Source organism: Melanaphis sacchari, unplaced genomic scaffold, assembly GCF_002803265.2.
Source record: "Melanaphis sacchari strain LSU unplaced genomic scaffold, SCAv2.0 Contig7_pilon_pilon, whole genome shotgun sequence".
Taxonomy (NCBI): domain Eukaryota; kingdom Metazoa; phylum Arthropoda; class Insecta; order Hemiptera; family Aphididae; genus Melanaphis; species Melanaphis sacchari.
The window spans coordinates 7,406,016-7,463,709 of record NW_020271560.1 but is presented as its reverse complement, the minus strand read 5'-3'; the positions used below and the strand labels follow the sequence as shown (position 1 = coordinate 7,463,709).

General features: G+C 24.5%; 8 protein-coding genes across 9 annotated transcripts in view; 6 read left to right on the top strand and 2 right to left on the bottom strand.

Moving 5' to 3' along the window:
- The first annotated feature begins 3,292 nt into the window (after window positions 1-3,292).
- On the top strand, window positions 3,293-15,083 carry LOC112601674 (glycine dehydrogenase (decarboxylating), mitochondrial). Its single transcript, XM_025349407.1, has 17 exons — window positions 3,293-3,480; window positions 5,717-5,801; window positions 7,445-7,580; window positions 8,013-8,400; window positions 9,528-9,724; window positions 11,354-11,699; window positions 11,781-11,867; window positions 11,969-12,145; window positions 12,204-12,388; window positions 12,463-12,664; window positions 12,889-13,005; window positions 13,072-13,217; window positions 13,292-13,424; window positions 13,481-13,691; window positions 13,745-13,852; window positions 13,925-14,070; window positions 14,141-15,083. Exons 1-17 carry the CDS (start codon window positions 3,328-3,330, stop codon window positions 14,231-14,233), a joined length of 2,910 nt encoding a protein of 969 aa, XP_025205192.1. The 5' UTR covers window positions 3,293-3,327; the 3' UTR covers window positions 14,234-15,083.
- Window positions 15,084-16,529: 1,446 nt separating this feature from the next.
- Window positions 16,530-17,989, bottom strand: LOC112601673 (ras-related C3 botulinum toxin substrate 1). The gene is made up of 4 exons (XM_025349406.1): window positions 17,606-17,989; window positions 17,416-17,530; window positions 17,076-17,354; window positions 16,530-16,999 (listed from the first exon to the last, which is right to left on the bottom strand). The coding sequence occupies exons 1-4, from the start codon at window positions 17,719-17,721 to the stop codon at window positions 16,922-16,924; spliced, it is 588 nt and encodes a 195-aa protein (XP_025205191.1). The 5' UTR covers window positions 17,722-17,989; the 3' UTR covers window positions 16,530-16,921.
- Window positions 17,990-20,342: 2,353 nt separating this feature from the next.
- Window positions 20,343-22,296, bottom strand: LOC112601672 (ADP-ribosylation factor-like protein 2). The gene is made up of 5 exons (XM_025349405.1): window positions 22,037-22,296; window positions 21,646-21,756; window positions 21,322-21,484; window positions 20,609-20,689; window positions 20,343-20,522 (listed from the first exon to the last, which is right to left on the bottom strand). The coding sequence occupies exons 1-5, from the start codon at window positions 22,099-22,101 to the stop codon at window positions 20,388-20,390; spliced, it is 555 nt and encodes a 184-aa protein (XP_025205190.1). The 5' UTR covers window positions 22,102-22,296; the 3' UTR covers window positions 20,343-20,387.
- A 111-nt stretch (window positions 22,297-22,407) lies between these two features.
- On the top strand, window positions 22,408-23,860 carry LOC112601671 (vacuolar protein-sorting-associated protein 36). Its single transcript, XM_025349404.1, has one exon. It carries the CDS (start codon window positions 22,695-22,697, stop codon window positions 23,817-23,819), a length of 1,125 nt encoding a protein of 374 aa, XP_025205189.1. The 5' UTR covers window positions 22,408-22,694; the 3' UTR covers window positions 23,820-23,860.
- Window positions 23,861-24,588: 728 nt separating this feature from the next.
- Window positions 24,589-28,868, top strand: LOC112601670 (kynurenine formamidase). 2 transcript variants are annotated; one of them, XM_025349402.1, is made up of 7 exons: window positions 24,589-24,713; window positions 24,788-24,884; window positions 24,957-25,196; window positions 26,251-26,320; window positions 26,529-26,696; window positions 26,978-27,125; window positions 28,552-28,866. In XM_025349402.1, exons 1-7 carry the CDS (start codon window positions 24,702-24,704, stop codon window positions 28,681-28,683), a joined length of 867 nt encoding a protein of 288 aa, XP_025205187.1. In that variant the 5' UTR covers window positions 24,589-24,701; the 3' UTR covers window positions 28,684-28,866. The 2 variants fall into 2 exon arrangements, with proteins under 2 accessions (XP_025205187.1, XP_025205188.1); XM_025349403.1 differs by lacking the exon at window positions 26,529-26,696 and having other exon boundaries at window positions 28,552-28,868.
- A 9,601-nt stretch (window positions 28,869-38,469) lies between these two features.
- Window positions 38,470-40,787, top strand: LOC112601669 (AP-3 complex subunit sigma-1). The gene is made up of 5 exons (XM_025349401.1): window positions 38,470-38,865; window positions 38,935-39,026; window positions 39,113-39,296; window positions 40,266-40,373; window positions 40,449-40,787. The coding sequence occupies exons 1-5, from the start codon at window positions 38,797-38,799 to the stop codon at window positions 40,569-40,571; spliced, it is 576 nt and encodes a 191-aa protein (XP_025205186.1). The 5' UTR covers window positions 38,470-38,796; the 3' UTR covers window positions 40,572-40,787.
- A 2,636-nt stretch (window positions 40,788-43,423) lies between these two features.
- LOC112601771 (neuroligin-2) lies at window positions 43,424-50,312 on the top strand. Its single transcript, XM_025349549.1, has 13 exons — window positions 43,424-43,926; window positions 44,056-44,331; window positions 44,409-44,555; window positions 44,637-44,790; window positions 44,845-45,056; window positions 45,507-45,674; window positions 45,735-45,936; window positions 46,012-46,187; window positions 46,271-46,457; window positions 46,517-46,622; window positions 48,736-48,931; window positions 49,258-49,373; window positions 49,449-50,312. The coding sequence occupies exons 1-13, from the start codon at window positions 43,636-43,638 to the stop codon at window positions 49,699-49,701; spliced, it is 2,484 nt and encodes an 827-aa protein (XP_025205334.1). The 5' UTR covers window positions 43,424-43,635; the 3' UTR covers window positions 49,702-50,312.
- Window positions 50,313-56,379: 6,067 nt separating this feature from the next.
- LOC112601814 (prefoldin subunit 3) overlaps window positions 56,380-57,694 on the top strand; it is a 1,958-nt gene continuing 643 nt past the window's right edge. Inside the window, exons 1-2 of the mRNA XM_025349604.1 lie at window positions 56,380-56,600; window positions 56,694-56,818. Coding sequence (XP_025205389.1) covers window positions 56,541-56,600; window positions 56,694-56,818 — 185 coding nt within the window. The 5' untranslated portion in view covers window positions 56,380-56,540. The remainder of the gene's footprint in view (window positions 56,601-56,693; window positions 56,819-57,694) is intronic.

The window sequence follows — 57,694 nt, the reverse complement described above, 5'->3', positions numbered from 1 at the left end:
ACAGTTTAAACAATATATATGTATTTTTTCTCTTCTATGTTTCTAATGGAAAATTAGATTTAATTGGTACATTGAAAGGTCAAAATTAAAAATTTCCGAATTTCCAGTACTTGTCAAAATAATAGAACAATAAAACAGGGAAAAGTAGGTACTATTCTGCTGTACAGTAGGTTTTGATTAAACTTCTTCATTGAGGAATAAATCATTACAATATATTAATGCTTCTACAAAATTATTATGAGCGTAAGGTTATTATTTGTCAGCCATTATCAATATATTACAAAGTATAGGTATTTTATAATATCTTTGTATTGTTATTAGTATTATTACCTAATACCATAGTAATTTATTTTACTATTAGTGATGCAGTAATTGATTTAATTCTTGTCTAAAACATAGCATTTATTAAATTTTTAATACCTATTTATTTAATAAAATAGTATTTATATACGTATATTATTGTTATTAAGTTATGAGGTAATACTTACCTACTATAGATCGATATATATAAGTTTTTGGTAATAATAGATAATGGTATAAAATTTATCTTAATATTTTAAAAATTCCTTTTGAGTCATAATGTATAACTAAAGTACCTATAATTATAAACAGAAAAATCCTAAAAATTACTTTTACAGAATTAAAAGAATATTAAAAATCTATAATGATAATTATTTTTGTAATTGCTTGAAGTTAAATCATGAAAACGTAATTAAATTATTTTGCAGCTCAAAATCATAAGATTTTTAATAAATAGCAATAGCTTTATTGCTTTAAGCACTTTAGTCTGAAAATTTAACTGATATCTATTAATTGGTCTTAAAGCATTAAATAATATTAAAAATATGCATGATATATTTTTATTTAAATACATTTAAAGTTTTAGTTTTGAAAAAATATATATTATAACAATAGTATAAAATATATTACTATTTTATCTTTCGGGAATAAAAAATTCAATATTCTTAATTTTGTCTACAAAATTAAAGCCTACTAATATATTGATTCATGAAATGTTCAATGGCTATATATTCATGTAATAATAATTGTTATTACTATATGTATTGACCATCTATAAGCGCTTTTCTGCCTTTTATAATTCATCCAATTTCTTTTATTCTTTCTTATTATACACACGGCTTAGGTTATCAATGTTATCATATACTTCATACGTTCATACCAAGTGAAACTCAGAAGCGCAAATCGTTGATTTTTTGCGATAGGTCAAAAGCGTAAATTCATGTTCATTAAAATTACTGTAATATATGCACATGCATTTCGATTAATTGTTAACAAATCTTCTACACTAGGTGTGCAATTATTACAACAGTATATTACAACAGATTTCGAAAAATCTATAATAAATGCCATGTATGAAATTTAATCTCATACACAAATCATTGGTTGTAGGTTTCACCTCACCCAAGCGTGGTATCGTTAAATTCAAAAATTAGGGCTATCCACTGCCTATCGGGACCAATCTCAGAAGTGGGTAAATGGTTACGCCATACTTTTAGCTTGATTTTCTTAAACCCATGTGAAGTTTTTGAATGTTTTATTGACAACTTTATGGCTAATCGTCCTACAGATGATCAAGACGGTAAATATTCAGACTGCTTAGTAGACAATTTAATTTTTTTATTTGATGAAAAAGTAAATTGGCGGAAAAGGCACTTTTGGCAGAAACGGGTAACTTCCCGCATACCCAAGTAAACCCTCAAACACACCACTGAATTTATAGGATTTACTTACTAATTTGTTTGATAATATATTAAGTTTTAGTTAAATATGAATTATGTATCCCCAAACCTTGTAACGTTTTAAAAACGCTAGTTTTTATTGTTAATTCTTCCGTTACTATTTCTATTATCTAAATAAAATTGTAATTTATGTTTTATTATTAATGAATAGATATATATTATAAACACTAAGCTCAAGTCAAGTGGCTACATTTTAATAGATTTAGGTATGTATTATATTTTGTTGGTTTAATGTACCTATGTTTAAAAATGGTTATTCATATTGGTTTCGCCTTTTTCTTTTATACAAATAGGTATTTAGCTGTTTTGTATAGATTCTTAATCATATAATAATAACATAATATTAGACGTAAATTGTAATAGTAGTTTGAACCGTTGGGGATAGCCGCTTAAGATTTTACTGAGAATAACTCTATTTAGACTATACATTTTCTTGTAACTACCTACATATACCGATATATTTAATCGTGTTTTAAATTAAGTTCTCTGTCATAAGAACTATATTGTTTATATTAATTAAACGGTAAGTGATTACTAGAGGTCGAATAATATTCTCTTAAAATAGCTAAAATAAGATACTAATATTCCTCTAAAAAATTAATAATATTCTTTAAAAATTGTAGTTAAATATGCAAAAAATATGCTTTTACAGTAATATATTCTCCTAAATTCAAAATATGCTTTTATATTTAAAAAAAATACAATCTAATTGATATATAAAAGTCATTATCTAATTATGATACAATACTATATGTTTACTGAAATATATATATATTTTTTATTTAAATATCTAAGCAATTATAGGTAAGTAGGTAACAATTTAGCTTTAAAAAAATGTTAACTTAACATTTTATTAACTCATTCCATATTGTTATTCCATTTATAGTTATCTTAATAACGGACTAAAAATGTATTTGATATTATTAATAATTTTCGTCCCTACAATACAAAATATCCGAATTCTATAAAATTAATCGATATATTTAATATTCTCTAATATTATTTTTTATACAAAATATATTTCTATCTTAAAATATTCTTGAATGTGCAAACAACATTTTTTCCATTGAATTATATGATTCATAGTTTTTATAGATTTCAAACTAAAATTTGATTGCATAGACTCAAATAAAATATGCAAAAGAATATTATTCCGACCTCTAGAGATAACTATAATAATGATTTGCCTTTAAATTGCCGTGTATAATTCAATAATTATTAAAATGCAATTTTAAATTAAATCATTAAAAAATTAGTGAAATTTATTTATAACAAATAATAGACATACCTACCTCGATGTTTCAAATAATTATATTATAGGTCGTAACCGTATTATATAATATTTTATGTATATAAATGTAGTCATTTTCGTTATTATTTATAATTTTATCATTGGATAGTAAATTTAAACAAGCAATTATGATTAGTCGTTACAAATAAATAATAATACTATATGCATTGTATAAGTGTACAAATAGTAACAAGTTGATTCGCTGTTGATTAAATATGATGATGAATAGATGAGTGATGATGATAATATTATTGCGTTAGGAAACAGTGGTCAGTCATGTTTCGCCGTTTAAATTGTTTGCGCAGGACGCAACGTTTTTACTCGTTAAATGCATCGAATTCCGTGTTTGGTCGTGAATCTTTTATTCAACGACACATCGGACCCAATGACTCCGATCAAAAACAGATGCTAAAAGAACTGGGATATCAGGTGCGTTTCTAATTCCCATAAAAAGTCTAAAATAAAATTGAAAATCTTTTAGTTTTAAATTTAAAAAATAATTTTTTTTTTTGTGTTGTGTGCTTGAATGTTATTATAGCTTAGTAATTACTTGATTACGTTAAATTATGAACTATTTATTGACTATTTTTACATTTTTTTACCATTTAAAAAAAATAATAATTTACGTAATATTTTGTATCTTATAATATCGTACCGTAATTCATAAGTATATAATAAGTATAATGATATAAATGTATAATTTTATAAACCTGTACCTGTTATACTTATTCAGTGAAGTTGAATATTTTATATTATTGTACAGTTTTTGACTGTTTTATGACTATTTTTATTTATTTATTTTTAAAGCATATTACTAATGCCATAATTTCTTAAATAACTAACAAAAAAAAAAAAAAAGAAAGAATTACTTTATAAATATAATAAGTAATTATATAGTTTACATATTACATTTTTTTGTTTTTTTTTTTATGTAAAAGTAATAAATAACGATAAAATTACTATAGGTATAATAATTATGGTTTTTAAAAGACCGAACTGCTGAGTAGTGTTATTCTATCTTCAATAAGTCTGAAAAACAGCCGGCTGTTTAGACAAATAATTAGTTTGCCGAACGGGCTACCCTATTGCAAAAAATCTATTCTTTTTGTAAAAATATTTATTTTCCATATGGCCTACGATATTTATATAATAATCGAATAAATAGTTTATCTTTCGAAATGAATTTCTTTAAATATTAAAATAAGGTAATTGGTATTATAATAGATAGGTGTATATTTGCATTAGAAAACTTTCCTTTTTTAAAAGGTATCATGCTTAATATTTCTACCGTGCGTACTTTTTTTCCCTAATTTTTAAGCTTAAACACATACACAATTATACTAAAAAAATACTTATCACTTTTACTTTTAATGTTATATTTTAAATATTATCTACAATTTATAAGTGCAAAAAAAAAAACTTTAGACAATATTTTAAACATTTTACGTAATTATGAGATTGATCGATGGTCAACCACATAACAGATTACCTATTGTATTATATAATGTATGAGTACAATTTTAAAATGTTTTTAAAACATGTTGAGTAAATAATAGGTTTATTATGATATTTAAAAATGATGAATCAGAATTTAATTTTTATTATTTTTTTTTTTTTTTTGATATTTATATAATATACTTACCAATATATATTTAATCATGCGTGAGATATAAACTAGAAGTAATTTTAAATTGTTAATTTAAATTTTTAAGTAGATTATTCAATTTTGTTTTATTATGATTATTGATTATAATTGATTTCACTAATATGTTTTGAATAAAAATAGAAATGTATAGTAAAAATATTCAACTATTAGATATAATGATGGATACTGGACTTAAGTTATTGTGATGAGTTAATTCTGTACTTTCATTTTTTTATTAATTCATTGTATAGTAAATCATAGCACTTAAGATTATTTTTAGAAAACACCTAGGGTGAGCTACCTGTTAAGAATTAGGTATATTTTACTATTAAAAATAAAAATAATAATAAGTACTTATTTGAAGCATATGTAAACAATAGTTTCAATCGTCTTATTTTATATTTGGAGTAATTTTTGTTATTATCTTATAAATAGTACTTTAATTCATGTGTATAAAATATGTTAAACGGATCAATTCACTACTTATGTTTACATAATGATCTCTTTAAAGACAAATTTATTTATGGACAATTTAACTACTTAAAATGATACAATATGTAATAATTAATTAAACAATAATCACGTGTTTAATTATGCAGAATCAACATTTTTAATACCATAATTATTTAACTAAGTTTTTAAGTTAATAATTATTTAATTGTAAGATGAAATAAAAACGAATAATTCTAAAATTATCAAAGAATGTAAATAACGTCATATAAGAACTACTCTAAACACTGCTGTTAAGCTGTTCCATGTATATACTAAATGCGTATATTCGTCAACTACTACGTACATATAAATAAAGTATAGCTGTTAGTTATATATAGATTATAGTTATTATGTAGTTATGATAATTCGATTACATTAATCTAAGATTTAGATTTGATTAAAATAATCATTTTTACCTATTCTATTTTATTATTTTACCTTGAATAGGTATGAGTAGAATTTTTATCATATACCAATCTTGAAAATAAAATTGTTAAACTCACATGGACCATAAATTGGTATTTTCAGAGTTTAGAAGACTTGAGCGAGGCCGTGATCCCAGATAGTGTTTATCTTCCGAAGACGCCTAATTTAAAATCGTCAGTTATAATAGGTATGTTATGTGTTATATTAAATAATTGATAACCTCTTGTTTATGCAGGAATTACAAATTTTGTTAATGAAATAATGAGCTTATATTAATGCATTCATATTTACATAATATATTAAATGGAATGTATAAAATATAAACTAAAATAGTTTGTGTTTGTAATATAATTTACTCAGCAATATACCAATATATTATTACATATAAAAAAATAATGACCTGAATACAAAGTAAACTAATACATAATATTATTATATATATATATATATATATATAGGTCATTATATTGTACGCATTTGTACATTATTTAATTTTAATATAGGTAATATATTTATTATTATTATCTTTGATTTTGAGCAGAATGATGAATCTATTAATTTTAAAATGATCTATATTTTTTTTATGTCTATCTTTACTTTTTGAGGAAGTAAAAATGCTTAAAAGATCAACTTTAAGGGTGATTCCTGGCGGAAAATCAAATCTAGTACTATTTTTTACGGTTAAAAGTAGAAATTCTTATTTCTCTTAACTTAATAACTAAGACAAAATTAATTTCTTTATTTTATTTTAATTTAAAAAACAATTAAATGTAGAAACGGTGGAGTACATGCGTGCATAATGACTATCCACGGTGGACTTTATAAATATTAATTCTACTTTCCGGTAAATTTTTTTCTAAAGGGTTGAATATTTATAAATAAACTCCTATTTAAACATAAAAATAAAAGATGTATGTATTTATAACTGCAAAATTATTAGAAAGTGTTTGTGACTTTACGCATGATGAAATTCTAAGTTTAAACGCTGATAAAAAATTATTGAGTCTATAAATTAAAAATATTTTAAAATTGGTTAATAAAAAACTTATGAAGAATCTTGTATTGATTTTTTAAGAATTTTAACAAACAAATAATTTTTTATTGCCATTAAAAAAAAAAAAAATAGAAATTTTCAAATGTTTATTAATATTTAACTCAAAATGACTCAAAACTATTCCTATTTTTTAAATCATATTATGTATGTATTATAAAAAGATTTAGAAAAAATAAGTTTAACCTACTAAATAACTTATAGCAATATAAATCCATTATACAATATTCTTCAAAGAATAGGCTAACAAATAGTAGCATCAATTCAGTTGTAAGAGGGGGCAAAGTTTTGACCAGTTCATTTATTTGAAAAAAAATCACTCGATTCATTGGCAAGCTGTTTTCAACTTAGTTTTAATACATAATACGATTCTTATCTTACATGTATTGATAAATTTTAGACTAAAACAAACGTGAACTTATTAATTATACCTATCTAGTACCTACTTCAGTGACGTCATTGAAGATTTTGTTGATTGGTTGAATAAATTATAATAACAAACACGACTGTTAAATCATAATGTGTAATCGAAAAGTGGAAAATATCGAATACCTACTATCAGAGCTATAGCTTTTGAATGAAAACAGTAATTTTAGAAAGAATTAATACTTTTGCATTTTGGCCTGTTCAGTTGTAACAAATGTCCCGTTCGATACTTCAACTGCATATACCTATCGTTTAAATATTGTATATTTTATTATATTTAACTATTATAATATTACCTTTATAAAAAAACATTGGAATAAATCTATATGCTACTAAATAAATATATTTTACAGACGAGCAATCTCTAGCCACTTTGATAAAATCGATTGCAAGTAAAAATCAAAAATGGAGAAGTTTCATTGGGATGGGTTACTACAACTGCCATACGCCTCATGTTATCGTAAGAAACATGCTAGAAAATCCTGGATGGTATGCTAAATTATTTAAATATTCTGTTTTCACTACTCTGATTTTATATATATTATATATTTGTGCTTACTAGTTACTATCTTTATTTGTACCCTGAAATATTTACATTATAGGTACCTTATGTAATATGACACTTCTATAGAAGTTATAAGGTTTTTTTTAAATATGTATTAAACTTTACCTACATGCTGCAAACTCTATCAGAAAAATTAAATCTATAATTAAAAACAAAAAATATACAATAAAAATATAAATCTATTTTGTAATTTGACAATCATAGTTAGGTTAGGTGTACTTTAATACATTTGCTTCATCCGCCCTTTCCTTTTAGTTAGATACTTTAATAATTATACTACAAACGTTACTATTAACAATATGTAGAAATTAAAATTACTTTAATACTTTATAAAATAAATTTATTGTACAATGCAGGTTGACACCTTATACTCCTTACCAAGAGGAAATCGGTCAAGGTCGACTAGAGAGTCTATTAAATTTTCAGACATTGGTTGTCGACCTTACGTGTATGGACGTAGCCAATGCGTCTCTGTTAGACGAAGCTACGTCGGCGTCCGAAGCACTGACGATGACGTTCCGGCATAACAAACGCAAACGCTGGTTCATTGCAGACAATGTACACCCCCAGACATTATCGGTTGTACAAACTAGAGCCTCTGCCCTTGGCATTGAAGTTTGTTCTGGTGATCCGAAACAAGTAAACGATTTCAAATCGTACAGCGGTGTGTTATTACAGTATCCAGACACATATGGTAATTTATTTGATTACAGTGATGTCGTGCATAAGGCTCACAACAACGAGGTTCGTTTTCAATACCAATATAATAATACATAGGGTACTACTATAAATTAAATTTTAATTTTAAAACTTCTGAATAATTAAGAAAAATAAATCTGTTAAAAAAGTTCAAGAGAGAAATTTTTCATTGACCATGTTAAAATATGATTTTATTCAATTAACTATTTGATATCGAAAACTAGAAACTAGATTATGTTAAATACATAATATAATACAATGTTTAATATATTGTACTACACTTTACTCTATTGGCCACTAAATCACATGTTTTCCCTAAGGTTAGATTCAATTGCGTCGAGTCATATAAATTTATGTAAAGCAAAATCAAAATATTTACACACCTACCCACCCACCACTGAGGGATGTTGTCTACTTCTAATAACTAATAAATTTAGTTATTTATTTAATTATTTAGTATAGGTATTATGTAATGTAAAAACAAAAACACATATAAATAAAACCACCCACCCTCTTTATTATATGAAGCGATTGCTTCAGTTCATGTATAGGCTCGGCGCTACTAATTAGATTAACATATTATTAAATTAATATTAATATCACATAATTTTAATATTATCAGGTGTTTTTCCACAACTTTGCGCACAAGTCTTAATTTTAATTATGTGTAGGAGATTTTTTTTTAATTGCATAAATACCTAATGATGGAGGGTAATATCTAAACCTGGCGAACAACGTGACAGTAGTATTTGATATCGTTTATTCGTTTCGTTAAATTGAAAATACCAATCATTTTAAAAACAACCTCTATTAGCATTATGCATAGATTTATTTAGTATTAAGTTTTAATATGTCAATATTAAGTATTTACTGATAATTGCCGATTTTTGGTATTTATTGAGTATAGACAGTACTTATTGCTGTATAAATCTGGGTTTCTAGTACACATATTTACTAAAAAAAAACACAAAAAATATGAAGTTGAACTTTACACGTTAATAAACGGAGTATAGTGGAAACTCGACTTAAGTTAATACTATTGTGACGATAGTTATACCGTCTAATACCGACTTACCGGTACACCTTAACTAACTGATATATAACCACTAACGCGGAATACTAGTAGATAAATTGCATATATACCGTCAGCTCTATAATCACTTATATCACAGACTTTAGTCGTATGTGCCACGGACTTGTTATCGCTTACTCTGATCAAAGCTCCCGGTGAATACGGCGTGGACATTGTGGTCGGAAGTAGTCAAAGACTCGGCACTCCACTCGGATACGGAGGTCCACACGCCGCATTTATTGCATGTAAGAAACCTCTGATGCGACTAATACCGGGGAGGATGGTGGGTGTTACGAGGTAGGTAACACCAGTTATATGTCCATTTACTCTACCTCTATATTATGTAGGTTGTAAATATACATATAAATTAATAGCATTTTAATTTTTAATCATATGTTATAATATTGAACTTATAGTTTATAACTTTCTATGTTCTATCTACCTTCAACTTATGATCAGCTTACAGACGTTAATACGTAATTATTAACCGTTGCGAACATATTTTTTTATAGTTATTACTCAATATATATATATATATATATATATAAGTTTATATTAATTAAATGATGCATTCAGATCTTTTTTGGAGGAGAACTGGTTAAATCCTCGTAAAATTAATTATTACAATTGTTACTATACTAATATAGTATGGCCAGTACCTCATACTATATTTTATTGTAGTAGTTACATATTTATTTACAATTGTTTTGTATCATAGTCTATTTAAGGTGCTTACAGAATAACTTGATAAATTTACTTGACTTTAACGTAATTAAAAATGATGAATTATCAATAATCATAATATAAAATATAATTAAGAAGAAATGCTCTTCCTTTTGTCCATTCTCTCACGCATAGATTCATCACTATATATCCATACCATTTATCCATTCTACAATTATAATAAATCGACAAATTGGTAATTTATTATAATAGTTTATAAATGGTAATAATACATAAGTACTTAATTGTGGGAAAATTCGAGTTGGATCCAAATGTATTTGATCGTCTAAACGAGGGGTCGGCAATCTGTGGTCCGTTTAGCAATTTTACGCGGCCCACATTACAAATTATAATTGGTATAAAAATATGGAATATCACACTATGTTAGTTAATAACCCAACTTTGTTAATAAATACAACATTAAATTAATATAAGTATCAAACAGTGATGAACTTAAATAAATTAAGTTAAATTTTGTTTAAAATTTAAACTGTATCTAAAATGTAAATAAAATAAGGGATAGATATGGTCCATGAAAATTTGTTTTATTAATTATTGGCCCTTGACACCAAAAACGTTGCCGATCCCTGGTTTAAACTAAACACTATGCTCCACATAGTAATTTGATAATAATTTAATTGAATGAATTCGTGGTTACAACAGGTGGTCATCGTAATATTCCGTGCTCACCCTTATATTCTTATTTTATTAAAAATTATATTTACAAATTGACATATTTTGAGTAAAATTTATTTTTCACTTCGTATTTTAACCACACATGTGGCACATCATACAAAAAAAACAAAAGGAAAATAAGCATTTTTAAGAGAGATGCTTTGTTAAAACAAGTGTACAATCGATACAATTTAATTTTGTGAAAGTTGTGTCATTTAAATTTCTTTCCAAATTAATTCAGTTACTTATTTAAGCTACTTAATGTAAATATTAATTACAATCAACGAAATTTAAGTTTTTCATTTAGCCTCTCGTTGTTGTCTCCCAAGTAGTAGACTGTACTGTCCCAAACTAATTTTTTCAAAAAAAATTGACAGTTCTGGGTCGCACCTAACTTATGCCAATTTTAAAATGTTTTCCAAGTTATTTCTAGTTCTCTAGATTGAAACCACTTTAAGCCTATTTTATACTATTACCTATAATATATTATATAGATATTTTAATTACTATTTTACATTATTTGTACAGAGATGCAGATGGAGACAAGGCGTACAGATTGACATTACAAACCCGTGAACAACATATACGTCGTGAACGGGCGACTAGCAATATTTGTACTGCTCAAGCTCTGCTAGCAAATGTAGTAGCTATGTACGCAATTTATCACGGTCCGGTAGGACTGAGAAATATTGCCCAGAGAGTACACAACAGTACCGTGATACTTAAAACAGCGCTTGACAAAATACCTGGATGTAATACTGGCAATGCCAGTTTTTTTGATACTTTGCACTTGAATACCACGATTCCTCAAAAGGAAATAATCGACAGGTGTAGAGAAAAAATGATCAATTTGAGGTTTTTCGACGACCAATCTGTGAATATACTTATTACATTTTATTATAGTTTTTGCAAATTCTACACATTTTATTTTAATTCGTTATTTTTTATATAATAGATTGGCATATCGCTAGATGAGACAGTAACATCCGAAGACATAAACGACTTACTGTGGATTTTTGGATGCGAAAATAATAAAAATAATGTAAGTATACTTTTGCAATATGTTTTCATATTAATGTAGGTATATGTTAAGTAGCCATGTTATAGATGATTCAATAATCTGTTAAAAACAATTGATTTTAGATAATATGTAATGATGACATTTTAGAAAAAAGTGTAAGTAAAACAATATTTAAGAGGACATCACAGTATTTACAACATCCAGTATTTAACAATCATCAATCAGAAACACAAATTGTTCGGTACATGAAACAATTAGAAAATAAAGACGTTTCACTTGTCCACTCTATGATTCCATTAGTGAGTCGAATTATCGGTTGAAAAATATAAAAATATTTATTTTATTTTATTTTTTTAGGGATCGTGCACAATGAAATTGAATGCTACCGTCGAACTATTACCGCTTTCAGAACCTGGATTTATTAATATTCATCCATTCGTACCACCTGAACAAGTTCCAGGATATCATCAAATCTTACAAGAATTAGAATACGATCTCTGTCAACTAACCGGCTATGACAAAATATCTTTTCAGCCCAATAGGTATACCTGCATGCATTTAATAAAAATATTTTAAATAATTGTATAAGCCTATGAATCATGATACACACTATTAGCGGCTCTCAAGGAGAATTCGCCGGTCTATGTGCCATTATGAAATATCATCAACATCGCGGGGATGAAGATAGAAAAGTGTGTTTAATTCCCACGTCAGCACACGGTACTAATCCAGCATCAGCTCAAATGGCTGGAATGGATATTCAGTTGGTGAATGTGTCCAAAGATGGTTGCATTGATCTACAACATCTCAAAGATAAGGTATAAGTGCCTACTTACCTTACATGAATATGCTTTATGAACTGTAACTATTATATTTATTAGGTACCTATATTATTTAACTTATACTTAGGTACCTAAGTATTTTATACCATTAGAAATTCGATTATAATAGTATACCTACTAGATTGGTGTTTATTTATTTTTTTTGTTTCATTAAATTTAACAATCGACATTTGTTCTATTTTTTTTAATTATTTATGTAGGTTAATAAATATAAAAATCAATTATCATGTATAATGATAACATATCCATCTACTAATGGAGTATTTGAAGAATCTGTTATGGATATATGTGAAATGATACATTCAAATGGTGGACAAGTAATAAAAATACAATTATTTTATGTCAAATAATATATAACATTTTACTCATACTTCAAAATTAAGGTTTACTTGGATGGAGCTAACATGAATGCACAAGTTGGATTGTGTCGACCTGGTGATATTGGAGCTGATGTATCTCATTTAAATTTACATAAGACATTTTGTATACCTCATGGCGGCGGAGGTCCTGGGATGGGACCAATAGTTGTGTAAGGATTTAAGTGATTTACTGATAGTATTTAGTTTATATATATTTATAATATAATATAATATTTATTGTTAGTAAATCACACTTGGCTCCATATTTACCAACTCACCCAGTTATCCACAGTGGTAATGAACTTAGTTTGGGTACTGTTAGTGCTGCTCCGTATGGATCAGCTTCTATCATACCCATTTCCTGGGCATATATAAAAGTAATTTATATTTTACTTTTATTAAAAATCAATTATTAATAAAAATTCATTTATAGTTAATGGGCTCACAAGGACTCAAGAAAGCAACTCAAGTAGCTATATTAAATGCAAATTATATGAGTAAAAAATTAAGTAGTCACTACAAAACATTGTTTGTTGGTACTAAACGTGGATTAGTAGCTCATGAATTTATAGTAGACACGAGAGAATTTAAAAAGACTGCAAATATTGAAGCTACCGATATTGCTAAGCGATTAATTGATTACGGTATGTATATATTATTTATATATGAATAAATATAATAGATTGTTTTTTTTTAGGATTTCATGCTCCTACTATGTCTTGGCCAGTTGCTGGTACATTGATGATAGAACCTACAGAATCTGAAAGTAAAAAGGAATTAGATAGATTTTGTAATGCTTTAATTAGTAAGTACATTAATTTATTTAATAATTTATTAAAAATTAAAAATGTTTTTGTTTTTATAATTTAAACATAAGGCATAAGAGAAGAAATAAGACAAATAGAGAATGGTATAGCTGATCGAGAACAAAATGTGTTAAAATTGGCACCACATACATTGAAACAAATTTGTAGTGACGAATGGAATAGACCATATTCTAGAAAATTAGCAGCTTATCCAATGGTATTAAAAATTTAAAATCTGTATTATAAATTATAATATAATGTCTACCTACCTAATATTTGTTCATTAGGGACAAGAGCAAAAAGTTTGGCCAAGTGTTAGCCGTATCGACAGCAAATATGGAGATCAAAATGTAGTTTGCAGTTGCCCATTAGTATTTTAAACTTTATAAACATATCAACTTAAACCAAAAAAAAAAAAAAAACAATAACATGAGAATAAATAATATACATTTATTTTATAGATTATTTTAAATCCAAACATAATACCTAAGTATGATTTTTAAAATCTAGTACCAGTGGTACCTACTTATGTGCAATGATAAACTATTGTCGAGTATTGCTAATTTATGATAGAGTAAGCAGTGCTCAAATTAGGAGGGACACATGGGAACTCAGCTTTTAAACTAGCTTTTGATATTAATTAGCATTCTCATACTAAATTTTCCTAAAAGAACACACAGATACGTAATTGAGAAATATAAAATATAAATGACAACGATATATTTATTTTTTTTTGTATATTGTACCATGTTTTACAATTAAATTTCTTACCTATAATGGTTTTTTTCTATTTAATACAACTAAGAAATAAATTAAAAGTTTAAAGTGATTATAAGTGTAAACATATTAGCATTTAGTCAAAAATAATATACATTAGAATTTATTTAATTTAAAATATGATTGTAGTAATTAAGAAAGTATGAGGGCAAAGCTCCCAAGGGTTAATGTTAAATAAATGTTCAATTGGAATGCTGTTCATATAATTTCTATTTGAGTTACCATTCTTTTAATTTATCAATTCGAGCACTGGGGATAAATAACTATAATCTTTCTTTCTATTGCTGAGTACTTGCAAGAACAATATCAGACGGATGTCAGTAAATGATTAAGTAAAATGGTATACCATTAAAATAGTCATGTTCAATGATATTTCTATCTTAGATAATTATACGTCTATATTTATTTGTATTTTATTGTATTGTTATAATAAAATTTTGTATGGACATTTTACTTAATTTGTATAATTTTCATGTAATATAATAATATTGTTAGTCTATGATGACTAATCAATAATGAATATTATATGAAATTATATTTATATACTCTAGTACACCAATTATATACAACTATTTTAGTTTTATAATTTTATTTGTCTTGAATACAATATGATTACAAAATATGCTAGAATTTTATAGTCTATGTTTTAAGTTGACTGTACCACATGTATAATATCTATTCAGTCCTGGATTGAACCAGTGAGCTACTCAGAATTTGAGTTCATAGTAAGACTAAATAAGGTATACATTATAAATAAAATCAAAATAATATACCTTATGAATTATATATTCTACTTAAAAATTAAACACGAAAGTATAATAGAATAGAAAAACAACTAACGGCAAAAATACATAAAATCTAATAGAAAACCAACTAAATATTACTTAGTACCAAAAATCGCCCTCTAAAGTTGAAAATTAAAGCATTGTTAGTTTTTTTTACTGTCCCAAAATGGATCCACATGGTTATAAATATATTTATATGTACATAAAAAAATATGGTAATAAAAACTAGAACAATTTAATATAATAAATGAGTGGAATACTCATTATCTAAGAAGTAGTCATACAATTAATTTTAATAAGGGATAGGATTGGGCATGTGATAAAAATTTGAAATTTCTGTAGGCTCAAATAGCTCGATTTGGTCCTGTTTTTATTCATTATCTTCATGATTTAATTATTAACTAGTTTAAGCTATTTGGCTCATTAAATATGTACACTATCAGTAAAATCGTCTATTGAGTTATTATCAAAATTATAACATTTAGATATTTAAATTAATTTATTAGTTTTTTTCTTACTTAATATGATACATATTTTAATAAAAATGATAAATAGTTATTATTATTATTTTATATGTATTATGCAATTACATTTTAGGTATATATGTTTCATACTTCTCATTTTTTTTTTAGACATAAAATTTATTTTACCTACAATAAATTGTTACAATTAACACATTAAAATAATTTGCTATTTTTCTTATCAATTACTATAACTTAAACTATCATAGATTAATTTTTTAAAGCTCTTCTTGTTAAATATCAAGGAAAATAAAAAATGTATAATAAAATTGTATACTTGCTTACCTTATACAATAAAAAATAAAAAATGTAATTCGTTTAGTAACACAAATTTATTTTATTTAAATTAAAAAATTCAATTTATAATAATTATAATATGAAACATGACAATTGTTTTAATTGAATTTATGACAATAATGTTGACCAGTCAAATCTTTTACAACCTCTAATCTAAGCTGCCAATTTGTTGTTGCATTAATTACAAAAATGTTGCATGACTAGATGTAAATAACTAAATAATAGAGATTCATGTACTTTATTTTTACAAAAAATTATTTTTGAGCAAAATAATAGATAAAAAAAAATCTATAATAAGCCTAATGTTAATAGTGCAATGAATAAAATAATAATTAATGAGAATAAATTTAAAATATAAAAAAAGGCACTACATTGTCAACCGAGGAAGACTTTTATTAATTTTGTACTGTTTATAATAAATGTAAAGTCATGCGTGGCAATGGAAAAGTAAAATGCTTATTTTTTTAAAAGTATAAAATTAACCATTTAAACATATCTTTGGTAAACAATAATATTTAACTAAATGGCACTGATTTTGGTCTTGGATTTCAAGCTAACATAGAATTAATGCCAAATAGATTTGAATAAATGATTCGTAAATTAAAAAATTAAGAATGAAGTGTCTGAACAACCCTTTTAAATTTTTATACAGAGGTAGGAATATAGCTGCTTTCTTCAGTCTATCATACTAAGCTATAATGCATTTCCTTTGCTGGTGCTTAAGTGGTACTGGTCGTAAAACAGCTCTTACAGCTTCATCAAATACCTTGAGGATTCACAATAATAATTTTAATATCATAAAATAATTAACTTCATCAGAAACTACAAATTATTTTACTTACCAGTTTTAATCCTCTTTGAGTCAATGCGGAACATTCGAGATATTTTACAGCTCTTATTTTATTGGCCAACTTTTGTCCTTGTTCACGTTTGATTGGGGACAGTCCTTGTTCAGATAAAACATTTAACGTTTCTTTGTCTTCTCTTAAATCTATTTTTGTACCAACTAAAATCATAGGAGCATCTGGACAGTGATGCTTAATTTCAGGATACCATTTGGAAACCACATTTTCAAAAGAAGATGGACTAGCAACACTAAAGCAGACCAAAAATACATCCGTCTGAAAAAAAAAAATGAAAACAACAAAAATGAAAACAATAAGTGAAATAACAAATATTAACCTGTGGATAGGAAAGAGGTCTTAGACGATCATAATCTTCTTGACCAGCCGTATCCCATAAACCAAGACTGACGGGAATACTATCAACCACCATGGGTGCAGAGTAGTTATCAAATCTATAGAACGACAACCAATACTTAATAATATTGCTTAGCCAATTGTTTTTAATTATTTGATAGTTTAACACTTACACAGTAGGTACGTATTCCCCTGGAAAGCTGTCAGTAGTATACGATATTAACATACAAGTTTTGCCCACGGTACCATCGCCAACCACTACACACTTGATTGGCCGTCCTGCTGACATATTTTGATCTTAAATATTTTATTTTATTAATTTTCTGTGTTGTCTGTTGAAATCCCAATGCACAATCTGTTTGTATTTCAAAATGGAATATATTATATACATTTACAATTCCGAGAACTCGCCGTATAAAAACCAGGCCTTTAACAATACTTTATCGGTTTAACAGCCACTAAATATAATAGGCATGACCCGTGTCAATTACTTTTAATTAGTTTAATGATTAGCAAATAAAAAATAAATTAAAAAAATTTACTTTACTATTATCATTTGTTATTTATTTATCAACATTGGGAGACGGTTATCATTGTAGAATTGGTTATTGGTTGTATGTTTGAGGTTACACGGGTACAACCACCTAATAGATCAAAATATATTTATGGCTAAAATTAATTTAAAAATTCAAAAATCAGATTTTGAAAAACTTCAATTAGAGTGGCAAACTAAACAATTTTAAATTTGAGACAAGACAAAAAATAAAGAGCCCACTTACCAATAATATTGATTTTTATACAGCAAAAAAAAAAAAACATAGTTATATTTTATTAAATATTTTTCAATTTGTAACATTCATCACACGCCCCATCATTTTAGACTTGAGGTAATTGCCTCAAAAATATTAATTAGCTCATCACTGATTCTATAATATTGAAGAAAAAAATAGAATGGTACGCTTAGTGAACTACTCTGTCTATACTTTAATTTAAGCCTTCTTAATAATCGATTCTTTGTCAGTAAATATTTTAAAATAGGACATAAACCGTAAACATCTAACAAGTTTAAAGAACTAAAGGTCAATAATAGATTATAGATGTACTGAGTTTGTTACAGACTTCCCCAATAGATTACACTTTTGACATACAAATAAATAAATAAACAAATTCAAAAGATTTCCATTATGATGGAAATAAAATATAATTTCAGCGGAGCATTTCTATTTTCTATATTAATCCTTCTTCAAGATAAGTGCCAGTATTAGGATTTACGAGGCACCCAGTCAATTTTCAAAACATACTAAAAATTATTTTACAGTTGTACTTTTTTTTATATTATTTATTTCTACGCATAGGTATAAATGATATAATATAAAAATGTTTATACTAAAAATATCATAAATTCTTATTCTTGATAGATAATTAATTATTATTAGTAAATGTGGGTTGTACAAAACTGAGTAATTCATAAAAAAAAACGCAGGTAACTAGTTGCGAGGACTCTGTACATTCTTGTCACGCCGGCACTGTTCAAGATAACAGAATATTCATTATATTATAAAAACATTGAATACTTTTGATTTTTTTCTCCTGTCTAAAAAAGCTTCAGATTCCCATTTTTTTTTTTTTTTATTACTATTTAATTTTTAGGAATAAAAATCGAGTAAAATATTAAGAATTACCAAAGTCCCCGTTTTGAATATAACATCATTAGTCTCAACTCTCAATAATTATGTATTTTGGATGGCCAAATATCTTAGAATTAAACTTCAAAATGTATGTTAACATTATATCTTTTACTAAACATTCTAATAGAAACCATTATAGTTTTGATAAATAATAATATAATAAAGTTGAGATTACTTAATTAAATGACAAAATCTATTATTAAGTTATTTTTCAAGCTTGGCGATGACGATATTAAAGAAAAATTCATTCATTTTAAGTTATATGTTTTGACGTTTTATTATTTTTAAATGTGTAAGTACACAGACATCATAAATCATAATACTCATAATCGGCATAATCCAGTAACTGATCTAACCCTGGAAATCATAATATTATAATTTTTAATAAAATTGATTACAAGGCATTTTAGACGCAACTAAACATACAGAAATACATCATTCTTATTATTCGACTGCAATGACGTATATTTACAGAACCTTCTACTATAGTATTAAAATATGATTGTATCAACTATCAATGTCATCGTTTTCTCATCCTATTTGAAAAAAATTTTAATTATATAAAGTTCCGTTTGATTATAAGAGATTTTAAAAAAGATGATCTCATAAAATGTTATAGGTAAGTGAACTTTAATTAGGTATTTTTAAAATTTTTCTTTCAAAAACTGTTAGTTATTTAAATATAACAAATAATTCTATAAAATAAAATATTATTTTTGTAAAAGTATTTATTGGAATACTATTATTAATAAACACATTTTTACTTTTCTTAAAGTGTACCTTAAAGTCTTACCCAGATTCCAAAATTAAACTATGTATCTTTTATTCTGTTCACTGTATATAGCCATACAGGATAATATTAATGCACAATATTATACAAAAAAAAAAACTTATATTATATAAATAGTAGTTTTATTATACCATAAATCATCATATTATTTAGTTCATTCTTAATTTATAAGAATGTTAAATAAAATATTTTAAAATTTACAATTTAAGCTTAAATAACAAGTATGAAAAAATAAATATTTAATAATATAATAAAAACACAATAAGTTTACTATAAAGTTAGTATACTATTTTGTAAAATATAAAATTAAAATTAAAAATATTTATTGTATTATGGATATTAATTAATTATTAATTTATTATGTTTATGTAGGATTATTTTATAAGTGATGAAAATAATACAGATACTTATTAAAGGAATATTAAAACTCAATTTAGTGTATACAAAAAGTTTTTAATTTTAATTTTTAAAACATTTTTAGTCAAGTGTGAATATTCTAGCAGAGATATCACTAACCATCCAATTTATGCCTTCCAACAAGTTCTCCCCAGTATATGCACTACAATGTATTATTTTCCAATGATGAGTTTTAATTCGATCTAATTGCAACACCTAAAATTTAATAATAAAATATAATATATAAATTGATTACTTATCGTAAATAATACATTTTATGAGTTATATTTTTAAAATTATACCTCTTTTATTTCTTCTGGTGATAAAGCACCTGGTAAATCTTGTTTATTAGCAAATATCAATAAAGTAGCTCCAGCCAATCTCTGAAAATATATTTTATATAAATCTAATAAACCAGTAATTCATTCATATTTAAACATAGCTCATCAATGGCTAACACAAAAAAATTAGGATGATACTTATTATGGTATTTTGAAAAAATATCTTATAATTTTTAAATTGTTATTAATTAAGGTGTTTGGCAAATTTAAGTACCGATATTTCCTGTCTCTGCTTTTCACACATGCAAGATAGTAAAAATTACTCATTTAGCAACTACCAATAAAGATTCTATAAATAACATCATATTCAGTTTCAAGACTATATAAGATTGGAAAGGTAAATTTTTTGAATTGAACATTTTGAAAACTTTATTTATTGTGTTAAAAATAATTAAAATTAAAAAAAAATGTCCAAATGATCTTATGTACACTTCACACTGATTTAAAATCTCTGACTATAATCTTTACTGCTTTACTACATCAATCGTTTTGAAGGAAACAAAATGGATATCTTTTACTTTTTACTATGCTTCACATATGGAAAAGGAGATAAAAATGTTAGGACCTAATCCTCTTAATGGTACGTTATTGTTTTTTGTAGTTTCTGATATTTTGGTAAAACCATCAAAATCTTCTAATTTATATTCATGCCTATATATTATATTTTAAAATACCTCTTCTTCAATTAAACTATGTAATTCATTAGTACAATCACTCAGTCTTCTCTTGTCAGCACTGTCAACAACCCATATAAGGCCATCAGTACTTTCAAAATAATTACGCCAATATGATCGCAATGACTTTTGACCACCAACATCCCATACATTTAGTTTGTAACTGAAAAAAATATGGTGATTAACATAATAAAAAAAATAAGAGTATAATTGTTATCTGTAAATTTATTATTTAGTGAATACTATGAATAATATATCGTTTTAATGTCCCTAGAAATTTAGATTAAAAAATAAATATTTAATATTAATTATTTGATAAGTTACCTTTTATGATCTAATGTTTTAATGTTAAAACCCAAGGTTGGCTCAATTGTATTAGTTGGCTCTCCATTGTATTTTTTTAATATAGTTGTTTTTCCAGCATTATCTAAACCTCTGATTTGGTAAGAATATTAAGGATAAATAATCAAGTCTATTTAATTTTTGAAATATTAAATTGTTTATAAAATTTATAATTACTTTATAAATTATTATAATTTATGAATCAACATAAACCTATAAACTTATCACATATTATTAATTACTTAAAGTAGCAGCCAGTTAGGACTTATATTGTAATAAGTACATTTGATAAGTTAATAATTTTGGTTAATTCAATAAATGGTCGATGGCTGTAATAGGTAATTAATTATACACACGTTTTAAAAAAGGATACAAAATTAAGATTCTCATCTCTTTTTCTTTCTGCTTCATTTTCTTCAAAACTGTCATCAGTCCCATTTTGCACAAAATTATAAAATATATTTAAAGCTCTATATGTTTGTTAATCTCTATATTATATTAATTTGTACATGCATCCGTCAGTTGTAATATTAAGTTATTTTAAACCAAAAAATGAGTATTTTTATAGATATTAGAGAATGAGAATAAGTTTACAAATTACGATATTGTGCCCATATCGGCCATATAAAAGACTAAATAATGATTAAAATGATAACCCAGTAACTGCTAAGTAGTTAGTCTCAAAACCTGAATCAGCTTATCACTTATCAGTCTTATCATATTTTATGATATTTTCATTACTCAGTTTTTATTTTGACAGATATGATGTCAGATGATTAAATCTTGTCAATTTCAAAATTTCTATCACAAAAATGAAATATTAATCGATCGACCATCATCGACTCCAAACTTGTGTAAAAGTAAAATTGTGTACTGTTAACTGAACACCAGTGTGAAATATGAATTTTGAAATTTAAGTATAAAATTATTGTTTTAAGTGTTTTATAATTCGATCACATAAAGGCCTATCGGGTTTATAAAAATAATCTCATTTAAATACTTTTTAAAATTATTTAATTTATATATTCAATATGGACCGATTCGAATATGCTAGGCCTGATCCAGCCGAGACTGTTTTATGGCGTCATAGCAATATTACTTTGTACGATGGCAATTACAAAACTTCGTTTCATCGTGGTAATATCATCTTAACAGCCACACGTCTTTATTGGATGTCTGGCGATGCGTGGTTGTCGTTACAGCTTCGGTACATAGTATATATTGAATCTACAGTTACTGACACTTTATTTGGTTCGAAAACTAAAACCATTCTTGTTCATTTATTACCCTCTGATAATGAAAATCCAGGCCCTGTGTCTTGTGCCAAAGGCGAATATATCAAACTTGATTTTAAGGATAAAATTCCGGATGGTTTTTTTGATATATTTCAGAAGACTGTTGAAGAAAAAAAGTGGTCTATTAACAAGACTGTTAATCGACAAATTCGAACAGGAATTGGAGGGATTGAAAAAAATATTTATGAAAAACAAAAAGCATCTGATATTAGTATAACAGATGCTTTTAAAGACTTAGACAGACTTATGGTTACAGCTAAAGATATGGTAGCATTAAGTAAAAATATTTCTGAAAAAATTAAAGAAAAACAAGGAGGTATTAGTGATGATGAAACAGTGCGTTTCAAGTCTTATCTTTTAGGTCTTGGTGTTGATGACCCAGTTACTAGATCATCATTCACTGATTCAAATGCATATTATACAACACTATGTAAAGAAATAATCAAAATTATTCATATTTCATTAGAAGAAGTTGGTGGTACAATGGCTCTCGCAGAGGTTTATTGTCGGGTAAATAGGGCTAGAGGATTAGATCTTTTATCACCTGAAGATTTAATGCATGCATGTTATATGATGAATACTGATCAATCATCGCCTGTTAAACTAAGAAAATTTGACAGTGGAGTATTAGCTTTACAGTCATCTTTATGTGACGAATCTGTTGTATTGAAAAAAACTGTTGAAGCATTACAAAAAAACGGATCATTAAGTGCTCAAGAATTGTCAACATTAATTGGAGTACCAGTTGTATTAGCTAAAGAGTATTTGTTATCTGCTGAAAAACATGGCAAGTCATGTCGAGATGAAAGTATTGAAGGTTTAAGATTTTATCTTAATAAATTTGTAGATGAAAACATGTAAAATAATAATTTCTAAAAATTGTTGATCAATAATAATATATTTTTAATAATACCCTAAGATTATAAATATTTTTTAATTTATACTATATATTATATATATATATCTTTTTTTTACAATTAATTTAAGATTAAATATTTATATTCGATATAAACAACTTAATGCGTGAAAAAAAAAATGAGACTGTTAAAATAAAAATTATTAGAGAATAGATATAGTTAATACATTTAATCTTTAGTATTTTATTATATTTTAATTAATTATTAATTTAATAAAATTGTTAAATATACCTACCTATGTATCTGTAATAAAATATAAATTACAGATAAAAATATTTCTTGGTGTTTTTTTTTTCAATAATAAATAATATAGTTAATTACAAACTAATTACTAAAATTATTTCAATGTCTTAATAATAAATTGATGATTACTATTATATTATTGACTTTATCACTTGGTGGTAACATAAAATAATATTGAATCTCAAATTATTTATTTGCTCACAAAAGCATTTGATTGTTTATTTAATAAATTATAAAATTATTTAATCGATTACATAATATATATAATTGGATATATTTTTTTTTTTTTGAGTATTAAATTACCTACTGAAATATAATACCTAATATTTATAACCAGTATTTGATCTATATTATTTTCATGATATAAGTTTTCAAATATTATTTACCATATGTCCATATACCTAATACAGTAATGTGCAATAGCATTACTATTATACATTGGTAATCATTATGTAATAGTATCGTACATATTTAATGTTGTGACTTATACTATTGTCTAATTATAAAACTTTTAAAGACAACTAGTGGATATACAATATTAGTCTGGGATTATAATAGATAAAAATTAAGAATCTAAAACCAAATGGATAGAAAAGTACTTTAAATTTACTTTATAATATAATTTACAAGTAAAATATAAAATGTTTTGTTTTATTTTTATTTTGTTAGACTAAAAGTAATGAAGATCTATACACACCAAGTTTATGGTGTAAACGGATGGATCCAAATACAGTGGTCAATAAACATATTGAAATAGTTCAGTTAAGTAAGTTTAACTAAGCACTAATAAAAATATATAAAAACAGATATTTATATAATTTGGTTTAAATATATTTAGTAAGTGAAAAAATTAAGAAATCTAGGTATAGTATATCAACAAATATTAGATATGGATCTGGTGATCAACAACTATTAGATGTTTATGAAGATGAACTGACTTCTTTGGATTATACTTTTGTTTATATTCATGGAGGGTATTGGCAAGACTTAAACAAAGACATTTCTGCCTACTGTGTAGAACCATTGGTAAATGCTGGAATTCGAGTAGTTATTCCTGGCTATGATCTAGCACCAAAAGGTACATATTATCATCCATTCATTTATTTTAGAATTAAAAAAAAAAAAATAGTTAACAACTAGATAACCACTCTACTATATAGTACCTAGATGTCGAGTGTTCCTAATAAATAATAATACTCGTAAATCATTGCATACAAAAAATGACTTTCTAACCTAGTCTTTATTACAAAGTAAGTAATAACTAGTAACTTTATTTTATGTGATTTACTTTTATTACTATTATTGGCATTTATTTTATTAGTAGTAATACAGTAGGTTTAATTAGTTACTGACATTAACTTTTAAGTCAGTGCTGACTTACTGTGGAACACTATGAATAGTTTTGTGGTATAAAATAGTAACAGATTAAAATTAATCTAAATATTTTGAAAATGTCATTGTGTATTTAAAATATAATATATACAAACGTTATTAGGTCCCCACGAATAACAATATTTTTAAATTACAATAAAATTACTAGAATCCTAATTCTTTGTTTAAATTGGATTTATCTAATTTTGTCCAAATTTAAAAATTATGTCTATAAAAAAAAATTGTATATATACTTTTTTTTAGACTTATTAAATCCTATATTATTTTTTAAGTTTCAATAGGAACTATTTATAAAGAACATAGTATTATATTTTCATGCAAATAAAAATTAAAAAATGTCAATAATTTAAAATATATACATATCAATAAATAGCTAGCATAAGATCCACAAAATATTTAAAAAAATCTTGTCTAGTAAATGCAAATATGAATATTTTAATTCTGTAGAAAACTTGTTTTGCATAAAAATTTCTCAGTTACCTATTTATTTTGTTTTTAATAGTTATTTTTAAAAATACTGGGAGTTTTTACTTTTAATCCCCAACTAAGGTTGGTACTAGATCCAATTTTTCAATAAACCATGTTCAAAATGAAATATAAGATCAAAGCACTTTTACTGCATCAAAAGGTAACAACACACAAAAATAAGATAATTTATTATAGAATCAATACATTCATCATTTTGCACAGAATTTAAAAAGCCACTAGTTTAACATACTTAAAAATATTTTTTGTTTTAGTAACTCTGCATAATATAGTTGAAGAAATTCATCAACTGTTATCATATTTAAAAGATTGTTTAAAATACAAGTAAGCTAAAATAATAATATTATACTAATTTATATTTAAAATTATATGCGATTCAGCAATTTAAATATTTTACATAAATATACTTAAGTATAATTATTGATATTAATTACTAATAATAATTCAAATTAGATACCTATCAATTGTTTTAGTATAATGATATAATTGTGAATAATGTATAATAATAAACATAATTATTGTTTACAACCAGAAATATTTGGTTAGGAGGGCATTCAGCAGGTGCTCATTTAGCTGCATCTATGATACATTCTGAAGTAAATGAAAATATTGGTGTTAAAGGATTTATACTCATCAGTGGTATATTTGATCTTAATCCATTATTGGAGACTTCTATCAATAAACCACTGAAGCTTAACAAGTATTATACCTATTTTAGTAATTGTAACTCTATATTAGTGAATTAATTGTGTAATTTAAAAGAGTATAAATAATAATAAGCAACTTACCATCACAAAATAAATTATAGTTGAGTTGGTATTTTTCTTATGTTATTACTGTTATTAGATATTCCTAAAACATATATTGATCCAGCATTTGGGTGCTGTGGCCGACTTAAAAATAATATCCTTTGTACAATTAATAACCAATTTTTTTGCAAGTTTAAAATCACGTTTAAAAAATTTTATTATTTTTTTTCAGAGAAACTTGTCTACAATTAAGTCCACTAAATAGTTTATGTGGACTTGATTTTACAAATTTTATGTCACAAGTTCACGTAAAAGTTCTTGTAGTTTATGCAGAAAATGATTCTCCAGCTTTCCATTTTCAATCAAAGCAGTTTACTAAAGTTAGTTACATTTATTTTACTCTTTGTTATCATAGTATCATTGACTATAAATATTACATTTTTATTTTAGTAACAAACAAATCAGAACTATTACCACTTAATTACCTTTTTTTTTTTCTTATGATATCGAGGACTGGAGGAGGAACCATGGTACCAGTACTTCTCCTCCAGCCCCAACCACTTAATTACCTATACCTATTTATTTTTATTATTTGAAACTTGAAAGTACTGTTAAAATTATAATACAATAAGTATATACATATATAATATAGCAAATTTATACTAAAAACTAATAACTGGTTTAATAAGCAATATTATTCAACATTTATCAGTATAACACATAGTAGGTTCAATTTAATTAATAAATATAATTTATTATGTATAAAAAGAAATACATTTTTAAAAACCAGTAGGTATATAGGTCTCAGGTCAATTAGTATCTTTCAAATCCATTTTTGTTATAACTTATAAATAATTGAGTTAATTATGTACAATATACCTTATTATTCATTTAAATTACTTATTTTAATATTGGGACTATTTATACAATAAATTTGAATAGATATAATTAATAATAATAGACTTTAAAATTATTTATAGCTAGTAAGTTTAGTACGCTTTTGTAGGTAGGTAGTCTTAGTGTCATTAATTAGTAATTACCAATTATTATTTATTATAGTAAATCTCATATTAGACCTTTCACGGCAAGTTTAATTATTTAAAATAAAATTGTATTATTAATACTTTTATTTACGTGTAAATATTTTTATTTCTCATAAATCATGGCTAATAGATATATAATTTAAATATTTAATAACTTAACATTATAGATTCATATAATCAATTATCTATAGTTAGCTTGCTAAATTAATGTCCTAATATGAAATCACCTGTCATATATTATTGAAAATCAAGTTTTGATAAAAATAAAAAATAATGTAGATAGGTAAATACTGCAATTCAATGGATGCTGTGCTATATATATATATTTTATATCTATTTTGTTTTTTATAACAAGTATCCAAATGATACCTATAAACAATATTAACATATAACATAAGTAGTCAATGGTGGCTATCCTATGGTTTATATGTTGCTTCAGAAACACAAATACCATTTGGCGCTAGTGTGGGTGGTTGGACTTCACACTGAAGTTTCAAAGTAACTGAATAACAGTATTTAATTATAAGTTATATTAACTATACATCTCTACATGATATTTAACTATTAGGCATAAAAATATAAGGATCAATATATGAATATTTTTACTATTTTGAAAAACAAGCCCAATAAGTTTCAAGTCTATACTATACTATTTAAATTAATAAATTAATATAAAGTGTATGATACTATATGTCATTAACAAGTATATAGAAGTAAATATGTAAACTGTATACCTATATATATATTTTTTTATGTATTATAGTTTTTGGACAAACTTGGTTTAGAAGTAACAGAAGAAAGAATAAATGGAGTAGATCATTTTGACATTGTAGAGAATCTTGCAAACAAAGACTATTCTCTTACAAAAACAATTATTAATTTTATTCTGAACTAACACAACACTGCCATGTCAATGAAGTAAATTAGTATTATTATACAGGTAGCTCCTATGTATTTATGTATACCTATTATAAATAATCTAAAATTATATGATTTATACAAGACATAAAGATGTATCAATCAATATATTCAATATTATTATCTACCTATGTATTTAATTTATACTGCTTAGCCATAATATAGGTACCTCTAATACTCATGATATTTTACAAAGTAAAAATTGATTTAATTGTAGCTTCTGACGGTAATAAACCCTACTTAAAACCATCGTAGTAAAAAATTATTATAAATTGTTTAGTCATTTATTTTTTATACTATCAACATTCAACACTTAACATTATAATCATCGTCATTCAGTGAGTCACTATTTTTCTTTATAATTTTCTGTTATATTGACAATTTAGCATGTCTGCATTGCTGCTAAACGATAAAGTTGAATTAAATGTTTAAATTGTTTTGTTATAAGATTAAGACATAATAAAATGCACAGTAAAATTAGTGTAACTTCGTAAAATTATCAGACAAACACTTATATAATACCTATCAAACCCATTATTTTTGTATTATATTTTCAAAACAATTAACTGAATTAATAAGAATAAAATAATAAATTGATATACCAGGTAAAAATGAAAATGTTATTTTATTTAAAGCATAAAAAAATAAATAAAAACTTACAGTTTAAAAGATTATCAAATAATTAAAAAATATAAGCATGTTGTTCAATTAAATTTTACAACAGTAAAATACATTTCATATTATAGTTCAGTATTGCATGATAATTAAATGGCAAGAAATGATTAAATAATAATAATTAATAATATGATAATAAGTAATAGTTATAAAATAATAAAATAGAAGAGAAAAGAAAATTAGAGTAATTTACATAAGCTGAACAATTTAGAAAAAATTTTGAGCACATGCTTTCTATATTATACTTATCATAAATATTTGTGTATATCTAATTAATTAAAATTTAAAATTAATAATAAAAAAACTATATGACTAGGGAACGCCATTTTTACTTATTTTTATATTTCCATGATGTGATCTGAGATTGCCGAAAACTCTGGGGGACTTGCATATGTTCTGAAATACAAAAAACAATTAAATTATAGAATATTAATAATTATTGTCCAAAATTTTTAACTATTGTATGCTAATGGACGATGGTTTAATCTAATAAAAATTTAAAAAAATGATTGGTGATTGCATATAACTAAGGGAAATTTTAAATTATTTTTTATTATTTTACAGAGAGATTTTTTTATTGAATAATACTCAATATTTCAAAATCTATTTATGTTTTTACATAATATTTAGTTGAAATAAAACAACACTTTAAAAAAAAAACATTATGTTTTTTCATCATTATAAGTTTTTTACTTTTTAATGAAAATATACATTTTTAATTTCATATTTTGAATCTGAATATTTTTTGGAGTACTTGTTGTGTACAAATTTAAATTCGGCTAAGTATTTTATGAGTAAAAAGTATTTAAAGTTATAACCATTGATAATAAATACTATTTATCTATATATAACCAATGGTATGGTGACTGAAATTTTTTCCGAGACAAAGAAAAATATACCAAGAACCCACTCATCACTATATACGCAAAAATAATGGTTGGGGACGGGGACTAACATAAATTTATATAACTAATGCATAATAATATGATACAACTAATTATATTTCAGATCAGTATTGATTACTTATTGATTATTACATTAAATTTAAAATTAGAAGACCAAACGACCACCACCCTACTCATTATTTAAGACATTTTTAGAGGCAATAGTCATTTGCCACGTCACTATATAATATAATGCTGTAACTCATAAACTACTCATTTTATTTTTAAATTTTATACATCGAAATACTCCGATAAATATTCTAATTCAGAATATGAAATTAAAAATGTATGTCATCAATGTTATCATTCAAAAAAGTAAAAAACTTTTAAAAATACATTTGTTTAATTTTGACTGGAAATTATATGTATAAAAAAAATATTCAAAAAACATAATGAGATAATAGATGTTTAAATAATAACTGTTGTCTGATAAAAAAAAAAAAAAAAAACACCAAATATATACTAATTTAATATTTTTATAATTAATAAAGGCGTATAGTATTTTCATAAAATACAAGGATATTCTACTTGAAATTCTTGTTAAATTTGTTTTCGTATTTTAAGTAGGTGACTGATTACATACCTCTTATTATGCAGGGTTTACAAAATGCTACCAATAATAAACATTTTTTTAAACGTTCAAAATTCTTGTAAAAAAAAATACAAATGTTTTAAGAAATGTTTAATTAAAAAAAAATGTATAACTTTTTTAGTTTACTTAATAAAAGTTAAACCTTAAAATCGCACACTATAAATTGTGATACCTAATATTTAATATTATCATTATGAAAAAATAATTCATGAACATTGAATGTTGTTAACAAAATGTATTTTATGATCACAGATTCGCAGATCATATTTAAAAGTTAAAACTAACCCATTAATGTCCTCCCTTTTATCGATTGTAATTGAATTTATTGATATAAATCAAATCAATTTTATCTATCACTGGAATATAGTGTTCAAACACTATAAACCTTCTTGTAAGTTTTTCACTAAAAATGAAATTTTTTTCATAAATTATAAACAATGTACACTTTAATATAAATCATCCTACGCTGAATTAAATATAAATATTATTCTTGTCTTGATAACTTAAATAACTAATAACTAATAAGTAATAAGTAATGACTAATGACTTATTTTATCGATATTATATTATATTTATTATTTACATAGTACTTAATGGTATTTTAAATAGTAATTTATAATTACTATAATATAATAATCAATGATAATATAGTTGATGATTTTATTTTTTTATATACCTATTGTTAGAATTAGTTTTATATAATATAATAAATATTTTGGCGTGATTAGTTTTTTATATTGTTCATTAACAATGACAGATTTCATAAATGTCATCGCCGGTATACTATGGACACCTAATAACTAAAGGTATAGTAACCTACATTTAAGTTCTATTTAAATATAATATTAATTGAATACTTTTAAATGTAATTATACGTCTATACGGCTCATTAGTTATTACAATTCTTAGTATTTAATGTATCTATATATAATATAATATCCTTTACAACTACGAATAGTTTAAGTAAACTGTGAAATAAAATCCCACTTCTCAGACATACAATATTTCAATATATTATACAAAAGATTATGAAATAAAATTATTAGTTTCTTTAAATATTTAATACGTTAATCCTTCGATGAATTTATTGTTTTTTACTTAATCTCATCCAACCCGAATAATGGTACAACAATCGAGGTTGTTAGGTGGTTTTTACTATTTACACTGTGACCCCAGAATACCTAGGTACTTAAATTTTTTAAATAAATAATTAATATTCTTATTAAGATATTAAAGTATACATTTACTAAATATCGAAATATAATATGACAATTCATGAATTAGGTACGTAAATATACGTCATTAAATCTTCGTAGGATAAAAGGACATACAAATCAAATTACATAAATTTGTTATAAACGTAAATTCTAATCAAAGGGTTAGTATAAAAAGAGATTAAAAATACAATTATTGAATAAAATGGGCGATGAATTAATTATTACACCATTTTTCTTTTTTATATTTTGACTTATCTACTGAGTAAAAAAATTTGGTTATATTTAATTTTCTGCAAACTAGTTTGGTAAAAGGTTTTCTAATTTATAGGACATTTCCTCTGTGCGTTTTTTCTCTGACTCAACGAATACCACCCATATGGTACAATTTTTTCATCACCCGAGTAAATTTTTAATAGTACAAATATTAAATTATACAGCAAATAATTATTAAATACAAATTTATAAAAAAATTATAAATATTATAAATTAATAAATAACTTTTTTTTATCATTATCCATTAATGTTTAAAACATAAAAATATAATTCAAATTAAACGTTATAAAAATTAAAAATTTACTTGTGTAAATATTACAAATAAAAATTAAACAATATTAATTAAAAATCAAAAATTGTAACTTATATTCTTATTTAATGAGATAACTCATCAACTCTAAAAAATTTAAATTATCTTAATTTAAAAAACTTTTTCATAACTTTTTTATTCAATGGGCTTTAATAGTAAATACTAAATAATAATGAAATTTTTGGGGAAGTACCGAAAAAATTTTATGTACATTATTTCAGGAATGAAACGTTCAGTCTCGCTTCAAAGTAAAAAATGAGAAAAGGTATGGGGTAGAGTGGTAGACATCTAAATACCAAAGTTCTTTAAATATTTTTTCCCGGTGTCTACAGTTATGAAATGTTTAAAATAAAAATATAGATTTATTTTATGAAGTTTATTATAATATAACATTATTATTTATTATTTTATGTTATATTAATAAAAGTAAAAGTTTAATATATACATAATACACGTCATTAGATCAATAAAATTTGAAGTCTCTAACATTATCATTACAATAAAAAAAAAAAAAAAAAACGGTGTAACTAAAAATATATTACAACTTATAACTAATTGTATTACTATTATTTTAATTTTAATATTTTGTTTAATTTATTGAAACATTTTATTTTTGATTAATACGGCTATACTCATGTTAGTAAATTGACTTTTACTATTAGCTACGTAAAAACAATTTTAAACAAAAATTGTTTTTTATTAATTTAAAAATATTTATATTTTTCTTGAATATAAATTTATTGCACTTTATTAATAGGTAGTTAATATAACATAGATAATATAGGTATCTATACTAATAAATGGTAAGTATGCCAAAAAATTATAATATGTTGAAGAAAATTATATAAAATTATTCAATAATCTCAACAAATAATGTATATACATAGGATGTAGATAAGTGAGAAACATTTAAATAATTGTACTAATTGTCTTACCTTAAATAAATTGCATTATTAAGCACGGACCGATTGCATACGATTTATTTGTTTTTGAAGTTTTACGTAAGTAATCTCGAGTTTTTGCTTCTTCTTGGCGATTTCTATTTCCTGTTCCTTTTTCTTTAATCTACTAGTCTTAGCCGCCTCGTTGTTCTTTTGCCGCTTTATGTAATAGTCCTGCATGCTATTATTGTTGTTATTGCTGGACGAATTTTTCGACGAATTCATCGTGTAACGGATGGAAAAACGTTCAATTTATCAATCGAATTCGCGGAATGAAAACAAAAAAATGTTGGCAGAAAAAACTTAGTTGACGTAACAATTGTCGTAAGAAAATTCTACTGGAGACGAACGTAGTACTGCACACGAGCGATTTCTATGTAATAATAATATTAAATCGTTGAACTGGAGCTACCCGATGAGGTAGAAGCAGCAGCGCACAAAGCCCACCAACAGACCCGTATAATAGTAACGTCGCACAGGAAATGATGTACATATCGACAAATGTCTTTTTGTCAAACATATTATATTATTCTACTGCAAAATTTTACTATAGATCCAAGCTAATGAGATACTAATAGCTTTGCTCGCTTTAACTACACCTCACCACAAACCCACTCGTAGATCCTGTTTACCTATGTATATTCACATGCAAGCCGTGGGAGATATTATTTGGACAGTAAGTATTTCCGTCAGGTCGATCGTCGGTGTAATTGTTAGTATTGAATGGTGTTGCCCATTAACAATTTAAAAAGACTTTTACAATAATATGGCATTTAAAAAGGTATAGCTTGGATAGGTAGGTGCTTGTATAAATGCTGCTGCAGTTACTACCTATAACAATACGATTTACACATTACCGTTTGCATTGTATTTTGACGAGACCGGAAGCCCGATACTTCAAAATAAAGATCATTAAATATAGCTACAATATAATAGCTATTTAATAATAGCACATTATTTAGTTAATAGTTATTCGTTAAAAGGAATATATTGTGTCGTTTAAAGCTAATAATAATAAATTATATAGGTATTATAAATTATCCATTATATTTCTTCTACGTGTATCCGTTAAATTGAAATAATTTAAGGAAATACGATTTAACGTTTCGTATTTTGTGAAAATATATATTATTATGTTAACTATTTAATAATTACAATTATTATTTACTGCGCATTTTATCTAACTTCGCAAACCTCTACTGAACATTTGAGTGATTTCATACGAATTAAATTGTATCCGCAAACTTATAAAACATTATTTAAAATAAGATATAATATTTATTTAGTTGCTGATTAACGAATTATTCGACATTTTTACAATATCATTTATAATGTATATGATAATAATTATCTATTATAATGATAATCTTAAAATAAAACTTTGTTTAAAACGATGTGTTTTTTAATTTTTATTCAAAACAACTGAAGTATAATTATTACATTTTTTATATTTTTATATTGTATTAGGTATATATAATTATTGTCATACCATGGTATAGCATAGTCATAGTCGTATATATTATAATGTACACCTGTAATTAAAATAAAAAATATTAAAACTAAAGCTTATACAGCTAATATGTATACATACTATTATTTATATTTTAAATTAGGTGGTATTCTATCTATAGAAGTCCGATAAAAACAAGTTAAACGAATAAAAATCCGATAAAAATCTAACATTTATTGTTATATAGTTACGTTATAGTCGTAATATTAGTACGTAGGTACTATTATTTTTTGAATTAACATAAAATGCAAAACTTAGCATTTAACTTTTATACTTTACTTTCTTTATTTGTTTAAATAGGTACATACTAACATACTATAGGTACACCTTTTTATTAAATTTGAACTTGATCAACCCTGCTTTGGGAGTAAATATAGTCTACCTAGAAGGGGAAATGGACCGTACTGAATTGGGGAGGGAGTTAATTGAATGTAGACCTATGCTTACTTAATATGGTACCAAACAGATGAGTTACCTATAGAGGTAAAGTTTAAGTACAAATATAGTTGCTCCCTACACACGTATATATTTGATAAGGTATTAATATTTAATATAATATACCATTTTGATTTTAAATTGCCAATTAGCTTAATAGTTTTTTATAAAAATGGTAAGCATAAAAAAACAAAAATAAATATTAAAAATGCCATTTTTTAGAACTCTAAATTAAAATAACAATTATTGGAAAAGTTGAGAATTTAAAGATTTTGCCAAAAACTTTCAAAAAGAGTTTGAGAGCCTTTTTTCTGACAATATACCATCAGATTTAGAATGCAAAAACTAAAATTCCAAAAAAACTGCTTGGTTAGGTTAAATTGTATTTATATTGATTAAAATTACTAAAGATATGTGTCCTAAAAAAAATTTAATTGTATCCAATTTTATTGTCTTATTAATTAAACTTTTTTTTTAATAATCATAAATTTTGAAAAAACTCGATCATTATTATCAATTTTATTTTCATCATCTGATTGATCAATAGATAATGGTATCATATTCATCGTCAAGTTTCTGCATTGTACAAAATTCCGGAATGACTGAAAAAATCAGTTGGATTCAGTGTTAATGTAAGGCATGTCTTCAAAAACATATAGGTACTTTGCAAGATAACCACCATAAAATTAATTTTTCCTCCTACAGTTAGGAATTGACACCTTTAAGTTACACCAAGTATCAAGTACCTACTCTCAATACTATTTATATGAGCCCTGTTCTCAGATCTTTAAAATTTAGACTATTTAGAGAGAGGTGTATTTTAAGATGAACATATTCATTTTAAAGACAATTATAGGTCTATAAATAGATTATTAATTTTAAAATAGCTCTATGTTTATTATATTAACCTATTTTTATAATTTCCAACAATCCGTTATAATTGTTGTAAGTACATGGCTTAATTATTTACTCTTTAATTATACACAATAAAGTGGCAGACCATTTATCTTTCACAGGGATAAAAAAACAAGAACCGGTTTCCCTTTTATATTCACAAAATACTCACTTGTCTTCTTTATGACCAAGATTGTACTTCCTTTTCCAAATTTAGATTCGTGAATTTCAACTGCCCGAACTGCTCCACCTAATAAAACTTTTTTGGTGTTTATAGCGTCAAAAGCATTACTATCGTAGTATTTTTTTTTATTTATTTTTTTTTTTTGGGGGGGGGAGATACATAATTTTTTTCTCTAGTTTTTGCAATGTTTAAATATCTATTAATCACACGCTATTACTTTATGACCACTTTGTTCATTAATTGTTTTCTACACATCTACTTTTTTCTCATGACTGTAGGTACAATTATGTTAAAAACCACAGTATTTATTTAAAAATTTATTAAACTATTATTAAACATTATTGTGAACTATAAATTAATGTATTATCTAATTAATATAACTTATAAGTATATAGATACGTATTTTAAATATGAAATTTAATTTTTAAATCGAATAATATTATTAAAAAAAAAAAAAAAAAAAAATGCAAGACCATAACTTTTAACTTTAATAAACATATAAATTATATGATATAATATTATAAAACAATCCATAGTTGACTTTACACAATTATAATACTTTTAATTCTTTTTAATATTATATTAGCCAGCATTTTTAAGGAAAAATTAAATAGAGATACGCAAACTACTTGTGGGCTGTGAGCTGTGGCTAATAGTTACCATTAATAAGTAATTTTCTTTTCTGAAGTGAACCAATTGCAAACAAAAATAAACGAATATGTGGTTATAATTTTTATATTATTTATAGTGAGTAAACTATCCTAAAATAACTAGTTCGATCTAATATTTAAACCTTCCTTGGATCGTCAAAATCAAACAAGTATTTTTTTTTGATTTTTAAACTTCAGCTAAGTCGGCCACATTTTATATTTTATAATAATTGTTATAAATGAGTTCTATTCTAATATTTTTATTAAGTTAAAACCCGCCTGAGATACCAAATTATAGGTACTTAATGTATAAATTTTGATGTCATTTAGTTAAACAATGTGGACAAACATCATTAAGTTATAATCCGTGAGTAATATAATAACTGTATATTAATTATTCAGAGATTACCTACCATGTATACCTAGTTTCAGTTTTGCTTTTAGTTGAAATATTCTCAATTGTTTTTGACAATTCGATCAAGTATTCTTTTAGACTTTAGTACTTCAACCTCAACCATTCAATCATATACCTACTGTTCTATAATGTTCTATTTCTATATAATAGTTGTTATTAATAAATTTTACATTTATAAGCAATAGCTTTATCAACCTAATTGATAAAATAAAATACTATACTTAAAATCATATCCAGTAATTTTATTATTTGTTATCTGCAATGACAACTCTTACACAAACAAAAAAATATTTGATTTCTGTGAGCCATCTCATAGCGATTTTTATACTTTATAGGTACCTACCAAACAAAACTATAAGCAGTATACTTACAAATCCTCTCCGAGTCTCGAGGATATGAGGAATCTATTGAAAAAGCTAATTAACTTTTTTGAAAACATTCAAGTAGTTTTTGAGTCTATACTCTACAAAGGACAAGAAAGAAAGAGACATTTATTTTTATTTTTTATGTATTAGATTCTAAAATTTCTACTGAGTACTGACTTATCGTATTTTGGATCTTCTACAGTTGGCACATAAAAAAAATGTATTGAAATAATAAAAATATATATTTTTTTTACAGAAGTGGTTATACTGTTTCAATAATAATTGATAAATATTTATAAGTGATAACACATGTTATATATTCGTAATCCACGGATAAAACTATAAAAGTTATTAGGAAGTTCTTAGATTGCAGTCATATCATTTTAAGTATTTAAAAGTATACCATTTTTTCGGACTGAAATACTCATTAGATTTATAATTTTTGTACACAGAACTGAAATCTGTGTATTCTGAACTCTGAACCTGTTATTACTTTTTTATTTTGACTTAATGTCTGAATTATCAGATTAGAATTGAATTTTATAATTCTACTATGGAACATTTAATAGAATATTTTCTTTTTAATTAAAATGATCACACTTCGCGTTATAATTTGTTCATGGTTGAATTTGGTTTGTTATTTTAATATTATTAATTTAAATATCAGTTTCGAATAAAAATAGTTATGATCAAAGCAATATTGGTATTTAATAATTATGGAAAGCCTAGGCTTTCTAAATTCTATCAATATTTTGTAAGTATCTATTTAATTAAATTGATGATATAATATTCAGTGCATAATCATTGAAATATTTTAAATTAGAATGAAGACATGCAACAGCAAATTATTAAGGAAACATTTCAGTTGGTTTCCAAACGAGATGACAATGTTTGCAACTTTCTTGAAGGTGGAAGGTAATTTTTTGAAGTTTAATATTTAAATTACCATTATACCTATTTTATTGTGGTTTATTCTAAGAATTATTAATCTTAATTTTTAGTCTCATTGGAGGATCAGATTACAAATTAATTTATCGTCATTATGCTACACTGTATTTTGTGTTTTGTGTAGACTCATCAGAATCAGAACTTGGTATTCTTGATTTAATACAAGTATTTGTTGAAACTCTTGATAAATGTTTTGAAAATGTTTGTGAGCTTGATCTTATATTTCACGTCGACAAGGTAATTTATTTATTAACAAATAATTATCTATAATGTATGCAAAAAACAATTATACCTATAAAGCTATAATTCAATAATTGTCCTTATGTTAAAAGAATTTAAGTATTTTTTTCTATAGGTAATTGTTTTAACATTTTTTAAATATTTGTTTAAGTAAATTTGATGTTTATCCTATTTTATTTACCTAATATTATTAAGTTTAAAATACACTGAAATTAGTTTATAAAAATATAAGAAATAACTGCTTAGTAAATATACTTGCTAGTATAAAGATTCTGATTAATGTATTTAATTACTTTTCTATTAATCTATCGTATTTATGTTGTTGCAAGTTCAAATGATAATCAAGAAATAATAATGCCATATTCAATAAAACATACAAAACTAATAATAATAACAACAATAATTCTATTATAATAATGATATAATTGTTTTCCTATATATAAATTTGTTTAAGATATTATCAATGTTTGCTTGAATTTAATCTTTTAGAGTCTTTGACTAAAAAATAACTTTTCAGTGGTTTTTTTATTATTTTCATTATAAATGTATACTTTTCTTAATGTGAATGATCTTGGGACTCCCTAAGCTAAAGCCCTGGCCTAAATATACCATTACACTTCTATAAATTAAGCTTTGTATAATATTTATATCAAATAAATGAATTTATAATTTTAAATATTATTTCAATAATGTTTAATCATTTAAAAATAAATCATAATAATGTAATAATTAATAAAGTTCAAATAATGTTTATGAAAATTATGCTTTTTAACAGGATATTTTAAAAATTTAAATTAACTTATAATTTTAATGTATACATTTTTTAAAAAAAAATCTGGGTATACTGAAAAATAAAAAATAAAATAACCTTTAATCTTTAGGTCCCTTGACCTAAGTAAATTTGGCTATAATTAATTTGGTATGTAAACAACTTAAATTTATATATATATATTTTTTTTTATTTAGATTCATTACATTTTAAATGAACTAGTAATGGGTGGAATGGTTTTAGAAACTAATATGACCGAAATACTTTCAAGGATAGAAGAACAAAACAAGTTAGAGAAACAAGAAGTATGAACAATTTTAATAAATTAAGAATATATGATAGTTTTAATTTGATCATTATTTAACTTATCATAATATTAGGCTGGTCTTGCTGGTGCTCCTTCTAGAGCTGTGTCTGCTATGAAAAATATGAATATACCACAACAGTTGAAAGATATGAAACTTCCTGATCTTCCTCAAGCCATTAAGGAATTGAAGTTCTGACATTCGAGGAACAAATTGGTTTGCTCTGAAGCCTATCATAACTATACAAATTGAGTATGGAAGAATGAACAAATATTTGTTATCTGCTGATTAGAAACTAAAATTTAAATGTAGAATACTTTTCAATGCTGTTTTTGTTCTTATATATTGTTAACTTTATTTTGGTACAGTATACAATTTTAAAATTTAAATAGCTTAATGTCTATGTCAATATTATTTGAGTGTAAATGAAAAATACTGTTAATATTTTTTCTGAATTCATATAAAGTTTATAATATATTTATTGATTAATTATAATTATAATGTAAATTTGTTTTGGAATTCTTGATATTTATTGAATTAATATTTTTATAATCCAAAAATAAAATACAATAACTACTAAATAATGTTAACAATATTGATGATATAGCATATATTACTTATAATTATATTAATAATTTAATATTTTATGATAAAAATGATTAAAAGCTTCATAAGTTTATGTATAATAAGTAATTTTAGTGGCAATGAATTAACAATTGGACAATGAAAGACAGAGAAGAGTGGATAAATAATAGGGACTAGAGGTAATTGGGCTGTAAATTCTAGAACGCACAAAGGAATAGAAATTAATAAGGAAAAATTAAAACTGATATATAAGCTGTTTTGTTTTATGGAGCTCACGACTTCTTACTAGTGGTAAAAATCAGTTAATGACATTTTGCATGACTTATTAAATTTTCATTTTCAATTTGGCGATAAAATAATGATTCCAATGTGGGAATTGTAAAGTATTTGTCCCATTGAACTCAAAAATAATTAATTACCCTGTGTGGAAGGATATCACAAGAAGATATAGTGTGTAGAGCTAAATTATGGTTATTTGAATATTACTGATATAATTCAAGAAATTATTAAAATTTATCAGAAATGTACTCTTCAAAAAAAATTTATAACAGTTAAATTCAACATACTATTTTTTTTTTTGTGAAACAACACACTGATCTTCAAAGTATTAGATTATTTTCTAAAAATTTTGTCAATAATTTAAAACCTTCAGTTTTTTATGACCATTGTGTCGTAAATTAGAATACAAGATAACTTGCACTTTATTTATATTCCTCAACCTCAAATTTTTAATTTATAATTATAATAATTGTAAAATACTGTGCTATTTTAGAATCAGTTACTTATATTTTACAAGATGTTTTAAACAAATTTTATAAGATTTGTGAACATACAAGGACATTTTTGAGTTTATTATTTAGTATTTACTGATGCAAAGTCTATAACAGATAATTAAGTTTTAATATTACCTTTTCTAGAATAATTGATAAAATAAAGACTTCCAAACAATGGATATTATGAATTTAATAAAACATAGTAAAATGTTTTCCCCAACATTACAATAGCATAAGAATTTTTTATAGCACTATTGTCTATTCGGTGTTTGATTTCATGCCTCTCCGTTTCTACTTGAAAAATTTCGTGCGGTCACTTATGAATAAATGATTACCTATCTTTAATTCATTGTCGTATATAAAATTACCAAAGTGAAAATTGACCACATAATTGTATGTGTCTCTTAATTAGTTAATCTTTTTATAAAAATTACTAAACAGCGGAACATCATTAACTATCGCATAAATTACTAATAGGTACATTGTACATATTATATTAGTAAGTACTACACTACTACGGTCTACGGTATACATAAATTGGATGCATATGAACGTTACATTTTTAGATAAATACAGGGGCGAACCAAGATCAAAATTTAAGACATTTATAAGTATGTCTTGTAAGCAAATTAATGTTCGTACATTTTTTCAATTTATTTCATCTATTTTATGTTAACACTAGTAACACTATTAAATAACTACAAATAACAGAAAATAAAAGACATTTTTAAATTTGTTTTTACATTATTTTGGTAATTTTACTAATATTATCATAAAATGTTATAAACATTTATTTCAAGAATACAATACCCAAGTTTTATAATTCATACGAATGTGAAGTTGTGAAGTTATTTTTCGTACTTTAAATTATCCAATAGTGATAAAAAAAAATTGTATGTTGAGTTGCATTTCATTAAGTTTCGGGGGTAAAAACTCGGAACTATGACTTTACACAAAGATAAATACATTTATATAAATTTACATAAATAATTAACAAGGTCTAAGGTCGATTGTATAATATTGATAATGAAAGTCCTGTGCATTATGGAATTACTTTCATCGTATTATGGTTTTCCAAAAAAATTATAAACTCGTTGCATGTCCGTACTAGAGACTAAAATTTATATTTTTTCGTATAATACAATTTTGTATTAAACTTTGTATTACCATTAGGAGCTTTTCCCCCTACACAACCTCCAAAATTAATTTAAACCATGCACATGAACTAATCAAAGTTTCTATACAAATCATATAAAGTACGTTTTTAAGTTATGTATACATAGTAAGCATGTAAGTATATTACGGACAAATCAGAAATACCCGATAAAAACGCGAACTATTGTCTATTAATGATACTCGGGCTAACTATCATAACTATTTTATTTCGACTTTTGCTCAGATAAACTTAGTTGTGATCAACTTTATTTGGTAAAGCTGTAGCGACTTTTTACTTAATTGTTAATAATAAAAATAATAACATCCTATGTCCTTAGTAGTCGTGGATCGTTTCTGTATTTCTGTAAATAAAAAAAATAAATAAATATAAAAATAATAATAATAATAAAATAAGAATCAGTGTGACTTGTACAACGACGTGATAGTATCAACTAATTGTTGGCTACTCTGGTATAAAATGTTAAGAAGATGGCAAATGGGCTAGTCTTACTATTAAAAAAATAACAATAACAATTAGTACAGAATATAAAATAGTTTTAATTTTTTTAACGTTCACAAACCGTATTTATTATTTTTTCTCACGCACCTTTCTGTATTTGCGGACAATCCGCTTTAGTTATTAACTGCGTGAGACCGTTATGTGTGTTATATTTAAATCGGTCTATTGTAGTTCAGATGTCCGCTGATGGTGTAGTGTTTCTCTGGTGATTGAATCTACAAAATTTGTTATGTTATTTGCCCAGTGTCACGCCCTGTCCATCGCTCTCGTATTATTTGTGATCACGCTTTCAAATGGCCAGGATTTCAGGTACCAAGTATACAATACCAATAACCCTCCGTCCTCGCAGACGGCATATGATCGAAATTTGCCATCATTTCCCAGTCCCTACAACCCGTTACTAGACCAATACGGTCAACAGAATAACTACCAGCAAAACAGTTACCAGAATCGACAACTATTTAATCAACCCGGTCGTCCTGGAACTCCATCATACCGACCCAATGGACATAATTATGGAGTGAGTGTCAAGTATCAACATTAATTTTGTATATTATAAAAGACATGTTTTTTTTAATTGATGTTTTAGTGAAATATATTTTGATAAGGTTTTACTCTGACTTATTAATTTATTAACTATCCATTTTAGGGTGATGATACGCTATTGCTACCTGGGATACTGGGTCGGTGGCGACCAGATTTACAAGGAAAAGAAAGAGCTGATTCAAAACAATTGGATAGAAACGTATTTGTATCCACAAAATATGGTCAAGTTCAGGGATTTAAAGTGCATCTTTATGACAATCCTCTGCCTGAGAATGGTTATAGACCTTTTCAAACACCTGTTGAGCGAAAACAAGCTGAAGTAGCCGTGTTCTTAGGAATACCATATGCAGCGCCACCAATAAACGAAGGAAGATTTCGTGTATGTTTTTAATCAATTTTACTTGTATTTATGAAATAAAATTATTCATAATATACTTATGTAATACTACTGTTTAGCCCCCACGACCCCATAAAGGTTGGCAGCTACATCAAGCAGTTGATTTTGGACCTGCATGCCCACAGCCAGCTATTTACACTGGTATTACCAAAGGCGTGCCAAAAGTAGATGAAGACTGTTTATTTTTAAATATATTTATGCCATCGGTAAGTAAAATTAGTTGTTGCAGTAATTTGTTCAATTTATTATTTACAATTAATTGATTTTTAAACTGTATGTTCATATAGACGGGTGTGGCTCCAGCTAAACCGTATCCAGTCATGTTTTATATACATGGTGGTGATTTTGTTCATGGTTCATCAAATTCTTTTCATGGACATATGATGGCAGCATTTTATAATGTTGTTGTTGTAGCTATCAATTATAGATTAGGAGCCTTAGGTAATACAAAAATAAAATTTTTTAAATTTTTATAATAATAATTAAATTTTGAAGGGTTTTTGAGTACTTGTGATGAAAATTCTCCTGGTAATTATGGACTTATGGATCAAGCTATGGCTCTACGTTGGGTATATGACAATATTGAATTTTTCAATGGAGATCGTAAATCAATTACTTTATTTGGGCCGGATGCAGGTGCTGCATCAGCAGGATTGTTGATGGTTAATCCCAAAACTAGTTTTATGGTATCCAAAGTTATTGCCCAGGTAATAAAATATGATAATTAAATTTTATTTGATAAACTATAATAAATTTGACTATAGTAAATAAGTATAAAAGTAGTTTAATATTATTAGAGTGTAAGTATACTGAAAAATAATTTTTAAAAACATATAAAATGGCTCAGGTATTAGAAAAAAAATTAGAATTAAATTCATAGCAATATTTTTTTATAATTATTCATAAGTTAGTGTGATATAGAACATTATATTTATAAATAAATTGGACAATTTAAGAAGTGTATATATATATATAAAACTATTTGAGTTATTTAATATGATTAATATGAAATCCTACTTATGATTAATAAAATAAATAGTATTCTAACACATACTTGATAAGTTATTAGTTATGATTTATCGTGTAATTTTTGTTTTGTTATATTTATTTTTGTAATTTAAATTTATATTGTTTTTAATATGTATTTTATTTTCTAGAGTGGTTCAGCTCTTGCAGATTGGGCACTTATAAAAGATAGATGGAGGGCTTTAAATACAACTAAAGTTTATGCAGCCCACATTGGTTGTAGTACTGAATCTACTTGGAAAATTGTTGATTGTCTGAAGCGTGGTAGGAGTTTTTTGGAACTCGGATCAGATTTCAAGGTAATTTATTTATTACTAAATGTTTATTAGATTTAAAATTGTTTTATTATACTTCTTTAGCCTCAAATTGGTTTTAATGCTTGGGGACCAATAATTGACAATGAATTCTTGGTGCCTAAAAGTGATTGGTATGATGGTTGGCAACAGTCAGATTGGCATTTCATCAATGAATCAGTAAAAAGTGCTATTCAGTCAGGTCATTTTAACAAGGATCTTAGATACTTGAGTGGTGTCACTACTCAAGAAGCAGCATACATATTATGTAAGATTATAAACTAAATTGTTCATCTATTATAAATCATTATTGTACCAATAACACTACCATTTTTATTGACAGTTAATAATAAAACATATACAGTAACTGAAGAGTTCTTTAACAATAAAGTTAAAGAATTGGTTCTTCAGTATAATTACACATTAAATCCTTCTGGAGTTTATCAAGCTATAAAATACTTGTATACTTATTGGCCTGATCCAATTAATCCAGATTCAATAAGAACACAGTATATAAATGTAAGATAATTTTAATTCACTTTAAATTAATAATAATTTATATGTTTTAATTAATTTTAAATATACTTTTACTTTATTTTTAGATGTTATCAGATTTTTTATTTGTTGCTCCACATGATGAAATTTCTAAATTACTTATAGCTGAAGATGTTCCAGTTTATATGTATGTTTTAAATACTACTGTTACAAGTATTCCCTTACCTGAATGGAGACTCTACTCACATGACACAGAATATTATTTCTTGACAGGTGCACCTTTTATGGATAGTGGTATGTTTTTATTTATTTTTGATTTCAGTAAACATTACTTAAATTATATTAATTTTTAGAGTTTTTCCCTCGTATTCCAGTTGTGGATAAAAGAAAATGGTCTGACAATGATCGTAATATGAGTCATTTTTTTATGAAGGCTTATACCAATTTTGCAACTTATGGGTTTGTTATTATTTAAATAATCTTTTTTTTTTATCTAAATATTAATCTTAATATTAATTAATGAACTAATTAGGGTTACCAACTTGTCATTTGCACTTTACAAGCCTAAGAGTAATAAAAAAAACGCGGGCGAGTGGGTACCGCACTGTTATTCTTTAGGGGGTGGGGTGAACCTCAGACTAGGGTAGATTAAATTTGAATGCAATGATAGGTATCATTGTATACGAAAAACGATTCTGAACGGAGATGATTTGTTAGTTTAGGATATATTATATATAAATATTGTCATATGTTCTATTTAAAAACAAATATTTTATTTTCCAATTAGGACACATTTGCAAAAGTCATGGTTAATCAATTTTTCCAAAAACATTGCATGTAGTTATCATAATTCATAATACCTTAATATATTATCATAGATATACCTGGCATACCAAAAGTATGATTGTAGATATCTTATTACACAAAAAGAAATACCATAATATCACAGAACAATATAATATATCTAGTTCATAACCACAATAATCATCTCGTATAATACATATAAGTATATACATTTTATTATTTTACTGTAGGATTATTATATATATTATAATCTGTAGTACAATCAATGTGAAAATTTAAAATTTTTAAATTTCCGTGGTTTATGTTTTAATTGCTTGAATACACCAAAATTTAATTCTTTTATAATTATTGTAAGCTAATAAATTTATGGAAAATCTTGTATTAAATTTTAAACTCTTAGCTACTTATACAAAAATTTTTATGAATTATACCTACAAAATAGTTTGCAAATATTCATGGTTTTGACGAATTTTTGTCAATATTTGAACTTCAAATGCTAATAAAAAAAAATTGTGCCTATGTATTCTTAAAATATTTTGATCACTATCAGAATAACTTATGAGAAACTTTGTATTAAGTTTTCAAGTATTTTGATTGGACCAAAAAAATTTTATCCACACTTCAAAAAAAAATATTCAGAAAAATTGAAAATTTCAGTGTCTATAAATAGCTCAAAAAAATGTCAAAATATTTTGAAAATTAAATCATGTAAAGAAAATGCCAATCTAAATAACTGGTAAAATTTTCAAGTATCTACGACTTATACTTTTTGAATATTAACAAATATTTAAAATCATTTGAGGATAAATCGTTATCGTTACGCTATTTCGTAAAAATTTAAAATTCAAACTCACTTAAAATTTTTCCTATAATGATGCTTCGAGTTTTTACTATAGCTACTTGAAGGAGAACTTAGGGAAAACATAGTGTAGTATTTTTAATCCTTAGTTATAAATACAAAAATTTTATGATTTTTCAACTTCAAAATTGCAAATTTTTGCGTTTTTGATAGATTTCGTAAATATTTGAAATATAAATGTTTATAAAAAAAATTGTGACTAACGATTTTTAATTTTTTTTTTAGCTACAATAAGAACAACTCATAAGGAACCTTGTATTAAATTTTCAAAATTTTTTGGTAATCCAACATTTTTTTATCGACACTTCAAAAAAAAATTCTCATAAAAATCGATAATTTTAGTGGGCTGTAAATAACTTAAAAAAAGTCAAAAATTTTTGAAAATTAAACTGTATATAGATAACACTAACATAAACATTTGGTAAAAATTTCAAATATTTACAGTGATTAGTTTTTGAATTACAACCATTTAAAAAAAATTGATTTGGTCGAAAACTGGTTTTGCGTAAAAATTTTCGTTTTTCCGTCATTTTGTTTTTTTGTTTTTCTCGATTTGTTTGAAAACTGTTGGAAAATGTTTACTTTTTACCTCTATAATGTACCAAGGATTTTCACTTTGTCATCAGAAACCACCCCTGAAATTTGAAATTGAAGCATTATTTCGACTACTTATGCTATACGCAGACACAAAAAAAAAAAAAAAAAAAACACACATCATTGTAAAATCAATACATTCATCACTCCGTTCAGAATCTAAAAATTATAAATTTATAAATTTTTTGTTAGCCTTACAACTATTTTGTTTTGTCATAAACTTAAATCACTTCATATTTTAATATTATAAGTTAAATTTGTGTTTTTATTTGAATATAAATATTTATTCATAAAATTCAAATTATTCTGTTTTAGGAATCCAAGTCAATCTCAGATTTTAGGTATACACTTTGATATGGCATTAAAAAGTGATCTAAAATATCTAAATATAAATACAACATATAATACAACTATTAAACAAAATTATAGACAAATGGAATCAGCATTTTGGTCCGAATATTTACCTACTGTTATTGGTATTATTGTACCAACATATCCTCCAACCACAGAGGTAATTGATTTTTAATATATACTAAGAATCTTAGTAGAAGAAAATAGTTATAAATAATTAAACTTTTTTAAATACACTAAGAAAATAAAATTTTAAAGAATTATTCTACTTTTTATGAATTTCCATAATTTTTTTTTTTATTTTTTTTTTTTAATTCTGAAGAAATGTAACTATAACCTTTTTTAATGATAAATCTTTAAACATTTTTCTCTCTGCCTTGTCCTAAAATTTTTTTTTAAATTGTCTTGCTCTACTATCCATTTAATTAACTTATAGTTTATAAAGCATTATTTTATATTCATTTATATTTACTCTTTTAAATTTAGTTTTGGTGGGAACCTAAAACTCCAATTCAAGTGGCATTCTGGGGTCTATCTGGTCTCAATATGATTTTAATTGCTATGACAGTAATACTTTGCATTTTGTGGTGTAATGCAAAGAAGTAAGTTTACTAATTATACTGAATTAATTTGAATTTGTAAGCAAAATGTTTATTTATTTATTTTTTTGTTTTTAGAACTAAAGATCGTTATTATAATGGTGATGTGTTAGTTGTTAGAGAAGAGCCAATGGCAATGAGCCATCAAGGCATTGATAACCGTAGTGTGACTAGTAATATTTATGAATATCACGATGCCCCTATTAAGACATTACATGCTTCACCCAAAAAGACACCATCTGCTAGCACTTTAAGAACAAACAGTGCAGCATCTATGCGAGATCATCCTATGGCCATAAATGAAAAACCAGTACCACAAACTCAGGTTTAAATTTTAAACTATTATTTTTATAATAGTTTATCAATGTTGTATTTTTAAATGTTTTATATTGAGCTAAATTTGTTGAGACTTCAGCCCTTTTAGGTACGTTGAGGTATTTACAATTATGATTCCGTCCATTATTTTGGTACTCGTTCAGTATGCTATTTACTAAGAATATTTTATCTAATGTAATTTTATGTTACTTTAATATGCTATCTACAAATAAAAATTGTCTTACCTTTATGATGTGGTATTTCTACTTAGTCATTTTTTTTATTAATAGTATGTGTTATGTATAGTTTGTATATCTTAGAGGAATGATTTAAATATATTTTCTGTAGGTTGTACTATGCACCCCTTCCAATCTACCTAGATTTTTTAATGTTTTAATATGTAAAGGGTCCTATGTGTTTTAATGTTATATTTGTTGTTAACGTATCTTTAAAGTGTTTTTATTGTTTGTATTTTGGCGCTAACCATTGGGTCATTGAAGTTTTCCAAATGATTAACTATCTTATGGATAAATTTGTGTTCATTAAAAAAAGAGTATGCACATCTTTTATCAAAATCTATATAAGTACTTTGTACATTTTCATTTAATATAATTAGTAGTAAAGTATTTTTATCTTATTTTTATACTTTGAAAAAACTTTTCTTTTTTTTTTTAATTTTGTTGTCCATAGTATTGATTATTTACAACATTATCTCCATCTGAACTGTTTTCATCTTTGTTTGGTTTGCGATGTCAAGATATAATCTTCTGTGATAATATTTTTTTTTTATCTTGGAATAAAGATTCATCTATATGCACAATTATAAGCTGACCTCCCATTTATTTTCTCATGGTTCTGAAATTCTGTTATTACTATGTTTCAACATAAATTATTCTATTCGACTATAGTAAAGTTGGTCTTGATCTTTTTGTTTACACCTTGGCTTGCATTACTTTTATTTGAAATATCAAATACCAAACAACTTCTATAATATTTTATAAGTTTAAACCACTATTTTTTTTCCATTTTTATCCTTAAATGTAATAAGGTATATTTTTTTGCATATTGAGTGAAATATTTGGCAACTCTTTTTAGTACATTGCAAAAGTATGACTATCAGAATATTTCTTTCTAAATCTTGTTTCCTCTATTTTTAAAAACTTCTTTCAATTCATCACCATAAATTGTTTTTATTTTTAGTGCTTATTTGTTCATTAGGTAATAAATCTCAGTTTTTAAAAATATCTACACAAATGTCTTCATTTTGAGTGATATGTCGAAAAAAAATTATTAAGAACTGAAACATACATATTAATAAATAAGAAATAATAATGTAATAACACAAAAAATTTCAATTAAACTGGAAATAGTCAATATAATTCACAAACACAGATTTATTTAATTTATGTTGTAATAATCCTAATTTTAATTTCTAAAAGTCTATACAGGTATATTGAGTAGATAGCATGCTAAATTATCAAATGCACTGTAAATAGCATATTGTATGATTACCATTGTTTTTTGTTAGTAAAAAATAAATTATCTTGTTATGATAGATTTAGGTTTTTTTTACAAGGTGCTTTCTCTTTGAAGTACCTATATTCCACATGTACCATTATGCCCTCCATTTCATTTAATTTATAAATTAAAATTTTTATTAGTAAACTATCCGTCCAGGAAATTATTCAAATATTTTGTTTGAGGTATTAAATTTAAATAATATTATTTTACTTTAACTATGTATTAATTTTTAGTTGTGATAAGTTGTGATGCATTATACTTAAAACTTAACAAAAAAATTTTTTTTTTAATTATTTGACAAAATCTTAAAATATTACATAATTGTGTTTCTTAACTTAAACCAAAATACATATAACATTTTCATATATAACTTTTTATTGAAATATACATAAATTATGCTAAATAATTTAATAAATATTATGTTCATGATTAATTTATTGAGTTTATGTCAAATAAATGTTATTTTAAATATTTTTGATAATTGTTATTTTAGGCCATTAAACAATAAAATTATTTTAGTGACTGTAATAAATAACAATTGATGTGATTTATATAAATTACAAACCTACAGCCTGTCTCCCAAAAACAAACTTAACTTAAATTAAAGTAACTTTAAAAAAATAAATATTTAAGTTATTAGTCATATTTTTAAGTTATATAATACATCATTTTTTTTTAAAAATTTTAAGCTTTTTTAATAAGGTCTATGTAAAAATTACATAATTTTTGTTTTATTATAATAGACACTTTTATTAAGTATTTAATTGTATACATATTTATTTTCTTAGATGTTTATCCATGTTAAGACCTTTTAAACATATTTTTGTAACAAGTTTTAGTCATTCAACTAAATTTTTTTAAATAAATAAAAAAATTACATTAACAATTTATTGCTTTAAAAAAAAAAAAATGATATCAATTATATAAATACTGTTGTAAGCTAAACCTTTAAGACTAATATTTAGTCTACTGATTAATATTTAGTTTAATGACTAATATTTGTATTAATATTTGTTACCAAAAATATATATAAAAATCTGAAACAAAGAAATATTAAAGTTGATAGTAAGATCTCATATTAAATTATAATATTATAAGTTATTAGTATCTTGGTTTTGTATAAAAAATATAATAATAATTTTTAACATTTTTATGATCAGTGTTCAATGTTCATTTACTTGTTTTATTATGGAATTATTAATATAATATTATTAATAATTACAGTGGTTTTCCTATTGTAGTTATGTCGATGTAATTCTCGATCAATTGTATATAATAAAAAAGTTAACAGTGTTCATTGTAATAAACAAAAAAAATTAATTAATTAAAGCGGTTTTATAAAAACATTCTATTTTAGATTTTAATGATTGTATTTAGTGAGATTTATTTTATCACTTATATTTCTTATATTTATTGAAAAGTTATTTAACACCCATTTACAAATAGATTTATTATTTGAATAATTATTTATTTAAATTAATGTAGTATAATTAATTTTTATCTATTATAATTAAATATGAATCAGCAAAATAAAAGTTATATGTTATCAAATATGAACAATATTTTGTTAAAATAACTATAGTCTTGGAGTTTTTATTTTTACAAATTTAAATTTCATCATAAAACTATAGGTCTATGGTTTTAAATTTAACATCACATATTTTTACTGTAGTAAATATTTTGTTTAACATAATTTGGATAGATCTTATATTTTAATCAAATACAAATTAGATATTAAGTTTGTTTTTAATTTTTATTATTTTATAATATAATATTTTTGTATAAATAATTTGATATCTTTTTATTATAGCTATAAAATTTATATAAAAATAAAAATTTTTTAATTTTTAGTTATTTCAATTATTTTGTAGAGCTACAATTTGTGTGGTCTTTATTTATGAAATGTATGTTTGATCCAATTAGCTTATAAAAAATATTTTCTGAACAGAATGATTGTAATGTGTTCAATAATTATAGTATTAATTATTGTAAATTATTTTTTAAAGAAATATTTTAATATTGTTTCATATTTTTATTTTTATAAGTATTATTTTATTATAATTAATTAAAGGATAATTATTTTTATAAAATAGTAAAAAATATTTTATTTTTGATTACCTGTAATATTTATAATATTTCTACAAAATTATATTTATTTTAAATTAATACATTTTTAGTAATTATTGTTTAGAAATTCTAAATAATTCATTGAACATACCTATGATTTAACTAACACAATTTGCTTACTGAAAGTCTTTTCAATATTATTAATCTTGAACATTAAATATGTATTATGATGAGAATAATGCATGTTTAGTGTGAAAAAGATAGTTCTGCTTTAGTGTCTATGATTCAGTACCTATGAGCTATGGCTATACATTTTTTCCATTGCCTATAAGAAAATTTACTATTTGCAAAGAGAAGTTTTTGTATTTGATGGAAATGTAGTCTGTACATTTTCTAACTTGAGAAGACTATGAAGTGACTATGAATATTTCTAACTGATGATATGAGTTAAAACATGTAAACAAAGTTATACAAATAGAGAAAAACTGAGCTACTTCAATCATACTGATAATGCTGTACCTCGTGTAATGTGATGAAGGCATTTGATGATGTAAGCTAATATAATTTAATATTATGTTTTATAGTTGAAGCTTTTCTGACAATCAATTGACTGTTAGATACCTAATTAAGAATTTATGGTTCACCATATTCACAAAAATATAATTTATAATATAAGCAATTAAATACTAGTAATTAAAATTATTTACTTAAGAGAACGTCGCACCTGTATGTGTTGTCTCCATCTTACACACATACAACATCATACATTTTTGTTCGTCAGTTTCAATAGTGTGTTTTTAATTTTAATATTAGAGTGAATTAACCTTTTAGGTAAAAACATTATTTGTGTTCACTTGTTGATTTTTTATGATATTTTAATTTCTAAGTGAGTTATGAGTATAAAAAAAAAAATATAAATATTTGAAAATGCTCATAATTCACTTAGAAATTAAAATATCATAAAAACCAACGAGAGAACACAGATATATGATATTGTATTATCTAAAAGTTTGATAATAGGTCAATTTACTCTAATATAAAAATTAAAAGCACACCATTGAAATTGATGAACGAAAATGTACCATCTATATCGTACGTATGTAAGACGGGACAACTCATGCTGATGCGACATCCTCTTAATGTCTTAGATTTATCGATTATCACCTCTTAGAGCAGTAAAATATTTTTTGCTTTAAAAATAATATTTCAATTTTAAAAAGGGGTTTTTAGCTACAAATTTAATTCATAGTACTTTGAGGTGGTATTAAAAGTAAAATATTCCCAATAAGTACTTAGTAATTGGTGGAAAAACGAATTTTTATTCTAAACCAATTTTTGAAAAAATTAATTTTTTTATTTTAATATAATTCAAAAATGTATAACCATAGAACTTGAAATAGGTATTTACTAAATGTTTATTTTATCATTTTCTATATAATTAAGTACCTAGTATATGAAAATGTAATGAAATGATACAAATTTCCGTTTTTACAAGTTTGTTCAACCATACCTATATATTGAAAAATTAAGTATTTTCAAAAATCTTATCGACCGTTCTCTAGAATATGTTTTAAAGAATGTTAGCAACTTTTCAGAATTTAATTCACAATAACCCAAGTCTCACAGTTTTGTCACAGCCGAGACATGTTTGTACTCGGAAAGCAACAGGCCGTATGAATTTATATGGTGTAGCAGTCTTAATATTCAATAGATCAAGTTTTTCTGTACGATTTAAAAGGTTTATGTTTTTAAGCGAATGCTATTAAATGAATAAAATCTCTAAATATGAACTCTAATGAACCGCCGGTGTTCATTTTCAATGTGCAAGTAATATTTGACAATGTAATAATAGTATGCGAATTTCCGTTATTACAACATGTTAGTTCAATTATATATACTGTTGAGATGAGTATTTATTTTATAAAAACTTTCCGAAAATATAGAAATATTCAAGTATGAATATAAATATGTAAGTATAACTCATAAAACTATGAATCTCAAAAAAAAAGTCTGGTTTAATTTTTTTCGGAAATAAATACGACGTGAAAATTATTATAAGTCAACTTGTTTTCCGGACTATTTTTTTTAATTTTTTCAAATTATATATTATTCTTATACCAATTATATTTTATGTTTTTAATATAGATTATTTTTTGATATTATTATCAATTTTAAATTATATTTATATTTATTAATAAATCAAGATATTTTTTTCCGAAAAGAATCAAACCGGACTTTTTTCCGTATAATAATTTTCTCGTCGGACTTTTTTACCGACTCCCTACTATTCACTACTCACAAGTGGTGGAGTTTAGAAAATATGTACGATGTACCTATTTTATTTATAAAAAATTCACTTACAGAGACTAAAAATGAATACAAATACAAAATATATAATTTGATCCCTGATATCTTTGTTGTGCTAAGTTCACTAGGTAGTAGGTATTTCTATTTGGTGCAATATTGAGGTCAATACCATAAACCTTATTCTTCAACTAATAATAGGTACAAATTATTCAAAATAGTGATTTTAGTTTAATTAAGACTTATAAATAAATATTATTATGTAAAATGAAAATGGTTGGCACTAATTTACCGTAAATGAGAATCGATTTCCATTAGGTACCTACCTAGTTTTCCAGTTTATATTTTAATGCTATAATAAAAATATCTAAATAACATGGTTATGAAAAATAATTAATAATTATTAATTTAGATAGGTATATAGATATCTATATACCTATTATTTATGGGCTGTTCCCATAGTTTACAGACTATGTTATTAATTATTATACTATTTTAATATAGTCTGTGGCCATGTTAATTGTTATATACCTACATAAATATATAATAAATCCAACTTGCAATAATCTAGCTCCTATTTGGTTTGACCGTAAAGACTAAAGAGTTAAGCAGTTAAGTTAGTAAGACTGTTCAAAAATTGAAAAAGCGAAAAAAAAATAAGAATGAATAGGTATATGAATAATTATTTTCAAGATTTCTTATCGAAAAATTCATTTTTTAAAAGATAACACGAGATAGATATTGTTCTCTGATCTTCCATGCAATAATTTATTGTTAAATTTAAGGTTAGAAAATTTTGATAATTTGATTTTGATATTAGTTTTCGAAATTTCAAGTATTTCAACCCGACTCCCGAGTGGCGAGTACTCGAGATCGATGAATTTATATTTAGAGTCGTGAAATATCTTGCATACATTTTGAACAATTTTAGTATTTACTTAAGATATATTTAATTTTATAAGTATGGAAAAAGAAGGTAACAAACAAGAAAATAATCCTCGAATACCATCAGCAGTGTTTGTGGTTTGTGAATGTTTCAATTTTAACTGTTCAATCTAAATAATATAGTATGTAGTTAATATTTTTATAAATGCTAACAACATTTTTTTTATACAGGACGATGTAGATAAGTTTATGGAAAAATCAGAAAATAGTAGCGTTGAAGATGTACTTAAAAGATTGGATGAGCAACATAGCAAATATAAATTTTTTGAATATAATTTAATTACAAAGAGAAAAAGGTTAAGTATAACATTTTTATTGTATTGTTTTACTTAAAAAGGATAAAAAAAAAATTAACAATTTGGCAATTTAGTATTCTAAATATTGTCAACACCAATTATTTACTATAATATGTAATAATTACTTATTTTTGTAAATTAAAGTTTATGCCTGGGATTTTTTCTTCTAATGTAACATTTATTTTTCATATTAAGATATTTGCAGTAGAGATTAACATTGTATAATCAATTGATTTTTGTGAACCAATAATGTAGATGTGTTAGATGTTTTTTCTTCAATTTGAAATAGCTATACTATTATTCAGATTGTTCTTATAATGTTTATTTTCAGTGCTATATTAACTATTAGAGTATTAGACTCTCTAAATCTATTTATTGGCACTACTTCTATTTGAGTAAGGTATTATGATTATTTCATCAATTTAAAAATTACATCGTGTAGGGCGCTAAAAATTATTTGATTTTTTTTCTTTTTATTATATAGTAAAGTTTTAATTATGATATTTACAAATTGTAATTATCTAATAGATTAAATGATTAATTTATATCTATAATACATTTTAAGGTTTTTATAGTTGAATTGTTGAATTATTATTAATTATAATAATTGATTATGCAAAATCAAAATTGTTGCATCTAATATTGAAATAAAACACCTATCATAAAGTATGAAGAAGTGAATATTTTTTAATTTTAAAACATTATTTTACAATTTGTATTATATTATCTCAAAAATGTTCTGTTTTTTAAATTTGGCCATTAATGTTAAGACTTTATAAATAACTTAGACATACTCGTAAAATTTTGGTTTTGCATTGTGAAATTTTACTGTATTGCACAGTATAAACATATAGCATATTCTCTTAACTTGGTTAA

Bases quoted from the DNA above. Each gene is read 5' to 3' on its own strand.
- LOC112601771 (XM_025349549.1), top strand. From the start codon at position 43,636: ATGTTATTTGCCCAGTGTCACGCCCTGTCCATCGCTCTCGTATTATTT. The intron at 45,057-45,506 runs GTAATAAAATAT...TTTATTTTCTAG, and splicing joins TATCCAAAGTTATTGCCCAG to AGTGGTTCAGCTCTTGCAGA. The intron at 49,374-49,448 runs GTAAGTTTACTA...TTTTGTTTTTAG, and splicing joins TTGTGGTGTAATGCAAAGAA to AACTAAAGATCGTTATTATA.
- LOC112601671 (XM_025349404.1), top strand. From the start codon at position 22,695: ATGGACCGATTCGAATATGCTAGGCCTGATCCAGCCGAGACTGTTTTA.
- LOC112601669 (XM_025349401.1), top strand. From the start codon at position 38,797: ATGATCAAAGCAATATTGGTATTTAATAATTATGGAAAGCCTAGGCTT. The intron at 38,866-38,934 runs GTAAGTATCTAT...ATTTTAAATTAG, and splicing joins CTAAATTCTATCAATATTTT to AATGAAGACATGCAACAGCA. The intron at 39,297-40,265 runs GTAATTTATTTA...TTTTTTATTTAG, and splicing joins TTATATTTCACGTCGACAAG to ATTCATTACATTTTAAATGA.
- LOC112601672 (XM_025349405.1), bottom strand. From the start codon at position 22,101: ATGGGACTGATGACAGTTTTGAAGAAAATGAAGCAGAAAGAAAAAGAG. The intron at 21,485-21,645 runs GTAACTTATCAA...TATTTTTTTCAG, and splicing joins AAAACATTAGATCATAAAAG to TTACAAACTAAATGTATGGG. The intron at 20,690-21,321 runs GTATTTTAAAAT...ATATATTTTCAG, and splicing joins ATAGTTTAATTGAAGAAGAG to AGATTGGCTGGAGCTACTTT.
- LOC112601673 (XM_025349406.1), bottom strand. From the start codon at position 17,721: ATGTCAGCAGGACGGCCAATCAAGTGTGTAGTGGTTGGCGATGGTACC. The intron at 17,531-17,605 runs GTAAGTGTTAAA...GTCGTTCTATAG, and splicing joins GGGGAATACGTACCTACTGT to ATTTGATAACTACTCTGCAC. The intron at 17,000-17,075 runs GTAAGTAAAATA...TGAATCCTCAAG, and splicing joins CTCAAAGAGGATTAAAACTG to GTATTTGATGAAGCTGTAAG.
- LOC112601674 (XM_025349407.1), top strand. From the start codon at position 3,328: ATGTTTCGCCGTTTAAATTGTTTGCGCAGGACGCAACGTTTTTACTCG. The intron at 12,389-12,462 runs GTATACCTGCAT...ACACACTATTAG, and splicing joins ATATCTTTTCAGCCCAATAG to CGGCTCTCAAGGAGAATTCG. The intron at 13,692-13,744 runs GTATGTATATAT...GTTTTTTTTTAG, and splicing joins TAAGCGATTAATTGATTACG to GATTTCATGCTCCTACTATG.
- LOC112601670 (XM_025349402.1), top strand. The intron at 26,321-26,528 runs GTAAGCTAAAAT...GTTTACAACCAG, and splicing joins AAAGATTGTTTAAAATACAA to AAATATTTGGTTAGGAGGGC. The intron at 26,697-26,977 runs GTATTATACCTA...ATTTTTTTTCAG, and splicing joins AAACCACTGAAGCTTAACAA to AGAAACTTGTCTACAATTAA.